Genomic DNA, 72089 nt, shown 5'->3' on the forward strand with positions numbered 1-72089 from the left:
TTAAGTGATGCTAACTGATAAAAATGTGGCTTCTGTGGGGGTCAAGTTGTACTGTATATTAGGATTTTTGCTGAAAATTACATACATTTGGGGTGAAAGATTTCTCGTAAAAATACCACACTCTTTCAATGTGTCACTCAATTTCCTTCAGTATTATGCATGGAAAATATTAATTATTCAAATATTAATAGTAATCAAGGAGTAAATTATCATAAAATTGCTTCATGATTAAATCATATCACGGGACAATAGCCATTGACATTGATATAAACATTATGATTTCATGAGGGTTAAGAGTATCATTGATTTTTTTATAAACACACTACCCTCTAAGCCATCGTCATTCAGTTCATTAACCATTTTGCCTTGTAATTGGAGTGGCCACAAAATCAAGGCCACAGAGAGAGTGACAAGGGACTGATGCATGTGTCATGCAACATCTTTCAAATGGACCATTTAAAATATCATTAATTCATCCAGTGTTTCCCAACTCCTGTCCTCGAGTACCCCCAACAGTACAAACTCCACATGACCTAAAGTATGTGAACACCTGATTGTCGAACATCTCATTCCAAAATCATGGGCATTAATATGGATTTGGTCCTCCCTTTGCTGCTATAACAGCCTCCACTCTTCTGGGAAGGCTTTCCACTAGATGTTGGAACATTGCTGCAGGGACTTGCTGGAAGCAAGCCACAAGAGCATTAGTGAGGTCGGGCACTGGTGTTGGGCAATTAGGCCTGGCTCGCAGTCGGCGTTCCAATTCATCCCAAAAGTGTTCGATGGGGTTGAGGTCAGGGCTCTGTGAAGGACAGTCAATTTCTTCCATATTGATCTCGACAAACCATTTCTGTATGTACTTCGCTTAGTGCACGGGGGCATTGTCATGCTGAAACAGGAAAGGGCCTTCCGCAAACTGTTGCCACAAAGTTGGAAGCACAGAATCATCTAGAATGTCATTGTATGCTGTAGTGTTAAGATTTCCCTTCACTGGAACTAATGGGCCTAGCCCGAACCATGAAAAACAGCCCTGGACCATTATTCGTCCTCCACCAAACTTTACAGTTGGGACTAAGCATTGGTGCAGGTAGCTTCCTGGCAACCGCCAAACCCAGATTTTTCCGTTGGACTGCCAGATGGTGAAGCGTGATTCATCACTGCTTCAGAATTCAATGACGGTGAGCTTTACACCACGCCAGCCGATGCTTGGCATTGCGCATGGAAACTCATTTCATGAAGCGCCCGACGAACAGTTATTGTGCTGACTTGCATCCAGATGCAGTTTGGAACTCAGTCGTGAATGTTGCAACCAAGGACATACAGTTTTTACGGGCTTCAGCACTCAGTGGTCCCGTTTTGTGAGCTTGTGTGGCCTACCACTTCGCGGCTGAGCCTTTGTTGCTCTTAGATGTTTCCACTTCACAATAACAGCACTTATAATTGACCGGGGAAGCTCTAGCAGGGCAGATATTTGATCAACTGATTTGTTGGAAAGGCGGCATCCTATGACGGTGCCACGTTGAGATTCAGTGAGCTCTTCAATAAGGCCATTCTACTGCCAATGTTTGTCTATGGAGATTGCATGGCTGTGTGCTCGATTTTATACAGCTGTCAGCAACGGGTGTGGCTGAAATAGCTGAATCCACTAATTTGAAGCGGTGTCCACATACTTTTGTAGATATAGTGCATGTTTGTTGTGGCCCAGGACAAGCACCTGATTCTACTTTTCAACTAATCATCAAGCCCTTGACAAGTTGAATCAGGTGTTTTTGTCCGGGGCTACAACAAAAATGCGTGCTTTTGGGGGTACTCGAGGACCGGAGTTGGGAAACACTGTCCTTATCCATACAAATGACCATGGACTCAATAGCCATACACATCAGAGTATGACACTGTTAGGTGCGAACGTTAGTATCAGCCTCCAATTCCACATAGAATTTTCACATGGGGCCACTTAGCCCGACACATGAACAATTGGAATCCAGATTACGTCTTAGTCGTTGCAAACGACCTTTCGGGGGTAGAGAAAGGAGGAGGGGCACTATAATAAATATATAGAAAATGCCCATATTTCATCGTAATGTTCCTTTGATGTGACGTGAAAATAAGCCCATTTGCTACAATGTGTCAATTACAGTGTGTGAGCGTATAAAAAGCACCGTGCCACATGGATTGGCTGCGGAGGGGTCATTCTTCAGAGGCGGATTGTGGGGAGCAAGCACAGTCGGCTAGCATTTAGGTGCAGAAAGATTTGAGGGAGCGAAATTGATCAAAACGAGGCTATGGGGTTGCGGCGTGTGTATGTGCCCACACCAGAGTGTATCGTGTGTGGGGAGATGGTTGAATAGATGAATGTTGATGCCCTTCATGAAATACACATTCGGAGGCTGATTATATTGTGCTTTGCCTGTCACGCTGCATAAATAGTGTAGGGGCCAATTGCGGAGCCCAGAGAAAGGGACCATTAGGATGCCTCTGTGCAGTGGTGTTATGAAATGAGATGAAACAGAAAGACTTATATTAGATTACATATCCATACAGATAGACTTACATTAGATTACATAGCCATGCAGATAGGCTTACATTAGAAGAGATAGCCATACAGATAGATTTGCATTAGACTATATAGCCATAAGATATACTTACATTAGATTACATTGCCAAACAGATATATTTACATTAGATTATATGACCATACTGATAGACTTACATTAGATTATTTATCCATACAGAAATACTTTCAAACAGAAAGATGTATATTAGATTATATAGCCATATAGAAAGCGGGGGGGGGGAAATGTATGGAAAAGAGCAGGAACATCAGCTGATATCTTTCATAAATATTTGCACTTGAGGACCCTCTAATTCAAGCATACCATGATTAATACACACAGGACTGCTGTCAAATAAGATCCACCTTGGAGAAGTTGTTTGTGCTACCAATGTAGGTCATTGCTGAGGTTTCATCAGCAGTACATACATGGCACTAACATACCGTACTTTTGTCAGAGACAGCTTCATTGCATAGTTCATTTTGTAGATGTATTGGGTTACTTACTATGTTTATGTGTCATAGAATGTGCCTGTACTTTAGGTCATTGACGTGTCTGTCAATATGAGGTCAAAATGAATAAGATTACTATAACAACATACAACCACTACACTCAAAACTCACTTCCACTTTTCAGAATCAGACAGGTGAGTGCACACATGGATATTTTTTAAATAAGGCATTGGATTAATGTGACAAGTTAAATTGAGTCTGTTTTGTACTGTATTGTTTGGGCTGTCAGAATGAGTTTTCACATCTCAGTATACATAGCGAGTTGCACTGTGATACAGTGCAGACGTGTGTCAATGTCTACAGTCCTCCTTGTGTACAGTAGATAGACAACTATAACAGAATCCAACCCACAGTCTTTTATATGAACTGCCAGACAGAAACATACAGACCTATAAAGCACGGAGGCCTACCTTGAGGTTGAAGGTGTGAAAGTCATGGAACATTCTCTCTCCTGAGACCTGTGTGACAATGAAGAAGATGAGACGTCAGTCATGATTAAGGACGCCCGCAATTACAGAGCAGCCCCAGTGACAGTGATCGATCAACGAGGAACTCCTCTTAATGAAGACTAAAGCACCGGGGGGCTCCAGGGAAAATGTAACTAGGACTACGGTATGCAGTTCCAGATGCTTCAATCAGCTTGTGATAGCATGTTTATAGTGTGTTAGTTAATAGCACCTGTGATGCTGACATATTAAATGCACATAATTAATTGCAGTTACTAAAGCCAGTTCTCAAGAGATAGTCAATCAACACACCCTGATAATCTTATCAAACCAGGGGGACACAATACCAAGTCCAAACCTGAACAATGCATCGTCATAGTCATGGTAAAACATTGAATAGATGAAACAGAGTTCATGAAGGGTACACCCTTTCTGTTGCATTGAGCTGTCTGAAGGGCAGAGGACAAGAATAATATTCCACTCCAAACAGCAACAACAACCTATTCATGGTATCGGTATGCCCAGGCCAACACTAGCAGGTAACCTTGAAGGTGGACAACAATAGACAGAATTCATTGAGTTTGATTGAGTTTTTGTTTTATTTGTGTTAAAAGACTGTCTGAACCCAAGGGCCACTCAAACAGAACTGAATCAGTTTGACTGTGAAGTACAACTTTGTTTTCTACCTCATTGTTAAACTCTAGAGAGAGAGAGAAAATTCAGGCCCTGGAGGCGGATGCATGGGATGCCGATGTGTTAAAATTCAGCAGGTGATTCATCCCCGTAATACACGAAAAACCTGGATCGCGACGGGCTCTGACTAACCATAGGGAGGTACACATTTGCTTTTGGTTCTATTTCCATTATGTATAAGGGGTAGAGTAAGGCCGTTGCCAAAAACAGACGGGCCCTTTGAGGGAAAACATCGGACCGGAGCTCCAAGAAACAGAAGTGAATAAAACAAACAACCTCCGAGAATACGGAGGAGGGAAAAAACATCTTTGAGATATGGGATAAATCATTTCATGTGTCACAGGGCGATAGATGGAATAGACTGCAGAATGAATTGCAGTTGGGAAAATGTAGATCTATGGACGCTGTTGTTGGCATTCCCTTCCTGGGCCACAAACTCAAGTGGCGATGCCATTTCATTTGGTGATTTTTGGAGCAACATTTTTTTTTGTGTGTGTGTGTGGGAACCAATGAGCAGCTTTAGGGTTACGTCAATTTGGAATGGTAAGCAATTACAGTGATTAATATGAAATGTAAAATATAGATTCTTGGCCTGTCTACCTCAAATATATCCTGTTTTATACTGTATACTGTTTATACTGTAAATGTTGAACATCTATACATCAGTAGAGGATCCTCAGAGGAGGTAGGGGAGGACCATCCTCCTCAGTGAATTTCATAAAAATGTAAAGTGCAACATTAAAAAAGTTAATAATTTTTTAGAAACAACTATACTAAATATATCCACATCACCAAATCATTGATTAAAATACACTGTTTTGCAATAAAGCTCTACAGTAGCCTCAAATCAAATCACATCAAATTGTATTGGTCACATACACATGGTTAGCAGATGTTAATCCGAGTGTAACGAAATGCTTGTGCTTCTAGTTCTGACAGTGCAGTAATATCTAACAAGTAATCTAACAATGTCACAACTACCTAATACACACAAATGTAAAGGGATGGAATAAGAATATGTACATATAAATATATGGATGAGCGATGGCCGAGCGGCACAGGCAAGATGCAATACATGGTATAAAATACGGTATCTACATATGAGATGAGTAATGTAAGATATGTAAACATTATTAAAGTGGCATTTTTTAAAGTGACTAGTGATCCATTTATTAAAGTGGCTAATGATTTGAGTCTGTATGTAGGCAGCAGCCTCTCTGTGTTAGTGATGGCTATTTAACAGTCTGATGGCCTTGAGATAGAAGCTCTTTTTCAGTCTCTCAGTCCCAGCTTTGATGCGCCTGTACTGAACTCGCCTCCTGGATGATAGTGGGGTGACCAGGCAGTGGCTCAGGTGGTTGTTGTCCTTGATGATCTTTTTGGCCTTCCTGTGACATCGGGTGCTGTACTGTAGGTGTCCTGGAGGGCAGGTAGTTTACCCCCGGTGATCCGTTGTGCAGACCGCACCACTCTCTGGAGAGCCTTGCGGTTGTGGGCGGTGTAGTTGCCGTACCAGGCGGTGATACAGCCCGACAGGATGCTCTCAATTGTGCATCTGTAAAAGTTTGTGGGGGTAAAGCCAAATTTATTCAGCCTTCTTAGGTTGAAGAGGCGCTGTTCTGCCTTCTTCGCCACACTGTCTGTGTGGGTGAACCATTTCAGTTTGTCCGTGATGTGTACGCCGAGGAACTTAAAACTTTCCACCTTCTCCACTATTGTCCCGTCAATGTGGATAGGGTGTGCTCCCTCTGCTGTTTCCTGAAGTCCACAATCATCTCCTTTGTTTTGTTGAAGTTGAGTGAGAGGTTGTTTTCCTGACACCACATTCCGAGTGCCCTCTCTCGTCGTTGTTGGTAATCAAGCCCACTACTGTTGTGTCGTCTGCAAACTTGATGATTGAGTTGGAGGCGTGCATTGCTGTGCAGTCATGGATGAACAGGGAGTACACGAGGGTGCTGAGAAAGCACCCTTGTGGGGCCCCAGTGTTGAGGATCAGCGAAGTGGAGATGTTGTTTCCTACCTTCACCACCTGGGGGCGGCCCGTCAGAAACTCAAAGTGAGAGCTATGGCTATCCAACACTGGAACTCTTCCAAGTCAAGGTAAGCTTTAGTTTTTTAAATATTTTTTTTACATTTATTGCCACCGGAGGCCCGCTGGTGTAACTGCTAAACTGCTTGCTGACTGTCCACTGTACTGCATGATTGTAGTGGGTTTACTAACGTGTTAGTTATTGTAGCTATGTTGACTATGACGTTACTAACGTCGTCAGCTAATATGGTGACATTGTTGTAGGCTGTGTAGCGGTTAGCGGTTATTATATGAAAGTTTGTCTTGGAAAGGTTTTATCGCCTTGTCACAGACAGCTGATGTGTTGTGCACAGTCCACAAGGGAAGGGAAAAGGTGAGAGGAGGAGAGCGCACAGATGCGAGAAGAAATTATACAACGAGTAAAATGTTTATGCTGTTTGTATGTGACTGCTATGAAAGTGAACTGTGTTTGCGTATGATCAGGGGTGTATTCATTCCACTGATTATGCTGAAAAACATTTTAAACAGAAGGAAACTAGTCTTCAACTGTTGGACTAATGATCACACCAGACCAGCTAGATGCAGGCAAGATATGTGCAAGGCGGTATTGAATGTGTCACTCTCTGTCACCTTGGGTGTGTTCTTATATTCACTCTGGAGAGCCAGTGTGCTCAGACCGCTTTGGACGTTCTGGCCGAGGAGTAGGGTTGATCCGAGTGTTCTGACCTCACAACGGTAGTCAAGCACCCAAGCTAACTGGCTAAAGTTGGCTAGCTAGCGAGCTACTTCCAGACACAAATGAGAGAACACTTCACTCTGACCATTTTACTCACCTTTGCAGAGCTGGTTAGGCTGTTTTCAACTGTGCTGCTGGCAACAATTTAATGAATAAAAAAATTGCCAAAGTTTCCTGACACCGGTCATATTCAATGGGTCATATTCAATAAATGAATCAGTTATTCTGCACTTTGGTACACAGACACAAGTGCTCTGAATTCAGAGTAGATAGCCAGAGTGAATTGACAAACGCACCCCTTGATTACTCAAATGTTTCTCTCGACCTATGCACCTACCTACATTGTAAACTGCCATTCATAGGTTAGGTTGTAGCAACCTCATGATGGGTATAGGGAAAATTAGACTATCATGTAGTAGCCTAAACCTGCCAATGTTACATTGAACTGGGTGAATGGAACATGAATGACAGTCATTCAATATGTTGTAACAGAAATTATAATCCTCCCTCATCTTAAACGTCACCGACCGCCACTGGTATACATAATTCATCATACAAATCACCTAGTTCTTACTTGTGCACTCACCTAATGGGTAATATAATGTATCACAGTGCAGCTTTGAAGAATCTCAAACATCCTTCCACTGGCAGAGATCAACTGAACTGCTACCCTACATTCAATAGAAAGTAATTACTCATATGAAGAGGAGTTTACTCCATCAACTTCTCTCTTTTGTCAGGTACAGAATCCTATAACTTCCAGTGGAAAAGCACAGTGATGGTGTGTGCTGTACGTACTATACTGTAACCACACTAAGCTGCCCTGTTCAAACGTGATGCCCTCCAATGCAATCTCCCTCCCCGTCCGAACATCAAGATTACAGAGCTTAAGGTAATGGAAGTGGGAGAATCAAACATCCAGTGGGGAAGAACTGCACGCTCGTACAGGCTGGGTGTCTCAGCGAGCACACACTGTATGGGGTACATTATCTTGCCTTGAAATAAAAGTATGTAAGTTGTAAATACTATGTACCTATGGGTTCTATTCCAACTTCCACACTAGCAAACAAATTGGAACGCTGCCCAATAAATGTGTTATTTCTAAGTGGTATGCTAGTATGGACATTGGAACAAACAAGCTATTACTTTAATTGATGGGAATCCTATTTGTCCTTTTGATGCCATTATTTAGCCTCTACACCTGCAACCACTGTTCAGCCTTCCATGCTCATCATACTGTACTGTGCCAAGGACTTTTATTCCTCCCTCAATAGTGCCTTGCCACAAAAGTTAACCTCACCTAATTTGTCCTTGTTCAGTTTTTGGTCTCCATAGAAACTGTCCCATCAAGTCCATTCAAGCCAGAGTGGCAGGGAGGGAAAGACTCTTGTCTGATCTCAAAGTGGTCTCATTTTAAATCGATTGTGAGTATGGCCTAAGTCTAACATAATTACAGTTAATTAGATAACTACTGAGGTGCTGTTGGAGTAGGTTAGGACAATGATACCCTGATGTAAGATTCAAAAGTTAAAAGGCACTTCTTCAACGTGTTCATATAGACTAGATAACAGGCATGTTGACCTAGTATTGTATCTTAAGAGACATACTGTCAGACTTGTCAGGCTTAAATAGAGTTGCTTAGCCTTTCACATATGAATTGATGCTTATTTGTCATGGTTCTTTATTCGAAGTGAACATGAAACATCATGCTTAAGCTCCTTTGAAACGTGTTGCCATATGAAGGTCCTAATTCAATCCACACCAGTGAAAAGGTTACCGCTATGTGACAAAAAGATGACATTTATATCATGTAGATGAATGAATCTGTGTTACACAGGGAAAACAAAATTGATTGCATTGGTCGTAGTGCAACAGCATTGATTGCCTTATGGTAGTGTAATGGAAATGTTATATTTGATTCAAAAATGAAAAATGTAAACTGAGAATAAGAGTAAATCCTAGCAGCCAGTCTTTTCTGACACCTCTCTCCATAATGTTCATATGCTGGGAAAGATTGCCTCGGCTCAAGGCATACCCTTTATTTCCAAATCACAATGCTTTATAAACAAAGAAACACAAACACACACATTTTAGGCTTTTTGAGGACAGTTAGTATTTTCACAGCCCGAGGTGTCGTGCATCAGATGCTGGAGTTATCTTGAAACAAGAAAGAAGTCAATCTAGTGTAAGAAACAGCTGAATGTGATAATTGCTTCAGGTTGCAAAGGGAGTCTGGAAAGTTCTACCCATTACACTGTAACTCAGTCATCACTCTTTTGTTGTAAACCAGAGCCATTTTTATACAATCAGTCTACTGAATTCACCATCTGGTAGTTTGCTTGTTTGCATTCTTTGAGGAATGTTTGACTCATTTCACACGAACGTGTTTCTTTTGTGGTGTGATCTAGTAGTCAGTCGGAAACAATGTGTCCGAATGGTGCAGTCCTTTCAATGGGTAGGTCCTGCCAGATGGCAATGTCAATACTCTGTTTACAAACGTAAATGATGGTATTTGGAGTGCCATGGAGTACGCCTTTCAGTATGCTTTGAAATGTAATAACAATCTTTTGCTGTGTAAAACTTATTTGTCCCTTTGGAATGATGACAATAGTGATGGTTATTATGTTGATGATCATGATGAACATGAATGAAGATGATGACAATGATTATGTGACGATGATGATGATGATTGGTCCTTCAAAATACACTATAGGTTGCATCCGTAAATATAGGCTTTACAACAGACTGGGAGAGGGTGGCAGGGAGAGGGTGACAGGGCCAGTAACCGAAAGGTCGCTGGATCAAATCCTTGAGCCTACTAGGTGAAAGATATGTCGATGTGCCCTGGAGCAAGCCACTTAACTGTAATTGCTCCTGTGAGTTGCTTGGGATAAGAGTGTCTGCTAAATGACTAAAATGTAAAATGAGACACACAACCAAACACTGAGAGCCACTCAGCCTCGCCTACAAATATCTGCACTGTGACGTGTTCTGCTCTGTGTCAGCAGACTTGAGACTACTGTGTATGCATACAGTTTATATATGCTCTGTATAAGCAGACTTGAGACTACTGTGTATGCATACAGTTTATATCTGCTCTGTATAAGCAGACTTGAGACTACTGTGTATGCATACAGTTTTTATCTGCTCTGTATAAGCAGACTTGAGACTACTGTGTATGTATACAGTTTATATCTGCTCTGTATAAGCAGACTTGAGACTACTGTGTATGTATACAGTTTATATCTGCTCTGTATAAGCAGACTTGAGACTACTGTGTATGCATACAGTTTTTATCTGCTCTGTATAAGCAGACTTGAGACTACTGTGTATGCATAGAGTTTATATCTGCTCTGTATAAGCAGCCTTGAGACTACTGTGTATGCATACAGTTTATATATGCTCTGTATAAGCAGACTTGAGACTACTGTGTATGCATACAGTTTATATCTGCTCTGTATAAGCAGACTTGAGACTACTGTGTATGCATACAGTTTATATATGCTCTGTATAAGCAGACTTGAGACTACTGTGTATGCATACAGTTTATATCTGCTCTGTATAAGCAGACTTGAGACTACTGTGTATGCATACAGTTTATATCTGCTCTGTATAAGCAGCCTTGAGACTACTGTGTATCCATACAGTTTATATCTGCTCTGTATAAGCAGCCTTGAGACTACTGTGTATGCATACAGTTTATATCTGCTCTGTATAAGCAGACTTGAGAGTACTGTGTATGCATACAGTTTATATCTGCTCTGTATAAGCAGCCTTGAAACTACTGTGTATGCATGCAGTTTATATCTGCTCTGTATAAGCAGCCTTGAGACTACTGTGTATGCATACAGTTCATATCTGCTCTGTATAAGCAGCCTTGAGACTACTGTGTATGCATACAGATTATATCTGCTCTGTATAAGCAGCCTTGAGACTACTGTGTATGCATACAGTTTATATCTGCTCTGTATAAGCAGCCTTGAGACTACTGTGTATGCATACAGTTTATATATGCTCTGTATAAGCAGCCTTGAGACTACTGTGTATGCATACAGTTTATATCTGCTCTGTATAAGCAGCCTTGAGACTACTGTGTATGCATACCGTTTATATCTGCTCTGTATAAGCAGACTTGAGACTACTGTGTATGTATACAGTTTATATCTGCTCTGTATAAGCAGACTTGAGACTACTGTGTATGTATACAGTTTATATCTGCTCTGTATAAGCAGACTTGAGACTACTGTGTATGCATACAGTTTTTATCTGCTCTGTATAAGCAGACTTGAGACTACTGTGTATGCATAGAGTTTATATCTGCTCTGTATAAGCAGCCTTGAGACTACTGTGTATGCATACAGTTTATATATGCTCTGTATAAGCAGACTTGAGACTACTGTGTATGCATACAGTTTATATCTGCTCTGTATAAGCAGCCTTGAGACTACTGTGTATGCATACAGTTTATATATGCTCTGTATAAGCAGACTTGAGACTACTGTGTATGCATACAGTTTATATCTGCTCTGTATAAGCAGACTTGAGACTACTGTGTATGCATACAGTTTATATCTGCTCTGTATAAGCAGCCTTGAGACTACTGTGTATCCATACAGTTTATATCTGCTCTGTATAAGCAGCCTTGAGACTACTGTGTATCCATACAGTTTATATCTGCTCTGTATAAGCAGACTTGAGACTACTGTGTATGCATACAGTTTATATCTGCTCTGTATAAGCAGCCTTGAGACTACTGTTTATACATACAGTTTATATCTGCTCTGTATAAGCAGACTTGAGACTACTGTGTATGCATACAGATTATATCTGCTCTGTATAAGCAGACTTGAGACTACTGTGTATGCATACAGTTTATATCTGCTCTGTATAAGCAGCCCTGAGACTGCTGTGTATGCATACAGTTTATATCTGCTCTGTATAAGCAGACTTGAGACTACTGTGTATGCATACAGATTATATCTGCTCTGTATAAGCAGCCTTGAGACTACTGTGTATGCATACAGATTATATCTGCTCTGTATAAGCAGCCCTGAGACTACTGTGTATGCATACAGATTATATCTGCTCTGTATAAGCAGCCCTGAGACTACTGTGTATGCATACAGATTATATCTGCTCTGTATAAGCAGCCCTGAGACTACTGTGTATGCATACAGTTTATATCTGCTCTGTATAAGCAGCCCTGAGACTACTGTGTATGCATACAGATTATATCTGCTCTGTATAAGCAGCCCTGAGACTACTGTGTATGCATACAGTTTATATCTGCTCTGTATAAGCAGCCCTGAGACTACTGTGTATGCATACAGTTTATATCTGCTCTGTATAAGCAGCCCTGAGACTACTGTGTATGCATACATGTTATATCTGTTCTGTATAAGCAGCCCTGAGACTACTGTGTATGCATACAGATTTGGAAGGCGCATAAATGCGAATAGAAAAAAACTCCTCAGTTGAAAAAACGTCACCCCTGACTGCTTCCTCTCACAGCGCCCAGGAAAATGTATCTCCTCAAGTCCAGGCCTGACAATGATGCACTGTCCAAATCGCTCCCATTGATCCCCACTATTATAAACTATAATTCCACTTAATAAGTTGCCTTCATGGTCAACAAGATGGATTTGAAGCCTGAGAGTGTTGTCAACTTTGAGTGTAATTGCTCAGTACTGAACAATGGAGTCTATTTTGTTTTTATGGAAAACAATGACCCTTTTCCCCCCCTACCCTCACCTCTTCTACTCTCTCTGTACCTTCGCACATTTTGGAGAGCGCCTGAATCCGGGTGAATTTAATGATTTGATGTTAACAGTAGAATGGGTCCTTAGAGCCTCAGGAGATGGAAAATGGAACATTTGGCTGGTGGAGCTGCTTGCCTCAGCACTTAGGAGCAGCACATTTTAAACACTCTGCTTTCACCCGGAATGGCCGACAAGAGGGACTGATGGGGGTGTGTTGACGTGGGGCACCTGGGGATTGTGCGGCCATTCATCACGTTAATGAGTCACGTCATTTATTTACCCCTAAACGCGGGAGTTTGTTTAGAAGTTCCACCCTGCTAACATGTATTTTTTCTGTAATGTTAGCTGAAGCTAATGATTTGTCCTAACAAAAACTAACGCTTGGGGAGTTGATATACAGTGAATGTGCATAGGCTTGTGGCTTGCGTACAAGGTACATTTTTTCTGTATGTGTTTGGTTTATGACAGCGGAACAATTAAGATGCACTTCTCAATCTTGGTTTCTGCGCAAAGTGAGCGGTGGAAGGTTACCACAGAATTAAAAGAAACATATTGACTGTTACATTTGGCAATACCAACCAGAGACACTGCTGTGGCCGTCTATCTTATTGTACTGTTTGTAATAGAAGTGTTTTTTAGGCCTGAGACGAAACACTGATGAGAAGGAGAGATTAGAATGAAGGGAGGATATTGGACAGCAGAAAACATTTTACTTGGGAATCCAAATCTGTGATGTTACCATTTTGCGGGTGAGCGAATTTAAAGGAAGATGGACTGATAAATATATCAAAAGTTATTTACCCATTATAATTGGAAATGTCTGTCACACTGTAACTGCGTCTACCTTTATCAGCGGCAGGTATTGTATGGATGGCGAAATGCTGCATGTCAGCCACATCTTTAGATATATTCAGGAAACAGATATTTATTGTAGGGAAAATGTTCAGACGTTCAAGAGATCAAGTGAGTTGTGTAATATTTGACTAAGGTCAGCTTGTTAATCCTCGTTCACCCGATACTGTGTATGCACTTTCAACAAAACCATGATGAACATCTTCTCTCTTGAGAGACTTCAACTGAATCTGTCATTAAACTCAATGCTTGAGGTGACTCCAGTTGCTAATTACCAGTTGCTAATGACATGGAGCACTGGCATAGGCTGTTCATACTAGACTGAACTGAGCAGACTGAAACCCCTAGGCCCCTAGGCTCATCTGTTCAGACACTTTAACAGGGTATGGCTGCCCGGCCCGGCCTTGTCAATCGGCCACTCCCTTCTCCCCAATGTCCCCACTCCCCGACTCCCATCCCTGGGCTGTCACCCTCACTGTCCTGCCTGTCTGGGGTCCAAAGTGACACTCAGCATTGGCTGGATGAGCTCCACCCGGAGCCGCTCCGACGACGAAGCAGGACACTGTGCGGACGCCGTTGGGCCCTGAAGATGTCATGTTGTGACAGTGGCAGCTGTTTCAGAGCCGGGGAGGGTGATAGATAGGTGGCGGCAGTAGTGGACTTTCGTGTGTGTGTGTGTGTGTGTGTGTGTGTGTGTGTGTGTGTGTGTGTGTGTGTGTGTGTGTGTGTGTGTGTGTGTGTGTGTGTGTGTGTGTGTGGTTACTAAAATGAGATCCAGACACAGATCCGGGGAAAATGTCAAACAGTCTTGCTCTTACAAGCTGTGGTTTGTGTAAACAAGATATATTATTGGAGATATTTGACTAGATTAGAAAATAGTAGGGGGTAACTCAGCCCTTCAACAACAACAAAAAATCAACAAGAGCTAGACAAAATTGTCACGCCCTGACCATAGAGAGCTGTTTATTCTCTATTTTGGTTGGGTAGGGGTGTGATTTAGGGTGGGTTATCTAGGGGAATTGTATATCTATGTTGGCCTGATATGGTTCCCAATCAGAGGCAGCTGTTTATCGTTGTCTCTGATTGGGGATCCTATTTAGGTTGCCATTTCTCCATTGTATTTGTGGGATCTTGACTATGTGTCATGCCCTGACCTTAGTTATCTATGTTTTCTGTATTATTTTGGTCAGCTCAGGGTGTGACGAGGGTGGATATGCTTGTTTTTGTTTTTGTTTTGTCTAGGGTTTTTGTAGATCATCTTTTTTTTGTAAGTCTAGGTAATTGTAGGTCTATGGTGACCTGAATTGGTTCCCAATCAGAGGCAGCTGATTATCATTGTCTCTGATTGGGGATCCTATTTAGGTTGCCATTTTTCCCTTTTGGTTTGGTGGGTTCTTGTCTATGTGTAGTTGCCTGTCAGCACTCGTTTTGTATAGCGTCACGGTCACTTTGTTCAGTGTTCGTTCTTCATTAAAAGAAGATTGTATGCATATCACGCTGCGCCTTGGTCTCCTCATTACAACGGACGTGACACTATGTTTGTGTGTAGTTGCTTTCTGCGATGCATGTAGCGTCACGTTTAGTTTTATTGTTTTTTGTGCTTTAAGTTTCTCTTCTAAATAAAAGGATGGAAACATACCAAGCTGCATCTTGGTCCACTCATTTTAACGACCGTGACACAAATAGAGTTAACAAATAGAGTTAACACTCTGTAGGAAGACATTTAATCCTAGTAAAAATGTCCTGTCTTAGGTCAGTTAGGATCACCACTTTATTTTAGGAATGTGAAATGTCAGAATAATAGTAGAGAGAAGGGTTATTTTCAGCTTTTATTTCTTTCATCACATTCCCAGTGGGTCAGAAGTTTACATACACTCAATTAGTATTTGGTAGCATTGCCTTTAAATTGTTTAACTTGGGTCAAACATTTTGGCTAGCCTTCCAAAAGTTTCCCACAATAAGTTGGGTGAATTTTGTCCCATTCCCCCTGAAAGAGCTTGTGTAACTGAGTCAGGTTTGTAGGCCTCCTTGCTCGCACACGCTTTTTCAGTTCTGCCCACAAATTTTCTATAGGATTGAAGTCAGGGCTATGTGATGGCCACTCCAATAGCTTGACTTTGTTGTCCTTAAACCATTTTGCCACAACTCTGGAAGTATGCTTGGGGTCATTGTCCATTTGGAAGACCCATTTGCGACCAAGCTTTAACTTCCTGACGGATGTCTTGAGATGTTGCTTCAATATATCCACATAATTTTCCTTCCACATGATGCCATCTATTTTGTGAAGTGCACCAGTCCCTCCTGCAGCAAAGCACCCCCACAACATGATGCTACCACCCCGTGCTTCATGGTTGGGATGGTGTTCTTCGGCTTGCAAGCCTCCCCCTTTTTCCTCCAAACATAACGATGGTCATTATGGCCATTTTTGTTTCATCAGACCAGAGGACATTTCAACAAAAAGTACGATCTTTGTCCCCATGTGCAGTTGCAAACCGTAGTCTGGCTTTTTTTATGTCGGTTTTGGAGCAGTGTCTTCTTCCTTGCTGAGCAGGCTTTCAGGTTATGTCCATATAGGACTCATTATACTGTGGATATAGATACTTTTGTACCTGTTTCCTCCAGCATCTTCACAAGGCCCTTTGCTGTTGTTCTTGAAATTATTTACTCTTTTCGCACCAAAGTAAGGTCATCTCTAGGAGACAGAACGCGTCTCTTTCCTGAGTGGTATGACGGCTGTGTGGTCCCATGGTGTTTATACTTGAGTGATATTGTTTGTTCAGATGAACGTGGTACCTTCAGGCATTTAGAAATTGCTCCCAAGGATGAACCAGACTTGTGGAGGTCTACAATTGTTTTCTGAGGTCTTAGCTGATTTATTTTGACTTTCCCATGATGTCAAGCAAAGAGGCACTGAGTTTGAAGGCAGGCCTTGAAATACATCCACAGGTAAACCTCCAATTTACTCAAATTATGTCAATTAGCCTATCAGAAGCTTCTAAAGCCATGACATCATTTTCTGGAATTTTCCAAGCTGTTTAAAGGCACAGTCAATGTAGACTTAAACTTCTGACCCACTGGAATTGTGATACAGTGAATTAAAAGTGAAATAATCTGTCTGTAATTGTTGGAAAAATTACTTGTGTCATGCACAAAGTAGATGTCCTAAACGACTTGCCAAAACTATAGTTTGTTAGCAAGACATTTGTGGAGTGGTTGAAAAACGAGTTTCAATGACTCCAACCTAAGTGTATGTAAACTTCCGACTTCAACTGTGTATATATATATATATATATCAGTACATATATATATATATATATATATATATATATCAGTATATATATACAGTACCAGTCAAAAGTTTGGACACACCTACTCATTGCAGGGTTTCTTTATTTTCTACGTTGTAGAACAATAGTGAAGACATTAAAACTATGAAATAACACATCTAGAATAATTTAGTGGCCAAAAAAGTGATTAACAAATAAAAATATATTTTATATTTGAGATTCTTCAAAGTACCCACCCTTTAACTTGATGACAGCTTTGCACACTCTGGAATGCATTTCAATTAACAGGTGTGACTTGTTCAAAGTTAATTTGTGGAATTTATTTCCTTCTTAATGCAATTGAGCGATTGAGCCAATTAGTTGACAACAAAAATGTCAAGAACTTTGAAAGTTTCTTCAAGTGCAGTTGCAAAAACCATCAAGCGCTATGATGAAACTGGCTCTCATTTGAACCGTCACAAGAAAGGAAGACCCAGAGTTACCTCTGCTGCACAGGATAAGGTCATTAGAGCTACCAGCTTTAGAAATGTAGAATTCAAGGCACAATTAACCAGCATGGCTACCACAGCATTCAGCAGCAATACCACATCCCATCTGGTTTGCGCTTAGTGCGACTATCATTTGTTTTTCAACAGGACAATGACCCAAAACATACCTCTAGCTGTGTAAGGGCTATTTGACCAAGAAGGGTAATGATGGAGTGCTGGCCTCCACAATCATCAGACCTCAACCTAACTGAGATAGTTTGGGATGAGTTGGATCGCAGAGTGAAGGAAAAGCAGCCAACAAGTGCCCATCATATGTGGGAACTCCTTCAAGACTGTTGGAAAAGCATTCTGAGTGACTACTTCATGAAGATGGTTGAGAGAATGCAAAGAGTGTGCAAAGTTGAACCCGATCTAGCATCTCTGGAGAGACCTGAAAATAGCTGTGCAGCGACACTCCCTTTCCAACCTGACAGAGCGTGAGAGGATCTGCAGAGAAGAATGAAGAAACTCCCCAAATACAGATGTGCCAGGCTTGTACCATCATACCCAAGAAGACTCTAGGCTTTAATCCCTTCCAAAGGTGCTTCAATAAAGTACTGAGTAAGAGTTGAAAAACTATGAATAATTATGTAAATGTGATATTCAATGTATTTATTTATTTTATATACATTTGGAAACATTTCTAAAAACCTGTTTTTGCTTTGTCATTATGGGGTATTGTGTGTAGATTGATGAAGAAAAATAAGGCTGTAACGTAACAAAATGTGGAAAAAGTCAAGAGGCCTGAATACTTTCTGAATGCGCTGTATATATATTATACCTATTTAACCCCTTTTTTGGGCAGCAAAACGGAGAACACCATCGTCTTTGTGAGAATCTCCCCTTTCCATAGTGGTGTCATGGTAGTTTGTAGCCCAAACGGTTTGGACGCTACAGACTGAAGTTGGCACATCAGCAGTACTAACTTTGGAACCTACAGTCATTTTTGTGAGAAGACCAATTTTCGGGATACACTGCTGGAGCTCGGCCATCTACAAATATCTGTAGCTTAAACTGACGGATTTTGATGGATTTTTTTATTATGTTACTTAGATTGACGTAACCAGACGTGTTTTGACTTCATGCAAACCCAAAACAACGTATCTAGCCCAGCCTACCACCCAAACAACACTACACTGTTGTTGTTATTGCACATTTCCCACCTGGTGATAGTGTCTATCTCTGACACCAATAGGCTCGTTCACACCATCTGCCAGTGAGGTGCACAGAGACACCCGAGTGCCAAGGGAACACTTTAAATGTGCCACTGCCATAATGCCTCTGTCCCCCTGTGCACTTCTACGTGTCATGAGTGAGTCTCTAGTTGAGGACACACTGTAGTAGGGGGCAAATGATGTGAGGACAAAGCAGGGATGCTGTTTGACATGAGTTGTGTGGACATCACCTGAGGATGTCTTCTCACACATAATACAGCCATGAGTTCCCACTTCCCACCGAGAACAGAGGATTGGATACCATTTCAATTCAAGTCAATTGAGACTAATTCAATTGAATCACTGTTATAAATCAGATATATCGCCTATGAAAAACTGAACTTGAAAAGAAATTGACAACATCGCACAGCCAGCTGGCAAAGAGATGGGCCAACGAAAGGAAAGATGTGAGCCTTACTTTACAAACATAATTGTTTCTTGGTCTAAATCAAAACGCTGTTAAGACTTTTTAAGTCTAGCATTAAATAACAATGACAGAAATTCACTGCATTGCTCAGCTACTTTGTAAAGTCACTGATAAACCGAGTAGTTTCAGTTTGATGGTAATTTCACCGCAGACAGTCTTTGAGGAGGGGATTCAATTCTGTCCTGACACATTTCTCTTAGAACAGCCTACTTGCACAAAACTTCACAACAAAGTCTGTGATTTCAGGGGTTGTTTCATGCTTCTGTCGGTTTGATCGTCACTGTGTTTTCACATGCAATGGGGGAAAGAAAGAGTTTGTCTTTCTCAAGGTTCTTTTAGATACTCCCCCGTCTCCCATCCCCCTGCACAATTAATTTTTATCTTTGGGGGTATTATCAAGAGGGAGCCTGGCAAAGCAGCATGACAGAAAATGGTAAAGAACCCGAGGCCTGGGGTGGGAATTAATCTGTTTGACAAGATCTCTCACAAACGATTTGCCTGGCTTTCGTTCAGTTGGATGTCGTCGCCACAACCCAGCGTATCTATGGGGCTGTGGATAAGCATGTTTCAACCATAATGCTGACAGAATCAAATCACGTTGGAATAAACAACGACAGAGCAGCACTGAGACTGAGATGGGGTTGGGAATGAATCCTAAACATTCATGTTTGAAAGTAAGAAAAATACATGAGCAGACTATTTAGCAGTGTGCCAAGGTTAAACGCTTTAACCTTGAGGCTTAGTATTTAGCAAGACCATGCCAACATCTTGAAGTGAGACAGCAGAGCACCGATCAATCTTTTTGGAATCATGAAGGCACATTTTCCTAATTTCCAAGCCAACATAAGAGAATATGTATTAATATGGTGAAATGAATCAAAGCATTTCTTGAAGAAAAAAATAACCCACAGAACATATTGGCCCTGTTCGTTTATACCGGCTCTTTCAGTACTTTCCAAACTATTGATATCATCCCAGACGTTTGACGCATAATCCGGGATGCGGAAAATTAATCAAAGTAATGATTGAATAATTATCTCAAGTGCAATTAATTAAACATGCCAATGAACTCATCTTGAACAGCTGTCCTAGCTTCCCCATTTAATCACTTGTGAGAATTACCAAACACATGGAGGACGCGGAGTGCATGCAATAATCTCCGCAAAGTGCATTGTTTACAACCAGTAATTAATACCATACTGTGTATTAGTGAGCAAAGTGACTGCTACACAGTCCTATAATTGTCCTAGAGAGAGTTGGGTTTGTTTTTCGCCGGTTGCCTCCGAGACTCCTCCTTAGATAGCAGGCAGTTTATTTCAGCACTTCTTTTTTGGTTTACTCAATGTTGTCAACATACTGTATAGGCAGCGCTGCATCCCACAAAAGATTCAAGGGATTACTGTATGTTTGGCGTATACTTTTGTGATAACTGCCTTGCATTAGCGTACGAGTACAGTAGTATGAACAGTAAACTGTCAAACCCTGTGCTAAAAAAACTAGCTGCATCTCCGGGACACCCAATTCCCTGACCACATCCCCTCTACACTAGATTGTCCACATATACAGCATCATTTGTTTTACAGTATGTCACTGCCCTGAAACCTGAAATCATTTCCAATGTTTTTTTCTTGAAGGAAGGGACTAGCTAAGTCCTACAGTCAAACCCACATTCAGCCTATTTAAAAGGTTGCCGTGACCATGCCAACCGAGTCTGCCGGGTTTTTGCTATGAGGTAATTTTGGGCATCACATATCCCGCTTTCATGGTCCGCCAAAGCCTGACAGTCACAGAAGACTGAGGGAAATGGAGTCTGTGGTTCTGACATATGGAGGATCTATCTGGAGCAGACTAGTGTCTGGTGGATGAATTAGGATTGACAGCTAATACAGTGATGTAACACGTGTGTGAATCGTCACAAGTGGACTCTCTTGGGAACTACTTTGCAGCGGGGATTATGGAGGAGTATGTAGCTATGGCGACGATAATTTACAGGTCATCACTGATCGCAATGATACGTCTATGGGCTTTTCTTACAATTCGTAATATGCACCGGTGTCCAACAATAGCGACATTATAAGCTTGATAATTACATGCACTTATTTGAGTTTACATAAAAATGGCACCATTGTGATTAGAATATTAAATAATTGTGGGCTGCTGAATCCAAATTGTAATTAGCATATTCATTTAAATTCCAATATCTCACACAGTACATTGCATTGGGAATGATAACAATAGGGCACAATGGAGATATTACAGTAATTAAAATAAGCTTAGTGTGAACTATGTGACTGCTCTGTCAAGAGTGTCTAACTACATGATAAAACGCAGAATTAAGTGTGTCAACTGATATGAGTGGCATGCACAATACTAGTCAGGGACAAAAAATATTGGCATTTTCTATATTTGAATGATTTGTTGGTTGGCCATGCATACTTGATGTAGTACACCCATTAATTTGACATGAAGGTGAAACGCTTCCTGTTTTGTCTGGAACCTTAATATTTTCATTCCTATGAAGTTACTCTCCTCCAGGTCAAATAAGACTGATAGAAACTAAAATAAATATTCCAGAGACACTGAACGATGCCTCTCAAGCAGTGTTAATGGTATTTAGCCTTATCTGGGATTGGTTTGTTTATACCCCGCTTGAAAAACACCAAACACTTTTTGTCTCCTTTTGAGAGCATCTCAATTAACTCTTCCGACAAGAAAGTGATGAATTAAGACTCTGCTATTCAATCAACACATGCCCACAGCATGGGCATTAGGCTTCTCATGGGCCATGCTAATGTTGCTAGCTTTGAAAGCAAACAGCCCGTTGTTGTCCTCGGACTGTATTGCAGATTGAATTATGATGGTGTGTACAATCAATTACTTCAAATGACGTCGTAGAGGTATTCCAATGTGATGCTTTGATGGGAAGGAGAATCCACAACGTGAAAATTAAAAACCATCTCAAAGGCTGTGTCACTACAAAGAAACTTTTGAAACCATTGTTGTCAACAACAAAAAATATGACTCGGCCTGCTGTAGTCACCCTGGTGGACTCACTCAATACCTTTGAGCGAAATGGAATATTGATTGGCCCAAAAATAAATTCAAAGCCTCAATAAATATACCTTCTTGTTGTGAGGGAAATATATACTGGCTTTGATCGTTTTATTGTTAACCCTGATGGGTGGCTCTTAAAAAATCGATTTCCCTACCAAGTTATTGCTCTTTTTTCTGTGTTTAGCTAAATAAGCTGTTAGACCGGCAGATACTCTGGCCAGCTAAAAGGTTGCTGTTGACTCTGCTTCAGAACAAGGATGACAATAAATTGACATTGTGAAGTTCTTTGGCTGTGAGGTCGTGCAAGGCTTTTAAAGGATTTCTAGGCTCATCGATAGCAATTATATTTAAATGACCCAGATATGTCCATTTTTTTAGATGACAGTTGGCGTGACTGTTCAAATGCACCCATTAGCTGTTTTGATGGTATTTTGACCTTAAATTATTTATTTATTACAGCATATATAGACATACGACTATCTGAAAATTGCCTTGCTATGTGATAGTGATTCGTGGCCATTTTTAGGGTCATCATTTTTAGGGTCATATTTAAGTGGTTTGTATGACAGTTGGATGTGGATGGACTAGGAGCGTTCTGTTTGTGTACATAGAATACATTTTTATTGGTTTGTATGACGGTTGGATAAGGATGAACTAGGGGCCTTCTGTTACTGTACATGTTCTAGCATGGGAACATTAATCTCGCGTGTTATTTAATAGATTGACTGAAACAACTCTAACATGGCATTATAATGTCCCCAATACCCACTGAGTTGTTTGTATGGATATGGCTGAACTAACAACAATGCATTGCACACACGTCTAGATGGGAGAGGCTTTACAGACACGCCTGGTGCCCAAATTGATGATGTACAGTGCATTCGGAAAGTATTCAGACCCCTTAACTTTTTCCACATTTTGTTACGTTACAGCCTTATTCTAAAATTGATGAAATATATATATTTTTTAAACATTTATGCCAATTTATTAAAAATAAAAACTGAAATACCTTATTTACATAAGTATTCAGACCCTTTGCTATGAGATTCTAAATTGAGCTCAGGTGCATCCCGGAGTCACCTCTTCACTGTTGATGTTGAGACTGGTGTTTTGCAGGTACTATTTAATGAAGCTGCCAGTTGAGGACTTGCGAGGCATCTGTTTCTCAAAGTAGACACTCTAATGTACTTGTCCTCTTGCTCTGTTGTGCACCGGGGCCTCCCACTCCTTTCTATTCTATTCTACAGTTTGCGCTGTTCTGTGAAGGGAATAGTGTCACCTCTGCTCCCGTTCTTCCCCCCCTGGCGCTTGAGGGAGCCAGGCTGCCCTGCATCACGCACTCCTATCATCTATTACGCATACCTGCCTTCCCTCGTCACGCGCATCAGTGATATTGGACTCACCTGGACTCACTCATCATCTGTTATTACCTCCCCTATATTTGTCAGTTCCCCAGCTCTGTTCCCCGCTTCGGCATTGATTGTTTTTTGTTTTTGTTTTCTTGTATGCTGACGCTGTTCCTGTCTCGTTCCATGTCCGTTTCTAATTAAATGTTTGACTACCCGTACCTGCTTCGTCTCTCCAGTGTCAACTCATGTGACAAGTAGTACACAGAGTTGTACGAGATATTCAGTTTCATGGCAATTTCTGCATGGAATAGCCTTCATTTCTCAGAACAAGAATATACTGATGAGTTTCAGAAGAAAGTTATTTGTTTCTGGCCATTTTGAGCCTGTAATCGAACCCACAAATGCTGACGCTCCAGATACTCAACTAGTCTAAAGAAGGACAGTTTTATTGCTTCTTTAATCAGAACCACAGTTTTCAGCTGTGCTAACATAATTGCAAAATGGTTTTCTAATGATCAATTAGCCTTTTAAAATTATAAACTTGGATTAGCTACCACAATGTGCCATTGGAACACAGGAGTGATGGTTGCTGATAATGGGCCTCTGTACACCTATGTAGATATTCCATAAAAAAACTGCCATTTCCAGCTACAATAGTCAGTTACGTTTCCAGCTACATACAACAATAACAATGTCAACACTGTATTTCTGATCGATTTGATGTTATTTTAATGGACAAAAAATGTGCTTTTCTTTACAAGGACATTTCTAAGTGACCCCAAACTTTTGAACGGTAGTGTGTATATATATATATTTTATACATTTGCAACAATTTCTAAAAACCTGTTTTTGCTTTGTCATTATGGGGTATTGTGTGTAAATTGATGAGGTAAAAAAAAAAGAATCAATTTTAGAATAAGGCTGTAACGTAACATGGGGAAAAAGTCAAGGGGTCTGAATACTTTACGAATGCACTGTATGCCGCCAGAGTCGAATGGAGACGAACGGAGACGAACTGATTCGATTCAGTCAGTTCAGTCAGTCAGTCAGTTGTCCTTATGAGCCCTTCAGCCCTTCTAAACTTCAGCGAGGATTAGAAACTTGTCTGCTGAAGTTGGGACTTGTTCAGAATCATTCCGTTTTTATCTGAGAATTTACATTTTTTACAAAAATGTAGATGTTAATCCTGTAGTTTTACATTTTTTTGGTGAAAATCACTACAATAAATGTGCTTTAGCTGTCACCCTGGCCTGATATTGGCTACACTATCTAGCTACTTCCCTCTCCTTACCATGGCAAGCGGGAGCAAAGGACACTGTGCCCTGTGTTGTTGTGTTGCAGGGTTGCAGCACAATCTATCCACATTGAGCAGTGTAGACTGTATCACGTGACATCCAGATGGTTACTAGTACCAAAAAACAATATTATAAGTTATTTCTCGTGTAGGCTGTTATCCTACTCAAAATAAAATAAAGTTGAACGGAACAAATTGGCCACTTTAGCTCCATGTGATACAGCTGCCCGGTGGGAAGCACGAACCTCTTCGCCCAAACATATTGCTTCGCTCTGGGACACTGGGACACCGGGGCTGAGGACAACAAGCACCTCGATACAACAGTGATGCGCTTGTCATTCGCAACGGCTTGTCGTTAGCTAATTGGAATGTCACGGTGCCACCCAGATGGTGACCAATACTATAAGTTGTTTCTCCCTCGCCCATCAAAATAAACATTACTTTCTTGTTTAACTAGCGCCATGCTGCTGTTGTTGCCAGCTAGCCAGCATAAACTAGCTTGCTGGGAAGGGCTAATCAAGACGACTGAACTGACTGAACCGAATCCATTCATCTCCACTTGACTCAGCTACACGACATACGTCCTCGATTTGGGCACCAGGCGTATAGCCTCTCCTCTGTACATCCAGGCTGTATCACATCCGGCCGTGATTGGGAGTCCCATAGGGTGGCGTACAATTGGCCCAGTGTCGTCCAGGTTTGGCCGGGGTAGGCCGTCATTGTAAATAAGAATTTGTTCTTAACTGACTTGCCAAGTTAAATAAAGGTTATTTTAAATTTACTGAAACAACTATGTAACATGGGATTATAATCCCCTCAATACCCAACTAGTATGCTTTTGGTCGTCACTATATAATGGAGTTCAAGGTGAGCAGATTATTTGGTGGCAGTTTAAGTCATTCTCTAAACTAACAGTGTTTCATCTCCCACTTGTAAGCATGTCATCTGTTGTGCAACCATTTTCTTCACTCCCCTTTCCATCTCTCAGTCACCCTCTCGCTCTTTTCTCTCTTCCTTCCTTCCTTCCTTCCCTCCCTCCCTCTGTCAGTGTACAAGTCACACCCGAGCCATCCATCCAAACCCCTAGACCATGAAATTAGCTTAAGACATAAAGCGGTGAATGACACAGGTGTGGATACAAATGAGAACATCCAATGGAAGAAGTGCAGATCCGAGATGTGCGACACTATAGTGGTTAAGACATTTAGAATTACATGTCACAGCTTACTTATTCTTTTATTTTGTGCCTAGTCTTTTGGGGGCTGATGTGTAATGTGTATTCCAGAAGCTAATGCTAGCTTGGTATTAGCACACGCCGCAGAGCTCAAGGTAATTCTTGTGAGAAACTCATATTCCCAACGAAAACTTTTAAAGTCGTTTAAGCTTGTCCGCAATTCTTCTATGCGCGGTATAAATTCTGACGCTTCTCGTCCTCTATCCCTTTTTAACGTGTTCAGATATTCAAATATTCTATTCACCTCCTTCTTTAATAATTGCCTCCCGTGTACAACTAAGATTTGGAATACGACAAGCCCCGGGGGAATCATGGCGGCTATTGTTTGCGACAAAGCATGTTAATGTACCTGCGGAGCGTCTTGACTGACACCGATGTAAACAAGTCCTGTGATAGTAGGGATGATGAAAACATCTATTGTGTGTTCTGACTGTGTGGTTCTGGGATGCATGACATGGACTGGGCTTGATTGTCGGCATGATAAGCAATTTAATAATGTGGGAGTTGTTGAGAGAGAGCGATAGAGTCAGAGCCCTGTTAATATCCACAGTCAGTTGGTTTTGTCACAAAGGGGACGCGAGTGAATGTGCCAAATGAAAGGCAGACATTTCATGAGATGAGAGAGTGACATTTATACAGCAGGCCTTTTATAAGATATTCTAATTTAACGTAGATTCAGTGACATACAGTAGATGCTTTGCCCCTTTGGCCAAAGTCGTGCAATAAGCCAGGGGCAACAAATCAAGGAGATGTGAGAAAATACTGGTACCATCTGTGTATTTCATTGTTTTATGCCCATTACTTTAAAACTGTGCAGGTAGGAGTACAGATTAAGCAAAAATGTTGTTGTTTTTGTTGAAATCAATGAAAATGGTGAGCATTAAATGGAAATGTATAGATTGTAACGTAAACTCACCCCATTCCGTACAAATGTGCGTAACCGCGACATTCAAACGAGGTTACAAAGAAAACTAATGGGACTAGCGACTGTGTTGACGTCAAAATCGGGGGTGTGAACTAGGTTTCTATTCAAGTGTTGATCGACATGGTAATGGCTCTATAGTATTGGAGAAAAACTGACCCTCCGTTACATCGTGACGTGTCATGCCGTAACGTACAGCACGCATAAAGCAACTATTTCTGTCTTACAATCTCTCTCCACCAGGTGTAGCACTTCTTTCATCGTTTAAAAACAAGAAATGGACAGTGACGGGGGTAAGGGGGGATACCTAGTTATTTTTTTCGTCATCATTGCATGCAATCATCATTCTCAAAGCCGCTGTTTACTTCTAAGATCACTTTAGCACCGCCCTAAAAACCCGATTCATATTCGACACAAACCTTCAAATAGGTATGTAATGACACATTATATAAACTCTTTATAGTGTTTTATTTACATTTTAGAGGCGATAAGCTGATAAGTTGGACAGATCGAGTGACAAAAGCAATTTTCCCACACGACATCTGTCCTTCTCACTATAACGCATTAGTTCCGCTTCCCCACCCGCCATTTTTAAAAAGAGGAGCTCATTGCCTTCTTGAATTATACAGAAACGGGCAGCGTGAAGGTCTCGGCATGAATTCTGTTGGAAAGGGGAGAAATTGGGCTTTACAATGGTATTGAAATTACAGTTGATCTGGAAGTATTACGTTTTTGGGGCGCTAAAATAAGGTCAATTGTACGGACCAAGGCGATGTACGAGTTTACGTTAGGCCTACTGTGTTGTTTTGACTAGTTGGAAAAACTCCACCTCTAGAGAGAGAAGGGATACATCACAGCTCAAAAATGCTACAATGTTATTGACTATTGGCATTTGTCATCATAGGCATTGACTCCATTCTTTCCGTTACATCCTTCTCCATGATGGGCAAAGGTTTGCTGTCATCTATTTTCCTTCAAAAACCCTTTGAGTTCCATTATAGCCATATTCAAAATGTGTCGTCCAATTACCCAATCTCGACAAAAGGGAACTGCATGTTAAAAGGGGAAAGTAAAAGAGGTACATGCAAAGTGTGAAGGTATCTCTTTTGATTGATGGGACCTTTTTTGGTGTGTGAAGGGGAGAGTCGAGAGTGTGTCCACCGATTAATGATCCTTGGCGTTTTTGAATGATTACTAGCGGATTTGTCTCGACACTGAGAAGTGAGTGTGGAATTGAAAAGCTAATCAATTGCTCCTTTGCTTGGGCAAATGATGGACTAATGATTACCTGCTATAATGTGATGCTGCCATCGTCTACATATGGATTCGCCTGCTGTGGAGACTTTGTAGAATTAATATGAAAACATTGTGAAGAAGCAATACCCCACCACTAAAGCAAAAAACGCTTGGCATAAACCAATGAATCCCTTTTTACTGGCTTGTTCATGTGACACCAATATGTAATAAAGGTGTTATGCATGACTTTTCAACAAATGTATAATATTTGGAAATACAAAGATCCCAAATCACCAATACATGCATGAATGCAATAGCAAACATACCAGCACTCTCTAGTGCAAACAAGACTATTGGCCTTCACAATTCAGTGTAGAGTATTCATTGAACTAGCAGTATGTATGAGTACCTATGAAACGTGTTGGCCATAACATAAATCTGCTCAATTAGTCTGTCCGGGGTGAGTTGGATGCAAATAACTGGTAAAATGTCCATCCCGCCTAACCAATTAAATTTGGGCGACATTGGCTGTTTGAGTTACAGTGGAATGATGGGTTACTAGGCGACAGTGACTTAATAACTATCTACCCTGTTTGAGTTACAATGGAATAATGGGTTACTGGAGAACCGTCTTCAGATATAAAGCTGACAGTTGTATAGTGTTGTACAGTACAGTATAGAAGTACAATGTAAATGTGGATCCTAATGAGGTTATTCTGTCAATACGATGCTGAATTATGAATAACAATCTGGCCACACCACTGTGGTGAATTGATTGCTTTTATTTAGTATCCCCTGCAAAATATTATATTGTACATCCTGTAAAAGGTTTTTTATTTCTCTCTCGGCCAAAACATGTCAAAGTCCATCACATGCTTGCTTGCACATATGCACACACACACACACACACACACACACACACACACACACACACACACACACACACACACACACACACACACACACACACACACACACACACACACACACACTAATTCAAACACAAGCACTTGAGGGATGCCCAGGGTCAAGAGGTGTTCAAGGCGTGCTTGGCAAAAATCATGACACCAGCAAATATGTCATGACGTTCTCTTTATTTACATGCAAGTTGCTGTCTCAGCCTGTTCCATATTGTGGTAATTTCCCATTTGAATGTCATAACGGTTATTGCAGTCGTTGAAGCGAACATTAACCAGCCTTCTCTCTTTTTGCCCTTTTTTAAAAACAATCTATCTTCTCTCTCATATGAACCTTTTGTCACTATCTTTCAACGCTTGTCTGCTTGTCTGTCTGCTTGTCTGTCTGTCTGTTTATTTTTCTCTACATATCTCCCTTTTCTCCCTCTCCACTATAAACTCATCCTCTCACTGTTTCTCCACTGACATAACTATCTCTGCCAACATTTCTATATCTCTCCAACTCTTAGAATCATCCGCTCTCTTCAAACTCAGTATATTTCCTTTGCTCCCTCGCTCTGTCCATCAACCTCTCTTCCCCTTTTTCTCCTTGACATTAATGGTGAAATGGGGAGAGCTACTTGTTGTTCTCTCCATCTTTTCTTAACCGTAGGGAAAAACGCTGGCAAAGTTCCCTCTGAATAGCTCTGTAAAATGGGTGCTTTGACATTTCCTCCCCGAGATGGGCCGGCATATTATATCACAAATAATTGGAGTATATTACAGATATGACATGCTGATGGCAGGGTGGATTCAACCCCTCACATCTGCCTCTGCCAAGCTTGTACACAAAGCTTGCATTTTGTTACAGGCACGGCTCTACACTATACTCAGAGAGAGGCCTCCTTTCTCTGCTCTCTCTGCCTTACTCTCGTTCTGTAATCAACAGTGATTCATCTCTGACACGTCTTCTTAGGATGGTACAGTATTCAACAGGGGCCACTTTGAAGCCAAGTTGTTTTTTTTGTGGGAATGACATAGCCAAGCTAAGAAAGACGGATACAGAAAATGAGCTGTTTCTCAGAATTGGGGCCTATGACGTTAGTTGAGGCGATGTTGGTTGAGTAGGCCTGTGTCATCATGAACAATGGGTCACATCCAGACAACCTCAATAAGACCCTACACCCTAGATTAGACTCTACTGTACATCTGAAAGGACTAGAAAGGTATAAACAAATTCCACCTCTGATTAGCCTATCAAAGGGCAAGGGAGAGTTAATGCTATATTATTTCCAGTGTGATCTGTACATGTGCATATAGGGTGTAGAGGTTAGGGATTGTTTTTGGACCAGGTAAAAGTTTCCTAAATAAAAAGACTTCAGCTATCAGGGACCTCTGAGTATGTCAGTTTGTTATCATCAGTTGACAATCTGACCGTGTGAGTTCAAACAAAAGTGACAAGATGAGTCCTTCTTTAAGCATGCAACAAACATGGGAATTGTTTGCATCGTCCCTCTCTTAAACTGATCCAAGACCAGTCTCATGACATGTTTACTTCCATCAACTAGTGTAGTTTGTACAAAAATGGTGGCTAACTTACAGCATCACTTACAGCACACAACATTCTAGTAGGAACTACATCATCCAAAAGGCCATAAAAGGGAAACAGATCAATATGTTGCAAAGAACCATCAGATAATCTATTCGTCTTTCTACGGTACAGTTCACTCAACTTTTGAACTAAACTTTAATATAAACTTTTCTACACATATAAGTTCATTTGTCCCAATACTTTTGGTCTCCTAAAATGGGAGGACTATGTACAAAAAGTGCTGTAATTTCTAAACAAAATACCATCAACTTAAAACTGATCGTCTGCACTTCATTTCGAATCCAATGTGCTGGAGTACAGAGCCAAAACAACAAAAAATGTGTCACTGTCCCAATGTTTTTAGAGCTAGATGTATATACAGTACATATCACCATCACTAAAGGAGACTGAAATAGTGGAGAATGTTAAAGTAAGGTATTATGGTTTGTAGAAACAGCTGCAGTTTTGGTATCAATTACTGCTACAGTGATGGAAGCACATCCAGTCACAGAGGTAGGTTTACATCAGTCATAATACTCAGTGTGTGTATTATGAGTACTCTGTCACTCGATTCTATCTATCAGCAATGTTTGGTATTATAAAGTACATCTTTATAATAGTGTAAATGCTAGTCACACGAGCCTCCGCAATGTTGAGTCATTCGGGAATTTTTTTCGATACACACCAGTAATTCAAAGTGATTATCGTTAATATCATTCATATTGGAAGACATTTCAGTGCAGCCTGCTGAAATATTCTCATATCCGGCGGGGCTGGCGCAGCCACTTTCACAGCGACGACAGCAATATTGCGTGTGCTTTGAGTTTATGCAAAGCGCACCATCTCCCTTCGACAGTGCTCAGTCAGAGAGACCGTGGCAAATATCATTAAATGCTCTGCTAACATTTCTCTCTCTCTCTCTCTTTCTTACCCTTCCCCTTTTTTTGCTGGCTATCACTCTGCGGCAGTGCACAGGGGAGAGAGTACATTGATCAGCCAAAGTGAGCAACCATTTCGCTGGGTGAGTCTCCGAGGTGACTCCGCCTCTGAATGGGAATTGCTCATTTCACCTGGGTGCCTTGCTTAGTGGGGCTAACGGGGAGTCACACCAGGAGGGAGTAGAAGCCGGGGCCAGGGCCCACGGTCAGGGCTTGGCAGGTGGGAGATAAGAGCTTGGGGGCCACTCCTCGACCCGATAGTGCTACTAGAGCTCCCCCTCTCTCTCCATTGCTTTCTTACTGGCTTGCGCCATGCTCTCTCCCTCCTTCTCGCTCTATCTCACTTGCTCACGAGCACACACTGCTACATTCTCTCTCATTCTCCCTTGCACTGTCTCGGCTTCCCTACACATATGTGAGAGACTAATAATACATTTGGCGTTCTAGTGAGTCAGCCTTCCGTTCGCAGGCTAAAATAAAAGTAAAACATGGGGCCTTTATTGAGTTTGAAATCACTAACAGTGGACATCCCAGTACAAATATTCAGCACAACACTAGTTGCCCTGCTAATGTACCATGTGTCCACAATACGCACTAACATGATATCCAAAGCAGATGTTTAGACAGCAATTTATAAAGGCAATTAAAACATTTAGCAATTTTAGACGACCAGCTATTTTTACGTAGCTCTGTTACACAAAGTTATAGTGTTGTAATGTTTTTCAAATCAAATTTCATTTGTCACATGCGCCGAATACTATAGATGTAGACATTACCGTGAAAAGCTTACTTACAAGCCCTTAACCAACAATGCAGTTCAAAAAATAGAGTTAAGAAAATATTTACTAAATAAACTAAAGTAAAAAATGTAAATGTGGTTAATTGTTCAGCAGTCTTATGGCTTGGGATAGAATCTGTTAAGGAGCCTTTTGGTCCTAGACTTGGCACTCCGGTACATAGCAATTCATATATTGTTATTTTCAACAAGGATTTAGTAAACCATTAACAAAGCTTTGGAACAATCTTAACAATAAATTGCAACATAATGAACCAACTTCGCTGCCAGTGTTAATTCAACATGTCCTAAACATGTGTGGCCTTAACATGCATCCCTGCTGCACACCTAATTCTTCACAAGTCCACCACGCAATCCAGCCGGTCACTTAATTTCCCTACTTCATTCTCCATGTGTTGCAAATACATCCTCCTCACCAGCTGCATCCTTATCCAGTCTATCTCTCCTAGTCTGCCTCCTCTGTGACAGTCTCATCACGATCTATCAATCAGGCTTCTGAAGCCAGGCACACAGCACAAGGCCAGTCTGGCCTCATCAGAGCCAGTCAGTCTCCCTCTCTCTAAAAGGTTTGGCTTGCCAGATCCAGCCTTTTCTCTCCACTAACCAAGGGAGAGATGGTAGAACAATGACCTGAGCCGAGCCATCTGATTTGTGGTTGATTCCGTTTCTATGTAAGAGATTGATTTAAAATTGCTTTCAGTATGGACTATTTTATGCTTGTTTTCAATTCAGACACAGAACATTATCTGAAATGACTGCTTTTGAAATGGAATTAATCCCAATTCAGGGGCTAATTGAAATGGTAATTAACAACTTGTGTTGTTATACCCATTGTGGCAAATCTATTGTCCACACTGGTTGATTGTGTGGGACCAGTGTCAGCCTTGTTAACCCATCCAGGCAGTTCTGGCACTCAACGCATGGACATAATGGCTCCAAATTGGCAATCACATTTCAACACACCACATCCATCTCAAAATCGTACCTCCTCTCAAGCCTCATCCTGTGGTTGTCGTCTCAGGAAAGAGAACTGGAACGACAAGAGAGAGAAAAAAATAATAATATTAATGATATAACCGCAACATGACATCTTGTCACAGAATATTATTAAAGCATATCATCATATTTCAAAGTTGATTTGTTTATAGAATTAACCATTATGTAACAACAAAACAACATTTTATCACTTGTACCATTTGGGTGCCAAACTCTCGCTTGGCGGGTAACAAACAAATTTCATGCACAATCCTAAAAATGACTTAGCAGAAATATTGATTGGCTTTGTGGCCTATAATGAAAACATACAGTATGTAATTACGTTCTCCTTAAAGCAGCACAACAAATTACACTTGTGGGGTTGATTATTTACTGTGCTGGGAAGATTTGCTCAGGCTATTTCCTGCTAAATGATACGGTGCCCATACAAGCCTGTGGACTGATATTCTTGTAAATATTAGCTGCTTATTGAACCAAACGGGAGAAATGTGCTTTAGGTTGTTCCGACAAAATTATGCAGTGCTAAAAATGAAATAAAAATTGCCAAATTGGATGCACCCTAATTTCAGTCGTCATGCTTCAAGGTCCCTGATTTGGCCCTGTTTTTCATCAATGTTCATTAAGAAATACTAGTGGTCATGACTGAAGGCAAACATGAGTTGTCTTGGGGGTGTGGTTTGATGTGTGTATTTCTTGGATGTGTCTTTGCCATTCAATCACAACAAACAAGGGAAGTAGTGAGTACAGTGAGGTAAGCTAAGCTATGGAGAAAACTGAGTTTTGAAGTTGAGGACTTCTTCCCTCCCGACTGACTCGCCATCTCAAGATGGTCAACTATTTCAGTTCTATGCGTAGGCTAAAGCCTTCGCTGCCCTTGTGTTAAGCCAAACTGACAGCATTTAGCTAGCAAGGCTTGGTGATAGCTGCAGCATGCTATCCTATCCAGCTGATATTTCTGTGTCAAATCAGTTATGGCAAGATAGCAAGAGCCAGTGTTTAGAATGTGTTTCATAAGACACTTGTTCTACAACATCTGGCTATGAAAGCATTTGGCAACTTAGTTTCAACGTTTCATCACGTCATGTCACTACATGTTACTGTGGAAATGGTATCAACTGTGAACTGTCCTACAACACAATCAGCTGTCCTACAACACAATATTCCATAACTTGCTAGTTTTGTCTCGTCTCTCCTTATGTCCAATGTTAGATCTTTCCCGGGGGACAAATCCTAGAACTACTAGTATCCCTAGAACAGGCGTAGGCTACATATGTACATTGCACCAACATCTCCCAGCATGAGTGCAGATACATTTATCAACAAAAAAAATGGATGAGTGTGTTTGTGTTACAAAGACAGAACATTTTATGCTGTAAATATCATATTGATGTGCTTATAATGACAATATGCCTAAACATACAAATAAGTTGTGTTTAGAGTACAACTTCAGATGTCTAACCAGAACGGCATTTGTCTATTCTGCCAAATATAAGCAGTTGGTTGTCTAACCAAACATTGACATGCACAGCTCTCTGGGTAAGGTTCTGTCTTCATGTCTCCAGTGGGTGATAAAGTCCCATCCATGATATACAGTTGAAGTCAGAAGTTTACATACATCTTAGCCAAATACATTTAAAACCTGTTTGGGATAGGGGGCAGAATTTTCACTTTTGGATGATTTGGTGCCCAAATTGAATGGCCTCTTACTCTGTCCCAGATGATAATATATGCATATTATTATTACTATTGGATAGAAAACACTCTGAAGTTTCTAAAACCGTTTGAATTATGTCTGTGAGTATAACATAACTCATTTGGCAGGCAAACTTCCAAACAGGAAGTGAACAATCTGAAATGGGTCGATGTGAAAGTCATCGCCTATTCAAATCTCTGTAATTTCTGGATCTCTTTGCACTTTATACGCCTTCCACTAGATGTCAACAGTCAGTAGAACGTGGAATGAAGCCTCTAGTGTGACGTGGGGCTGGATGGGAGCTATTTGAGTGACTGGTCTGGCAGAGTTCCAGTTCCTGGCCACGCACGCTAGCCATGTGATGTCCATGTGTGCAATGAGTTATACAGACATGAAGAAATGCTCCGGTTGGGACATTATTGGATATATATGATAACAACATCCTAAAGATTGATTCTCTACTAATTTTGACCAGTTTATTCGACTTGTAATATAACTTTTTGAAGTTTTCATCCGACGTTTGCCTTCAATGCGCCGGTGTTTGGACACGTGTACTACACATGCTAGATAAAGTTGCTAATATGACATAAGTAATGGACATTGTCGAACAAAAAAAACGATTTATTGTGGAAATAGGATTCCTGGCATTGCATTCTGATGAAGATATTCAAAGGTAAGGGAATATTTATGATGTAATTTCGTATTTCTGTTGACTCCAACATGGCGGAGAAATGTTATTTATATTTGAGAGCCGTCTCAGATTATTGCATGGTGTGCTTTTTACTAAGTTTTTTTTTTTAAATCTGACACAGCGGTTGAAGAACAAGTGCATCTTTAATAATATGTAAAACATGTATCCTCCATCAAAGTTTATGATGAGTATTTATGTTAGATGACGTGGCTCTCTAAAATTTCTCCGGATATTTTGGAGCCATTTCTGAACATGGCGCCAATGTAAACCAAGATTTGTGGCTATAAATATGCACATTATCGAACGAAACGTAAATGTATTGTGTAACTTGATGTCATATGAGTGTCATCTGATGAAGATATTCAAAGGTTTTATCTCTATTTCTGGGTTTTGTGAAAGCTATCTTTGCTGGGAAAAATGGCTGTGTGTTTTGGGGATTTGGTGGTGAGCTAACATAAATACATGTTGTGTTTTTGCTGTAAAACATTTAAAAAATCGGACATGTTGGCTGGATTCACAACAAGTGTTTCTTTAATTATATGTTAAACATGTATCTTTCATCAAAGTTTATGATGAGTATTTCTGTTATTTGACATGGCTCTCTGTAATTACTTCGGATATTTTGGAGGCATTTCTGAACATGGCACCAATGTAAACCAAGATTTGTGGCTATAAATATGCACATTATCGAACAAAACATAAATGTATTGTGTAACATGATGTCATATGAGTGTCATCTGATGAAGATGTTCCAAGGTTAGTGATTAATTTTATCTCTATTTCTGGGTTTTGTGAAAGCTATCTTTGCTGGGGAAAAACGGCTGTGTGTTTTTTGGATATGGTGATGAGCTAACATAAATATATGTTGTGTTTCGCTGTAAAACATGTAAAAAATCGGACAAGTTGGCTGGATTCACAAGATGTTTATCTTTCATTTGCTGTATTGGACTTGTTAATGTGTGAAAGTTAAATATTTCTAAAAAATATTTGTGAATTTCGAGCGCTGCCTTTTCAGCGGAATGTTGGGGGGGGGTTCCACTAAAGGTTAAACTCAGTTTCTCACAATTCCTGACATTTAATCCTTGTAAAAATTCCCTGTCTTAGGTCAGTTAAGATCACCACTTTATTTTAAGAATGTGAAATGTCAGAATAATAGTAGAGAGAATTATTTATTTCAACTTGTATTTCTTTCATCACATTCCCAGTGGGTCAGAGGTTTACATACACTCAAATAGTATTTGATAGCATTGCCTTTAAATTGTTTAAACTGGGACAAACGTTTCGGCTAGCCTTCCACAAGTTTCCCACAATAAGTCGGGTGAAATTTGGCCCATTCCCCCTGACAGAGCTGGTGTAACTGAGTCAGGTTTGTAGGCCTCCTTGCTCACACACACTTTTTCAGTTCTGCCCACAAATTTTCTATAGGATTGAGGTCAGGGCTTTGTGATGGGCACTCCAATACATTGACTTTGTTGACCTTAAGCCATTTTTCCACAACTTTGGAAGTATGCTTGGGGTCATTGTTCATTTGGAAGACCCAACTTCCTGACTGATGTCTTGAGATGTTGCTTCAATATATCCACATAATTGCCCTTCTCATGATGCCATCTATTTTGTGAAGTGCACCAGTCCCTCCTGCAGCAAAGCACCCCAAAAACACGATGCTGCCACCCCCATGCTTTTCGTTTGGGATGGTGTTCTTCGGCTTGCAAGCGTTCCCCTTTTTCCTCCAAACATAACAATGGTCATTATGGCCAAACAGTTCTATTTTTTGTTTCATCAGACCAGAATACATTTCTCTAAAAAGTACGATCTTTGTACCCATGTCAGTTGCAAACCGTAGTCTGTCTTTTTTATGGTGGTTTTGGAGCAGTGGCTTCTTCCTTGCTGAGCAGCCTTTCAGGTTATGTCGCTATAGGACTTGTTTTACAGTGGATATAGATACTTTTGTACCTGTTTCCTCCAGCATCTTCACAAGGTCCTTTGCTGTTGTTCTGGGATTGATTTGCACTTTTAGCACCAAAGTACGTTCATCTCTAGGAGACAGAACGCATCTCCTTCCTGAGTGGTATGACGGCTGTGTGGTCCCATTGTGTTTATACTTGTGTACTATTGTTTGTACAGAAGAACGTGGTACCTTCAGGCATTTGGATATTGCTCCCAAGGATGAACCAGACTTGTGGAGGTATAAAAAAAAAGTCTTGGCTGATTTCTTTTGATTTTCCCATGATGTCAAGCAAAGGTTTGAAGGTAGGCCTTGAAATACATCCACAGGAACCTCCAATTGACTCAAATTATGTCAATTAGCCTATCAGAAGCTTCTAAAGCCATGCCATAATTTTCTGGAATTTCCCAAGCTGTTTAAAGGCACAGTCAACTTAGTGTATGTAAACTTCTGACCCACTGGAATTGTGATACAGTGAATTCTAAGTGAAATAATCTGTCTGTAAAATTTTTGGGGGAAAATGACTTGTGTCATGCACAAAGTAGATGTCCTAACCAACTTGCCAAAACCATAGTTTGTTAACAAGAAATTTGTGGTGCGGTTGAAAAATGAGTTTTAATGACTCCAACCTAAGTGTATGTAAACTTCCAACTTCAACTGTAAGTATTCACACCCCTGAGTCAATACTTTGTAAAATAAGCCCATACCCCAATTAATTGAAGCTGTTCTGAGGGCAAAAGAGGGTACAACTCAATATTAGGAAGGTGTTCTTCGTGTTTTGTGCACTCAGTGTATAAACATGTGTGTTTCTTTCTAAATCCTGTCCAAACAATTGAATTGGCCACAATTGGACTCCAATCAAGTTGAAGTGACATCTCAAGGATGATGATCAAAGGAAATTGGATGCACCTGAGCTCAATTTGGAGTGGCATAGCAAAGGGGTGTGAATACTTATGTAAATTACATATTTCTGTATTTCATTTTCAATACATTTGCAAAAAAATCTAAAAACATCTTTTAAATTTGTCATAATGGGGTATTGTGTGTAGATGGCACAAAAAAATACAAAATAATCAATTGTGAATTCAGGCTGTAACACAACAAAATGTGGAATAAGTCAAGGGGTATGAATACTTTCTGAAGGCACTGTATTACAGGTTATGGACAGGTGCAGTCAGGTGGCAGGAAGGGTGGAGTGCATGAAAGTCCATCCTGGATATGACAGAGTTTGACTCAACCCATGGGTCCAGCATGAAGAGTCCAATAACTACAGGCAGATGTGAGATGCAGGAGGATGGCACTCTTCTCATAACACTCTGTAGCCTACAGAGTAATTCATATGAGAAGAGTGTATTTGCTAAATATATGTAGATATTCTAAACAAAGTGTTTTGATACATTTCAAGTGTAACAGTTCCATGTAGAATTAACCATACTTCACATAATACTGTAGAAGCAGTGTTCTGATAATATAACAATGTGCAAATATTATACCTTCCTGTATGGTGTCCCGTAAGACAGGAATGATCTGATATGTTTGAGAATACGCAGGGTCCCAGCCCCCATTCGAGTCAATAATAAAAAATAAATGATAAAGGGTAATAAATGTGTCTTGTTTAATTTTAATGCTGAGAGGAAGGTATTCAGACATCGGTATCAACCTGTCTTTTGGTCAGAGAATACCATTTCAAAGGCATCTGTTCTGCCCATCTGTAGAAATACAAGGAAGAGTTGATGAGTAACACATGTATTGAAAGGGTGATATTAGTAAACACTTATGACGTACTGTCTTATTAGTAATGACCTTTTGACCCTTTTGAGGTGTTTGGCAACGCCTGATGGTCATGGCAACGTAGATCAGCTCTAGTTACAGATACCGGCCGTGAAGGAGCCCGACTTTGGCTCCTATATCCAACCCAGCTCATATATCACAGAGGGAGAAAGACTCTCACCATACATTTTTTTATTTGATTTTTGACCTTTATTTAACTTAGCAAGTCAGTTAAGAACAAATTCTTATTTTCAAGGATGGCCTAGGAACAGTGGGTTAACTGCCTTGTTCAGGGGCAGAACGACAGATGTTTACCTTGTCAGCTCGGGGATTCAATCTTGCAACCTTTCGGTCACTAGTCCAACGCTGTAACCACTAGGAATCCAACAGTAAATACAAGGTTGAACATAGCCAATCAGAGATCCAGATTCACAGCTAATTCACAAGGGAGGGCCTCCCGAGTGGGCAGCGGTCTAAGGCACTGCATCGCAGTGCTAGAGGTGTCACTACAGATACGGGTTTGATCCCAGACTGTGTCGCACCCGGCCGCGACCGGGAGACCCATGAGGCGGTGCACAATTGGCCCAGCGTCGTTCGGGTTAGGGGAGGGTTTGGCCGGCCAGGATGTCCTTGTCCCATCGCGCTCTAGCGACTCCTGCGGCGGGCCGGCGTATGCACGCTGACACGGTCGCCAGACGGACGGTGTTTCTTCTGTGTGCCTTGCTTCCCGTGTAAGCTACCAGTGTGTCAAGAAGCATTGCGGGTTGGCAGGGGCGTGTTTCGAGGGACACATGTGTCACGGCCGTTGAATGAAGTAGACCAAAGCGCAGCGTGGTGAGCATACATATTCCTTTTTATTAGGATGACGCCGACAAAAACAATAAACAATACAAAACGACCGTGAACCTTAGGGCTATAGTGCCACAAACAAAGACAACTTCCCACAAAGAAAGGAGGGAAAAGGGCTACCTAAGTATGGTTCCCAATCAGAGACAATGATAGACAGCTGTCCCTGATTGAGAACCATACCCGGCCAAAACATAGAAATACAAAATCATAGAAAAACAAAACATAGAATGCCCACCCCAAATCACACCCTGACCAAACCAAATAGAGACATAAAAAGGTTGTCTATTGTTGGCCATCTGGTAATATTGTTGAAATGCATTGGAAGTTTGCACCAACTTTATGAAAGCCAATTTTCACTCCTATTTGCCGAGCGAAATGTGCGTGAGTTGCACCCATACGCAGACTTGACAAAACATTTTCACACGGCAGCTGGGGGCAGACCACAACGTGTTGTCTCTGGGAATTATTGGAAAAAGTGGGCATGTAAGGAATCCATATCCAACCCTTCAGTAAATTGTGACAAACTCACGAGACTGATTTTCTGACCAAAATTATCCTATTTACACTTTGTAGTCAATTATGACACTAGAATGAAGGTTTTCTGACTCTTAAACATGTCGCTGACGCATAGGATGTTTAAAACCAGAGTAGTTGGTTCTAAGGAGCAGTTAACCTTTAAGAAGTTGTGATGGCAGTGGGTATAATAGTATGAGAAGGAAGGACCTCCTCAAACTGTGGAAACCGCGCGGACATGAGTTGCCATGGCAAGACCACTAATGTGAAATTTGTGCAGTTATTATTTTAATTTGCCCAGGATTTAAATGAACATTGGATTAATCATATCTAGTATGTGAATGTTTGTCATAGCTGAGAAGTCAACCTGAACATGCTCAGATGTCTCTCTTTGCATAAACCACTGCTTTCATTTAGATTAAAAACATTTTACAAGTAAACAGAGGACGGAAAAAAGTGGTTATGCAAGTAAAACTGGGTGGTGGAGTCTGCCCTCAAATCCTGCCTGAAACAATAGTGTGGTTTGCCGAGTTCCCCTTATCTACACTATGTTCCCCTGATACATCCTGTCCATACTAATGAACACACAAATTAAAATGTAGAACAGGGGAATATATGGGGAAGGCCATTTTGATGTGGCCAGGAATACATCATTAGGACCCGATTTGGTCGTGTAATTATAACATTATCACAAAGATAACGTTCATTGAAAATAAATTACGCTTTGATGGATTCTATGCCACAATATGACACAGATGTTGGGTTTGCTGAGGGAGTAAAAAATGTAATAAAAAAAGACCCAAAAACGAATAGCAGAAAAAGTGACAAGAAAGCTATCGGCACAGTTTCCTGTCCGAGATACAACCATATTTCATTACACGGCATTGAGGCTTAGGAGGCAATCAAGCATATTTAGCCTTCCTCGTCTCGGCCGGAAGCAATTATTACTCCCCAGTTTTTTACTGTGCTCCGCCATGGGGAAAATGAATCGCACTACTTATCAGCTCAATGCATACACAAGTGACTGGGGGGAAGGGGGCTGGACAGGACCCGAGCCATAGGTTACCTTTGAATCCATTAGCTTTGTAACATCAGCACATTTAGGGGCGTGCGGCGAGATAACCATAAACATGTCACCCAAAAAAGCATTGTTATTTGCATGAATATTGGACAGGGCCAAACAGAGAGAAACATCAAGCAGTGAAGGTGAGGGTTTATGACCTGTAGCAGGGTGTTGCTGTCTGCATCTCTGAAATATCTGGCACTACACTTGTCAGGCTTTGTGGCTGATTATATGGTTGGCGATCAATGGCACTGCATCATCCCTCAGCCCTAAACGCAAAGTATGGCATATAGGCCTACTCTAATCTGAATATAAATGTGTGGATCTCTTCATATGATCTGTGCTCTACGAGTTACAGTGATGCACAACTGTTGTTGTTGATAATATCACTATATTAATTTAGCCATAAAGCATTATAGCAGTCTATCCTGTATATGTGTTATCAAATCAACAAATTTAGAATGTAATTTATATTTTTATTTGTTTTTCTTATGTACAATTTAAGTGAGTAAAGTGGGATATTAGCATACCTAATTTTGAAAAGAAGTGAAAACAGATGTGAATTTGAGTAGTATAAGTTGAGAGCAGAGTGGACAAGGCCTAAATAACTCATTATTAATTAATTTGTGCATGGGTCAGTGCTATTCAACAGCATTAAAGTGGGCAGGTGGATTACTTCAACTCTCAGTCAGTGGCGTATCAAAGTATATCTAAGACATCCCTCAGCTTCATCCCTCCTTCATAACATGGAGTAATGAGACCCCTGTGGGGTTTGAGAAGAGCCCGAAGGTAGGAAACCCGAAGTAGGTCAGGGAATCTCATAGGCCTCTATTAATCTAGTGAAATTAAACCCTTCTCAAAGGTTTCTGAGGGGACCTGCAGTGGACAGGTGGAGAAAAAGGTGAGGTCCCGGTTTAATCTCGGAAGGTAGTTGAGAAACTACACCACTGATCTGGGGCCAGTGGCCTTCAGTAGGTGACAGGGATTATCTGCCCAGCAAGTTTGCAAACAAGTATATATGCACATGCATGCTCCCTCGTACACACGCACCAAATCATTTAGCTTGAACTGACACATCACCTGGCGTTCAAGTCAAGTTGTGCTATGTTTAGAAGTTACTTTATGCTTCCTAAATGTCTATGCATGGTTGATGTGCGATTGCTTGGAATTTAGAACAATACACTACAAAATACAGTTGAACTATCTCTCCAACAAAACATAACATGATAATGGAAAGTAAACACCAGCATATTAGATATGAATACTACATTGACTTTGTGGAGCTAATGGTCCTCGTTTACTTCAGAGGCACCAGGGCCAGCCGCAGCATTAGTGTCCATCTGGGGTAACGTGTGCTCTTTCACAATTTCCAGTTCTCTTTAGTTTCTGGGCATCCTCCCCAAACCCATAACTCAAATCTCCCCCACTCCCCAGTGATTGGGCTGTCATAATCATCACCATTAAGGCCTCAATGAGCTTGATTTACAAGTGTGGACATGGTAACAGCACGGCGCCAGGGGTGCCTGTCTCCTATCACCCAACCCAATTGTCCCTACTCAACCACTATGAGGCCTACTGGTAGTGAAGATGAGATTCCAAACAGCATTATTAGGACAAATAAGGTAAGTGTGATCACAGTAGGTCTCCATTGTGAAACCTTGACTTTCTTGACATAGTAGTGTGGGATCCTCTTCCTGATGTATAATTTGCGAATTTTATGATATATAAACCATCATATACCTAGGTCATCCCTTTATAACAGTATCTGAGAAAATGGGCATTATTATGTACTGGGTATTATTATGTATTATTATTATTATGTTTTTTTCCCTAAACTCACAGAAAATAGTTGGAAGGCGGCTACTAAGAAAGCCATAGTCATTTCTGCCGTTTTACCAAGGCTATAGATGCATTTCCAAGGTAGCTTCTTTTGTTTTTTTACTCCTACATTTATGACACGACTTTGACCATGGTTGATAAGCCTTTGGGCAAACCAATAACACCTTTCTCACCCCCTCATCCATACAATATTATATACAACATATCATATTAGCCTGCATTTACCCACAGTTCTAGGCCTCTTGAATGATAGGCCACATAAATCTGTTTTAGAAACACGCACAACAATATTTATATGTGGATTCCAAACCCCCTGTAGATAGCTTCCCTCGCTTATCACTGTTTGAATACAGCCAGCATTTTAAAAGCACTCGGCGTCTACGGAGGAAGAGTGGGGGTTATGCAGTTTTGTTTCGATTATTTTTCCAGAAAGATGGAGTTCTTAGCGGGGCCTCATCCTTGGCTGAAAAATGTAATTACTTCTCCTTCATATGAAAAATAACATTCCAATGTGAGAAAATAAAATGACATTCCTTTCATCTACTCTGCTTTCACCAGGGATAGTTTAAGTCCATACCAACATGTAGATTGGACTTTTGTTGATTTATGTGTTGCAGGCAAGTCTGGCGATACAAAGAATCCATGAAAGTACATGGAAAATGAGATAATGGCATTCATGGATGATTGACAGCTTCATCGAATCAATCGATCAAGGGATGACGGCAACATTGTTTAGTGAGGAATGAATGAATGGAATGTTCCAATTCAGAATCAGAGGAATGCAACAGTCATGAGGCTTCCTCTCCATGTCTTCCTTCCTAAGGGAGCCAATATGAGGCGTTCAACGTATTGCTTCCAGCTATGTTTTTAGATCAGTGCAGGCGAAGGAGAGATGCATGTTGGAGAAGACAGAGAAAATAGGCCTTTACAGTCAAGAGAACTGACACGTCAAATGATGGCTTGGATGTCTTCAATAGAGACTGCATATTCACCCTCAAGACACAGACAATCACTCACACGTAAACAGAATACACACCCCCAAACACACATCACACTTGAACACACGGATGCACATGTGCACAAGCATGCATGTATTTTCATGAACCACGCATGACTCTTCTGGCACTCGTCACGTGGAAGGTGTCTGTGATAAGCTCAGGTATACGGTATATCATACTGTTGAGTTGGATACACCATGGTTGAAGAACAAATGCAGACATTTGTACAGCTTTGTTTCAAGTGCATCCTCAAAACAGTAACATCAATGACATTAAAACTATGAAACAAAAGGCAACTTAATCAAATCCTCTTTTATCTAATCATCTACCTTCTACACGACTCGCTGGTTCTATTTTGGGGCAAAGAAATACGAGGCGTTATTTCCGAATGAGAAGAATATTGTCTTTCCATTGCATCAGATGAACAAGCCGGGATATGGGCTGAAATAATGCATGCTTTTGATGGACCTCAGGAAGCTGGTGAGGGGAGGAAGGCTCATAATAATGACTGGAATAAAGTGAATGGAATGGTATCACCACAAGGAAAACGTGTGTGTGATGTGTCGATACCATTCCATTAATGCCATTCCAGCTATATTGCTATGAGCCCGTCCTCCCCAATTAAGGCGCCACCAGCCGTCTGTGTGACGGACAGAATGAGGAATGGAGTGGGGAGGCTTTTTATAGACAACACGGGTGATGGTGGCGATGTGAAAGGAGGAGAGGTAGTGGGGGATTCAAGATGCGCCATTCCAGAGACTCTCCCGCTCTCCTAACACAGTACAATGCCAACGGCATGGGCCGCTGAACAGACAGATGGTGAGGGTGACGCTATCGGACTTGAGACGAGAGGAGCGATAGAGAGGAGGTGGAGGAGGAGGTGGTGGAAAGAATAAAGCAACAAAAACTAAGGGAGGGAGGGAGGTTGGGGTGGGTGGGTTTGGGGGGACTTCCTTTGGGAGAACATTCATCTTGTATGAGCTTTGCATGTACAAATAGGCTTTGTACTTCATTACTGCATGAAATAAAAGTTGATTCTCACTGTCACTTTTCATTCCCGGACAAGGTGGGATGAAGACGTTGTCTAAGGTAAGAGACCTGGTAATGTCTTGCAGCAGAGGGGTAGGAAAGGAATATTTTAAAAGTGCTAAAGGGGAGTGGGGTCTTTCAATGGCAGAGAGAGATGTTACATTGCTTGACTGCCATCTACTGGATATGTATTGAACAATATATAATTTGCATTGTTTCACTTCATGCAAGATAGAATAACGCTTATCCTAATTGTCTTTCAAATGTGTATTCACAATATTATTTATAGGCCTGAGTGTGCTTGAAATAAATAAAATGGGTCTGTAAAACCAAATCTTATTTGTCCAAGATTAAATAACCAGACAATTCCCTAAACAATTTCATTTAATTATTTTTTAATCTTATTTTATTTCTCCATTTGTCATTAATCTCTTCAAAATATGAAATCTCACATTGACAGTGAGAATTTAAGCAAATCAAATACATTAGGTAAACAACTGATAAAGAGATTATATCCCCCAAAAATGTTTGTGGTGCAGGCAAACTAATAATTTATGAATTATTTGTGTATTAATATGTTTGTTAATTATGTTTATAGAAAATATAGTAATGCTTTTCAATCTATAGTACATAGCTTCTGCAACTGGGTCTAAGATTCTCAGTCCATGAAGCAATGATCTAAATTGTACAGTATGTATCGCCATATATATATACAGTTTGAAAAACTCTGTACCTTGAAAGGTTACAATCTGAATCCCCTCCGTAACTGAAGTGGCATCACTAGATTGATCCTAGATGGTTATTCAATGAGGAACAGCACCATCATGTGGATGTATTGTAATTTACTGATGTAAAAATGTACAGCCCTTACTTACCAGTGTAGTAAACGTACTACCTTAGCTTATCTTCAAAGATAGCACAGCACGTGCTGAAATGGAATGAATATGTAGTGGTTACCCATATTCACCTTTCCAACCTTGTTTTATGCATTTTGGAGTAAACATGAGATTTTTAAGAGGGTTATTGTTTTGTAATGACCTGAATGTTCATTAATTGCCTCATTGAGAGTTGAGGAATTAGTTGTTAATCTGCCAACATCCATATTGAGCCTTGTTCCCACTATTAATCTCACTATGCTGTGCCAATAATAGGTGTAGCATAGGAAATCCATTTAGGAGCAATGCACAGTGCCTTCAAAAAGTATTCATGCTTTTTGACTTATTCCACATTTTGCTGTGTTATTTTTTTCTGTCACCCATCTACACATAATACTCCATGATGACAAAGTGAAAACAGGTTTTTAGAAATGTTTGCTAATTTATTGAAAATGAAATACAGAAATATTTAATTTACATCCCGTAGTCAATATTTTGTAGAATCATCTTTGGCAGAGGTTAAAGCTGTGAGTCTTTCTGGGTAAGTCTCTAAGAGCTTTCCACACCTGGATTGTGCAACATCTTTCCATACTTTTTTTCAAAATTATTTTAAGCTGGTTGTTGATAATTTCTAGACAACCATTTTCAGGTCTTGCCATAGACTTTCAAGCAGATTTAAGTCAAAACTGTAACTCGGCTACTCATGAACATTCACTGTCTTCTTGGTAAACAACTCCAATGTAGATTTGGCCTTGTGTTTTAGGTTATTGTCCTGCTGAAAGGTGAATTCATCTCCCAGTGTCTGGTGGAAAGCAGACTGAACCAGGTTTTCCTCTAGGATTTTGCCTGCACTTAGCTCCATTCCATTTATTTTTTATCCTGGTAAGACTCCCCAGTCCTTAATGATTACAAGCACACCCATAACATGATACAGCCACCGCTATGCTGGAAAATATGGAGAGTGGTACTGAGAAATATGTTGTATTGGATTTGCCCCAAACATAATACTTTGTTTTCAGGACAAAAAGTTAATTGCTTTGCCAAAATGTTTGCAGTATTACTTTAGTGCCTTGCTACAAACAGGATGCATGTTTTGGAATATTTTTATTCTGTACAGGCTTCTAACTACAATGTTGTTGATCTAACCTCAGTTTTCTCCTATCACAGCCATTCAACTATATATGTAACGGTTTCTCTCCTCCTCTTCGTCTGAAGAGGAGGAGTAGGGATCAGACCAAAATGCAGCGTAGGTTGAATCCATAATGATTTATTTAAAGATGAAGACGAACACGAAAAACACTTGGAAAATTACAAAACAACAAAACGATGTAGACAGACCTGAACATGTGAACTTACATAAACACGAAGAACGCACAAACAGGAACAGACTAACCAAACGAACGAAAACGAAACAGTCCCGTGTGGTGCGACAGACACAGACACAGGAACAAATCACCCACAAACAAACAGTGTGAACAACCTACCTTAATATGGTTCTCAATCAGAGGAAATGTAAAACACCTGTCCCTGATTGAGAACCATATCAGGCCAATAGACAATGAACCTAAACATAGAAACACATAACATAGAATGCCCACCCCAACTCACACCCTGACCAACTAAACACATACAAAAACAAGGAAAACAGGTCAGGAACGTGACAATATAACTGTTTTAAAATTACCATTGGTCTCATGGTGAAATGCCTGAGTGGTTTCCTTCTTCTCCGACAACTAAGTTAGGAAGGACGCCTGTATCTTTGTAGTGACTGGATATATTGATACACCATCCAAAGTTCAATTAATAACTTCACCATGCTCAAAGGGATATTCAATGTCTGCTTTATTTTTACTCATTTACCAATAGGTGCCCTTTTTTGCGAGGCATTGAAAAACCTCCCTGGTCTTTGTTGTTGAATCTGTGTTTGAAATTCACTGCTCGACTGAGGGACCTTACAGATAATTGTATGTTTGGGGTACAGAGATGAGGTGGTCATAAAACAATCATATTAAACACTAGTATTTCAATGTATTAATAAATACATTTATAATTTATTATAATTTTACTCCTGAATTTAGGCTTGACATAAAAGGTTTTTATTTTTATTAATTACATTTATAAAATTTCCAAAACATAATTCCACTTTGACATTATGGGGTATTGTATGTAGGCCAGTGACAAAAAAATCGCAATTTAATTGCAGGCTGTAACACATACTTTCTGAAGATACATAAATGTGCATTTTACATTGTAGTGACCATGTACTGTACGTAAGCTAACTGAAAAAGTTTGCGAAGACAAATACACTATGAATGTCATTACTTCAGAATCCATTGTAAAATATTTTCACCTATAGTCCACATCTTACATCCATACGACAGTATCTACACAGTAGCAATCAAAACACTGCTTTATAAATACTACTGTATGGTTAACTGAGTCTAGCCACTTGCATCAGCCACTATTTTCACATCAAATTCATGCAGAGTACCATGGACTGCCCACGTGGAGCACTAGGTAAGTGAAAGATCAGACATCTGTATTTCAAAAGCCAGAGAGACAGCGAGCCCTCAGCCGCCATGCAGTCTACTCACTAATGAGAAGTCAGACTCCAGTTATGCGTCATGAAAAATGAATCAGTCTTTAACACACAAACCCACTGAATCGCCCTGAGACAAACTATGGGATTTAATTAAACTCATCAAATAATAACGTTCGGCTGGAATTCCTCCTTCACTCATGCTTTCATGCTTTCCATTGAGCCTTCTAGCTAAACGAGTTTACCTAAAACTCCTCTCATATACTGTATATGTAATGCTCATAAATACTCAGGGTTATACTTAATAGGGGAACATGACTTAATAACAAATTAAAGCATTTTGCAACGCTGTATTAATTAAGTAGCCCAACTGATTCAAAGAAAAATTGGTCTGGAAAAAATAGAATGAAAATCTATGGGTTTGTAGCTGCGGGCTGTTCCAGAAAGGTGGATCAATGAGATGGCCAGTTAACCATCAAACATTGCTTGAAATCACTTCAACAACAACAACCAATATACAAATGTAGCTTTCTTAAATCAACCAGACTTATATGTGGCTGTTTATCAAAGTTAACTGGCTAATTTAATAATCCTTCTTTCTAGAATAGTGCATTAGTTGAGAAGTAATCAAGATAAGCTCCTAAACATAACTATTCTATACCAATCATAATTAATTTATTTGGTTTGTGTTATTGTAAATTATTCACAAAGCTCTACAGTCACTGTTTCCTGTCCACTGAAGGTTTAGCTAGCAAAGCTCTACAGTCACTGGTCCTGTCTATTGAAGACTTAGCTAGCAAAGTCAGAAACTCACCTTGGAACAAAACACCATCTGACACAAACCGGTGTTGATCCATTGTCCAAACCATATCTGTCTTTTCCAACAGGCAGTTTTTAAAATACATTATTAACTGCAGGGGATTATGCTATTTGCTAATTCACAGAAGCCACTGACCTGTCTTTCATTTCAGTGTGCACTGTACCAAATAAAGTCATTTTCAATTTAGATGCTTATTTTGATCTTCTTTGAATACATTAGTAAAATCTGATTTATCGAATAAGACTTAGATGCTTCATTGCTTCACATAATACACAGCTAATGCCAGGAAAATATGAAGATGGGCTGTGGGATGCACATACAATTTCTTGGTGAACAACCAAATCATGGCTTCTTCAGAAGTACTGACTCAAGACAATCCCTAGTATCCAGACTATGGCCAGGAGATTTACCTTCCAGTGACATAACCAGAAACAACTCATACCTTACACTAACGCCTAATAACATGTCAAATGTTACTGCTTACACATTATTCTTGGTTTTCTATTCCTGATAAAAGTACACTGACAAAAGTTGACCTTTTCAATACAAGCTAAATAAAATGTGCACTGTTGCCTACCGTTGCCATCTTCAAACTGAACGTTACTTCATAATTTAGGCAAATAAATCTTTATTTCACAGCAGCCTGCACAGTAATACAAAATAGTACACATTAAGTTGATTATAATGTGATATTCAGTTAAATAGAAAAGAGAAGACACCAAGGCCTGTATTCACAAAGCACATCAGAGTAGAATGCTGATCTAGGATCAGGACCCATCTCTTATTCATTATGATTTAAAAGGGAAAACTGATCCTAGATCAGAACTCATACTCTACGACACATTGTGAATATGGCCCCAATTCAGTGATGTTTATTATTTTGGCTTTGAGATGCAGAATGAAAACCCACATCAAACAACACTGGGGAAAAATCTTCTGGTAAACATATTTTCCATGTCACTGTGTCCTCCTTCAATAAACAAGGAAACACACATGGGCACACACACACACACACACACATACTGTACATGTGCATATTCACACATGCACAAATGAGTGCCCACACACACTGACACACACATACACTTGCAGAGACACAAACACACAGATATACAAAAACAGACACACACACGCACACAAATACACGCACACGCACACACACACACACACACACACACACACACACACACACAAATGCCTGACTACATTTTCAGAAAGCTACTGTCCCTATCTTTTTGTCAAAAAGGAGTCAGAGAAAAACAAAAGTATTTTAAGAAGCAGGAATAATGTTAACTCAGTCAGCCATGTCATGTAATGTCATCAATAATTTAGCGCTTCCAAATCCACAGGAGGATAGGACATGGTGTTGGGAAAAAACTAACTCTGCAAGATTTGTTTTTAGGTGATGTCTTTAGACACTGATTTCATAATCATTATTCTACTAAAGTTAAAGTTGTTGACAATATTGTTAGTCTTAAAACTAAACAACTACAGTGTGTGTGTGTGTTCATGCCAGCCTATCTGCCTGTCTGCCTATCTGCTTGTCTGCCTGCCTGCATGCCTGTTTGTCTGCTTGTCTGCCTGTCTGCTTGTCTGAATGTCTGCTTGTTGCCTGTCGATCTGTCTGCTTGTATGCCTGCCTGTCTGTATGTCTGTTTGTCTGTCTGCTTGTCTGCCTGTCTGTCTGTCCGTCTGATTATCTGCCTGTCTGCCTGCCTGTATGTCTTTTTGTCTGCCTGTCTGCCTGTTGCCTGTCTATCTGTCTGCTTGTATGCCTGACTGTCTGTCTGTCTGTTTGTCTGCATGTCTGTCTGTATGTCTGTCTGCTTGTCTGCCTGTCTGTCTGTCCGTCTGATTCTCTGCTTGTCTGCCTGCCTGCCTGCCTACTTATCTGCCTGTCTGTCTGTGTGCTTGTCTGCCTGCCTGCCTGCCTACTTATCTGCCTGTCTGTCTGTCTGCTTGTCTGCCTGTCTGAATGTCTGCCTGAATGTCTGCTTCTCTGCATGTCTGCTTTTCTATCTGTCTGTCCGTCTGCTTGTCTGCCTGCCTGTCTGTACAGTATGTCTTCTTGTCTGCCTGTTTGCTTGTCTGCCTGTCTGCCTGCCTGTCTGTCTGTCGGTCTATTACCCCAAGTGTATATCTTTGTGTGTTTGTGTTTATATGCTGGCTTTATACCTCCATGTTCCCAAGTCGCTGTTTGGTGCAGAGTGGAACAGTAAAGCTAGGGGGAAGATAGCTCTCAGAAGCTTACATAAAGCCACTGGACTTTGTAATAATTCATGGAGCAAAAAGCTCTCCGCCTGCAATATTTATACCTACCTGAATGTGTTCTGTGACTGTGAGCCCTGTCACTGTATCAGGCCAGCTGAGGGGAAACTTTCCCTTTCTTTCAGAGGACAGGTTTCACCTAAAGGGCCTGTGGCACTGAGATAGATATTTCCCATAATGCATCAGTCTGTATAATAATAATAATATATGTATTTTATACAGCACTTTTAATTTTATATAGGGCTTTTCATGACAAACAAGAATCTCAAAGTCACTTTGAACACAAAAAAAATATTCAGGGATCGGCCAGTTCATTGTTGGTGGTCTTCCACAGCTTCTAGTGATGTAGATTTAAAATGGTCCTATTGAGGTCCAGGGGCATCATACACACATTATTTTAGAGGGGGCACCAGGTACATGAGGATGGAGGGGATGGGTAATTTGGAGAATGTAGCATTTTTCAAACACCTGAAATAGCTTTTTCTTTTATGTATATATCCCATGTGATAGTTCCCCATGTGTATAGGATGCTAATCATGGCAAACTTAGTTTGACTCCTATCCTTTGTTTTTTTTGTTATCTTCTCTGGGATATGTGGGACGCTAACGTCCCACTTGGCCAAAAGCCAGTAAAAATGCAGAGCGCCAAATTCAAATAAATTACTATAAAAATCAAACTTTCATTAAATCACACATGATAGACACCAAATTAAAGCTACACTTGTTGTGAATCCAGCCAACATGTCTGATTTCAAAAAGGATTTACGGCGAAAGCACACCAAACGATTATGTTAGGTCAGTACATAGCCACAGAAAAACACAGCCATTTTTCCAGCCAAAGAGAGGAGTAACAAAAAGCAGAAATAGAGATAAAATTAATCACTAACCTTTGATGATCTTCATCAGATGACACTCATAGGACTTCATGTTACACAATACATGTATGTTTTATTCGGTAAAGTTCATATTTATATCCAAAAATCTGAGTTTAGGCGGGATGCTACTGTCTCACTTGGCAGAAAGCCAGAAAAAATGCAGAGCGCCATATTCAAATAAATTACTATAAAAATCTAACTTTCATTAAATCACACATGAAAGATACCAAATTAAAGCTGGTTGTGAATCCAGCCAACATGTCAGAATTCAAATAGGCTTTTCGGCGAAAGCAAATGATGCTATTATCTGCGGATAGCACCATAGTAAACAGAGAGAGAAGCATATTTCTTCAGTGCTTTCCCACTGAGAAAGTTGCTCTTCATGATGCCCTGCAGAAGGGCAGAAGGTTTTATTGTGCCAGAGATATAGTGAATGTGGGCCCTGAACTCACCCAGAACTGAGGCTCCTCTGTTCCACTCATGCAGATGCCAACATTCTGCCTGATGCCCAAGCTTCGCTCTCACCAACAACACCTGTCTGACCAATACCCCCAATGCCCCCACCTAGGAGAGGAGACGGAGAGCGAAAGGGAGAGAGAGAGAGAGAAAGAGAGAGAGAGCATGTAATAAACTGTGCAGTGCATAATTTGATCAGTCACTGATTAAACAACTAAAGTGAAAACCAGTAAACACTGCAGCCCTCCAGGACTAAAATTGTGCAACTCCACTCTAAACAAACTGTAGTTGAATTGACCAGGGATGACACAAAACCTACTTAACATTACAGAGCAAAGGATAGGTCTAAGATGTTGAATTCACATGGATATTAATAAAATATTGATAAAGCATGATTGAGTTATTCACTGCATTTGATTATGACTCTCGTGAGATGTAATTAAAACATATCCACATTTGAAATGGTTTGGACTATGACGGTGTGCCTGTGAGCTTTCACGTAGGACATTTCCCTCCATTTCTCCCCACACCAACGTTGTTTGCAAAAAACATAGTTGATTAGTCTTGCTAACCTAATTAAGCTATGCTATCGCTAGTCCCTTTAAAAAAATGGTGGATTGTATCATATCAAAGAACAAACACCAGAGTCTAGCTATCATATCAGTTTTTAAGAAATGTTTTGTTTCATATTTGTCTTTGATTGGTTTCAAAACCTGTTCTACTCAGCGCCGCTTTGAACTGGCTCCTAAGTGAGCTGATTAAGGTTGTCGTTTTAGCCACAGGTTGCCTCTTGTATTTGGTTTCTCACGTTAAAGGGGGTTTTCATTGTTTATTTTAACGTTTAAACACTGATGTGTGTCTTTGTTTTCATTTTGTAAAGTATTGGGCATTCAGGTGTGAATTGTGCAACAGTGTTGCATATGAAGGGGTATTTCACAGTTCATTAAGAATTTCACTTTTTTGAAAGGTGTGAAAGGTTTATGCCAGGTTAGGGCAGGTCTATGGGATATTGAGGTAATATTACTATTGGCCAGCTGCATATTATTTTCTCGAATTAAGTATTTTTGTAAACAACTATCCTCATCTTGCAATTTGTATATTTTGTAAAACACATCTCTGGATCCAGTCTGCTTCATCACCAGATTTACTGTATATAACTAAACCTGATTTACTGTAAATAAATACACTGGATCAACTGTAAATAAATACACCTGATCTACTGAAATTAAATAAACCTGATCTACTGTAAATACATACACTGGTCTACTGTAAATAAGTATGCCTGATCTACTGTAAATAAATACACCTGATCTACTGTAAATACATACACCTGGTCTACTGTAAATAAATACTCCTGACCTATGTCCTCTATCTCAACAGGCTGCTACATTAAGTGTATTTCCAAACCTCTCTTAAAAGCAAGTGATTGGAGTATAGTTTCAGGATTGTATTAACACATCCAAAGCCCAATTTTTTGTATACATTTTTTATTGCTAGGTATTACTGCGCTGTTGGAGCTAGAAACACAAGTATTTCGCTTTATCACCAATAGACTTGGATTTGAAATCTTGCTTGGCATCACAATGCTTTCTTTCATGTGTTTAAATCCAAGCCCAAATCTGACATATTTCAGACTGTAATATATGCATATATTCATATATCTTCACTTTTGTAAGCAGGTAATGGGTGTGTAATATCACAGCATCAGTGTTAGAGTCGGGTGTGTCTCAGGGAGAGAGGGGAGCAGAGGGAAGCAGAATCTGACAGTTTGGGCAGGAGGCCTGTGCTGGCAGGGCTCCCTATCGCCGGGAGCGGGGGCAAAGAGCGATGGTGCTCGCTGTCGTGTCGGTCACATGACCCCTGGGGTAAGAGTCCCCTCGAGCTGCGCTGCGTAATAAATAATCTGTCGGGCTGGCTGGCAAGCTCCCTCCAAACATTCACACACGTGTGCAAAGATACATGTGCGCGTACATGTGCAAGCACACACACTCACACAGTCGCTCACATTCTCTCACATGCTCTCACACACACATACACAACCACACACACACAACCACACACACACACACAACACACACACACACACACACACACACACACACACACACACACACACACACACACACACACACACACACACACACACACACACACACACACACACACACACACACACGCACCCACATACACACACACCCACACACACACACACACACACATATATACTCTCACATGCACACAGGCAGCTTGAGACAATGTATTTACTCACAATCCTACTGAGGAGAATAAATGTGGGCTTTATGCAATGAAAATATGGTCTAACAGATACCTGACATAATGCCTTTAACACCAGCACAACATTGTGTCATTTTCTCATGACAACTGACAAGGTGTGAACGATTCAAAATGTCTACTCAAAATGTTAACCTTGTTACAAAACCATAAGTCAGTTATCATAACCTTTGTTTTGTAAAGAGGCATTTTGCAGTGACTCTCAGCTGTCTGCTAACATGAACTCACACTATAGTTCACTAGCAGAAGTTGGTAGTCATAAAATGTGTGGATTTGTGCCACTTCAACTTAAGTGATACCAAAATACTCTGAGGAATCAGATAGCTATGTCACAAAGTTAGAAGTCTTAAAAGCTCAAATGGAATGTTCTGGCAGGTAGTTATATTGTTAACGTGTTAATGGCTGTCTTTAAAAGTACTCAGGCACTCATGCATAAGAGGCCTACTGCACAGTACCAGTACATGACACTGTAGTTTTGCCACTGTCTACTACTTAGCAATGAAGTCCATGGCCCCTTTGTGTTTTCCTAACCCATGTCTTTACTTTACGGCAGCAGCATTTGTAAATGTCACCTTTCGTTTGGATCCCCTTGCCACCTGTGCCGAGAGAGAGTAGCTTTTAAACCACATCACACTGAAGACACTGAAACACCCATCTGTGGAGTGAAATGTGCTGTAATGTGTCTAACTCCCCATAGCTCTTAGTCTATCTATTTAACACCAGGTGAAGCAGAATCTATTATGGACTGCAAGAAAACCGCATAAGAACCGTTAAGAAATACAAGTGCAGCAAGAGTCAGCTAGAAAATAGGATACCTAGTCAGTTGCACAACGGAATGCATTCAACCGAAATGTGTCTTCCGCATTTAACCCAACCCCTCTGAATCAGAGAGGTGCGGGGGTTGCCTTAATCAACATCATTGGCTCCCGTGGAGTAGTTGTTGATGGGGGTTAACTGCCTTGCTCAAGGGCACACCGGCAGATATTTCCCCCCTTGCCTGCTCAGGATTTCGAACCAGCGGCCTTTTTGTTACTGGCCAAACGCTCATAACCGCTAGGCGACCTGCTATCTCCCCTGAGTGAAAAAGCAAGGTGTTATGGAAAAAATCTAAAAGATCTGGCTATAAATTTCATGAGAAAGAGTACGCTTCGAAAACTCTCCAGCAGCATTTGATGAGTTCATTGGAGATTCTATAGACACGGAGAGAACCTTTGCACTGGCATATGGCATTCTCCCCTGACAGGGGAACGGGGACCGGGAGACAAACAGGCGCACCAATTACAACTGTACCCACAATCCTCTCTGGGGAGCCTATTGATCTTAGCCATCCCCGTCGTGGCCATGTGTTCATGTTGACTTGAGTCATTTTATTAGAAAGACAACATTCAACTTCTTGGAAAAAGAAGTTACCACGCTGTTAGAGAATTAGTTACTACAAATGCCACATTATAAGGGCTCAGCCACACCAATAGCGTTTGCTGGCCGATGGGCGAGAGTACTTAGCACCTCTGAACAGAGTGCCGGCTGTAATTCGCGAACCGAGTGTGTGCCAAAGTTCCTGAGCATGTCTTTAAGTAAGTCATTGCCTACATTACCATAAATTAGTCAACCACGCTCCTTTTCTCATCTCGACAGTATCTCCAGTATGTTGTTGTTTTTCCATTAACACTACTACCTCAATGAAATATAATTATTGAGCTTTTCCAACACACCTTCAGTCACTGTATGTGCAAATACACGCCAACACAAGGTGTTTATTTTGATAAAGAGCTGTGTTTCTTTTGAGTACGTGCCTCTGAAGAGAAAATAAACTCCCAAAACAAGGATAGCATATCCATGTAACCTCTAAGCAATTCCATAAATGTGGACATTATTAACAACATGTTAATAAGATATGATCTTAAAAAAAATTGCATGTCATTAAATACAATATATTGTATACTTTTGGCAAATGGCCATGGATAGGATTGTGTTTTGATGAAAGCATATTGTACATGGGATGTTGGAATTTGGATCATGGTGTGTTTTGAATGGCCTATTTACACAAAAGTATTTGAGTAGTAGAGTTGTTTGCTCCCCGATGAGCTATAGTGATTACATAGTATCAGTGTATTCAAAAACATGGGCTATGATAATACATAATATACTGCTCAAAAAAGTGTTAATGAAGTTGGTAACCATGTGGAAAAAATGTATGAGAAAGCTTACAGTACAGTATGTGCTTACTTATAACATGGCATTTGCTTTATGACCCTCCGCCATAGGTATGCTACTGGTGTCTGTTCTTGCAGCGACATGGTCATTTGTGCTCGTCTCTTCCGTGTTTTTTTTATTTAAAGTGTTTTAAAGTTGCGATCTACCTCAACCATGAAAGAGACTTATTCAAAATAAAATTAAAACAGATAGATATGGGGACTCTTTTATTCCAACAGCCATTAGGCTGTTTAATAGATAGTCTGTTGGTCCCTCGAGTATACGGCATATTGCACTTTCACTTTAAATGTGTAGCTATAGCACTTTGAATGAACTATTTTGTGTAGTTTCTGTGTTTTCATGTTTTATGTACAGTCTTTTTAAGCACATGACAAAATTAATTTCCTCATGGTGGGATAATAAAGTTGATCTGAATTCTTGCCTCTGATTGGCTTGAAGGGCCTTCTAGAGCATGCATTATTTCCCTTTATACAACGGTGGGTCTAATCCTGGATGCTGATTGGTTAAAGCTGCATTGCAACTGGTGTCTATTCCACAAGTTACCACAAGGCTATGAAGTTTAAATGCCTATTCATTGTTCCATCTCACTGCACAATCCACTGTCTCATCAGCCCAACCAGGCAATTTCAAAAATGTATCTCCACTGTTGAAAAGCATCTAGACATTATCTCCCCTTCTTTTAAGCTAGCATTTGGTTTTCAGCAGCGGATATTTGTATAAACCTTGCTATCTGTCTCTCTGAGCTTTGCAACATAGTTTCAGAATTGAAATTTGATCTTCACTGTCCCATTGAGGATTAACGTGTCAGGACGAGACAGAAATCTTTTCTCAGCCAATCGAAATCATGAATCACCATAATTTTATGGATATATACAAAGACATTTCAATAGAAAACAGGTCAATCAAAACAAAATGCAGCTAGTATGCTGTTTTTCCAGCTTTAGTTTGAAATTATTGTGTTAGCTGTGTATTGGCAAGCTCCTCTGAAAAGTGTCCTCCTCAAAGTGTCCTATGTCAGGAAATCGCACATCACTAGCTCATTATTATGAATGTATGCAGCTACTTTGCTGTTATTCTGGCTGCACTGTTTGGTGTGACTCTGTTAGCCGTAGTTGGCTAGCTAGTAAGCAAGTAATAAGAACATTTCCAGCCAGCTTGGCATGAAAACACTTAGAACGAATGACTGTGCCGTGTCCATAGATATACAGTACATAGAACAAAAAAGACTTCACGACTGGGTTGCGTCTCTGGCAACCTAACCGATAGAATGAACAACCAGTCGGCTTGGGTAGCAACTCTAGATCCTTCCACGGGACTATATATCGTGGAAGGATAAAATACTGTTTTTAATGAAAATATGTTAATATTTTTTTTTATATGTTGGTAACCATGTTCTTACATGTTTGAGATGCTTTGAAAGCAAAAGCTGAACATGATAAGGCAATGTTGAATTTGATTTCATAATAGCAAGCTAGGACTGATGGTTTGGTTTGCTAAGCTAGCAAGTCTGTTTGGTTACCAAGGCAACTACTGTAGCTATCTAGTAAACTTGCTACCTACTTCAGTGGATGTTGAACATATTTCTACAGTAGTTGCCTACATTTCAATCAGACTCCATGCGTTCTCTGAAAAATAATGAAACTCTGTGACAGGTTAGTGACACTTTGCTAGCGCGTCGTGTCACACACCTACCACGTCGGGCATTATTTCTCATAAAACGCATAGCCCCTTACTGATTATCCCTTACATAATGGCATGTTTACATGCAGTAAGAGTACAGTTGAATAGCCAGTGTAGCTGTGCAGTGTTGGCTGTTGGAGTTATTGTCTGTCTGAAGGGTAGAGTTTCCAGCTCGCTGTCGAGGAGGAACCTTTAGGGAAGGGAATGGCTTGGGACCCTCAAGTGATGACAGGGAGAGACAGCCTGTGTGTGTGTGAGTGTGTGTCAACTAGCTCTCTGCACAGACCACTGTAAGCTCTACACAAATAAAACCTGTCCAACTCCACTTCCTCTCTCTACCGGTGGACACGTGGAGATAGGCCTCCCTTCCATCAGCAGTGTGTCTATGGAGACTCTATGGAGAGGATCAACCATCTGCTGGAACAGCAATAGACCTGCTTCCCCTGAGGGGGGTGCTACTAGCATGCTTTATCTGTGGTGTTTAGCTAAACTGGTTTGTATGATATACCATATACAGTACAGCTGTTTAAAAGGCAGCTGTTTTTGAAGTCAATTGGTTGATTCATCTCAGTGATGTGACAATCATCTATAAGACAACCTATAGTTCCTTTATTTGCCCATTTCATTTAGTGACTGGTGTTGATATGGCATTGGTGGAGGGTTGACATTTCAATGAAAGTGCTTAAAGTTTGAACGGGATGAAGAAATGTGTCACCGATCTGCATTGCTCTTACCTGTTTGGAACAGTTGATAGCAATGCCGCCTCGGACCGGAAGGAATGAAAGAATCAGAACTCCTCGGGAATTTCCCTGGAAAAGAAGATGAGATGATGGATTTAGGTGATACCACCCCAACGATTGTCAATGTTTTTATTACCCATTTAGAGCCAACCATGTGATGGCAATACATGTGTCAATACGATCATGCATAGTATATGTGACTTCCGCATGGAGAGGATGTCAATGTGACTCAAATGGGACCATATCCCCTATGGGCCCTGGTCAAAGGTAGTGCACTTTGTAGGGAACAAGGTGACATTTGAGACGCAACCAAATAATATTGACCAAGTAGCACTGAACACTGGAGTTCATATGCTTCACTGATTATACAGAATACCAAGAAAGGAAACAATAGTGTTACAAAACAAAGCCCCTATGGAAGTTCAGAGTAGTCAGTGGTCGGACTCAGTGGTTTTCAGTTCATAAAGGAGTCCACCCAAAATACACCTACACATATTTATGAAGTGACAGTTTCCTCATTATACAGTCACTGATATGTGCATTGCCCCCACCCACCCATCCACCTCTATCTTTATCTTTATTTCTCTCTCCCCCTCTCTCTCTCTCTCTCACACACACACACAGTCTCTCCATTCTCAGTCTCATCCTCTCTCTTTTTCTCTTTCCCTCTCTCACCCTCCCTCTCTCTGTCTGTGAGCAGCCTTAATTGATTTGTCTTCAGCTGCATATCGGTCGACAGCTGGGAGATAATGGGGACGTAAAGGAACACAGACGAGCCCCGAAGGACCAGAGAGAGCTCCTTCTCACCAACGACACACATTCACACACACAGAATCGCACAAGCTCTCACACGTACAAAACACAAGCTCCAACCCTCTCCAAACTCAAAAGGCCGGGGATAATTCAAAGTCTCAGCTCGTACTGTGTCCTTTCGTATTCTACCCACAACCGAGCCTTTGGTTTATTCTTCCACCTCATCACTTAAATATGCAAAATCATCTGTTTACTCTTCGACAGATCAAAGTTTGTCCCACCCTTCATTTTTTCCCTCTCAAGAGTTCTAAAAATGATTTATTTCATTATGCAAGCCAACAAAGAGCGGTGGCGTTCTGCTTCTTAGAACCCGGCATTGGAGCTTGCTGATTAATTAGCTTGAATAATTAGCTTCATGATTTAGAGAAACACAGCTCCAGCCACCCAAGAAGCTATGCTAATGGTCTCCTGTCTACTGGAATTAAAATGCCCATAATGTCAGTACCCAAATAGTCGAGATAAGAACTATGAGTTAGTAGATAGGTGTCAGAGAATGTACTATTATTTAAATAAATGTAAAGGTGGTAGATCAGCTATACTATTGCAGATAGATTGTAGCTTCCATCAATGTAAATGTCTGCATCATTTCCAATACCTCATATTTTTTGTAAATATAATATATATATATATATATATATATATATATATATATATATATATATATATATATACAGTATATATAAAATCTCTTTCAAACATATTTTCCCCTACCCCTACCACCCCTCCTCTAATTGGAGTAAACTAATGAACAACAACACTTAGGCTTTTACTTCCAGCTTATACATACCATATATGTTCAGAGAATGTTCGTAAAGTGTTGCAGGATCATGTTAGCTGATACTGTAGCAAGGTGATAGCAGATAGGAGCAGTACTGAAAATTAAAAAAAAATCCCCTGTGAACATAAACCATCACCAACTCAAGTGTCCATAGAATGACAGTCGGGTGTCCATACTAGGACAGTGCGGTATCCATAGTATGACAGTATGGTGTCCATGGTATGACAGTACGGTGTCTATATTAGGTCAGCCTCAGAGTCACACAGAGTTTGTATCCCATACACTAGAGCAGTGGTTCTCAATCTCGGCCCTGGGGACCCAAAGGGGTGCAGTTTTGCTTTGCCCTAGCACTACACACCTGATTCAAATCAACAACTCCTCATCAGGCTTTGATGATTTGAATCAGGTGTGTAGTGCTAGGGCAAAAACAAAACTGTCCACCCCTTTGGGTCCCCAGGACCAGGAGAACCACTGCACTAGAGTTACAAGTCATGTGACTGAATAAGGAAGTATGTTTTGAGAACCACTGCACTAGAGTTACAAGTCATGTGGCTGAATAAGGAAGTATGTTTTGGAGCTGCTGAAAACGGTGGGGTTTCGCAAACACATCAGGATCAATACAGAGCAGCAGGGGTGTATTCATTAGTGCACACTGTAGCAAACTGTAGCAAAGCACTTTGCAATGCAAAACGTTTTGCCTACGAAATTAGAATTTTTGGTCCATTTGGTTCCTCGTGAATACACCTCAGGTGAACAAAGTTGGATAACCTCTTTACCTGTCTGTGTAATATTTTTCATTTACTGATAACAGTAGCTAAGTAGGAACATTTCTAGGCCTACTGTATCTCTATATACCCCTGATGCAAAATGTACAGAATATATACAGGTACCTGCCAAGATAAAGAAAACACTTGAGTAAATGAGGGATATAAAGTATATTGATAGCAGGTGCTTCCACACAAGTGTGGTTCCTGAGTTAATTAATCAATTAACATCCCATCATGCTTAGGGTCGTGTGTAGAAATGCCCAGTTGCCCATTATTTTGGCTACCATGACTAGAAGAAGAGATCTCAATTACTTTGAAAGAGGGGTCTTAAATGAGCATATGGTGGTTTAAGGTGTTTGTTGTGTGTCTAAGTTACGAGATCTCAAACCCAATTCAACACTTATTGGAGATTCTAGAGCGGCTCCTGAGACAGCGTTTTCCACCACCATCAACAAAACAACAAGTGATGGAATTCTTATGGAAGAATGGTGTTGCATCCCTCCAATAGAGTTCCAGACCCTTGTAGAATCTATGCCAAGGCACACTGAGGCTGTTCTGGTGGCTCATGGTGGCCCAACGCCCTATTAAGACACTTTGTTAGTGCTTCCTCTATTTTGGCAGTTACCTGTATCTGTATATACACAGAAATCCATGTACATTCATCTTAGAAGACAAACAGCTTGACAGCAGATATCAATGGCATGCCACACACCCTTCTCCCTAAGACACACACACACACACAAACACACACATACAGACACACACACGCAGACATTAGGTATGCGGCAGCCCACACCGAGATTATGTCTTCTCCTCTCTTACCGACGGAAGCATCAGCATTCCCAACCACACCTGAAACATAAATCCCACATTTATGACCTTCCCATAACTGTAAGTAACGCTCAAGCACCAGGATCAGCTCATTAAAGCCACTGGGAGTGGAGAGGGAACGTTGCTCAAGCGCTAATGTGCTAGTACCCCTAAAAGGCAGGTCAAACGAGTGGGGTTGAAAAAACAAAAGGGAAAACAACGTTTTTCTACCGCTTGTAAAAACCACTGGCAGGGGACAGAAATGTATTGAACGCTTATACCAGACCAGGGCACAACATTTGAGAATTTTGTAGTTTACTTGAAAACACCAACTTTTCAAATACTCGAGGTAGTCGAATATAGATTATTTAGAGTTTCAATTAAAAGGCAAGCATTTTTTTTGATATTCAAATACAGGTCTCTGTCACGTTCCTGACCTGTTTTCTCTTGTTTTTGTATGTGTTTAGTTGGTCAGGGCGTGAGTTGGGGTGGGCATTCTATGTATTGTGTTTCTATGTTGGGTTTAATGTGTTGCCTGATATGGTTCTCAATTAGAGGCAGGTGTTTGACGTTTCCTCTGATTGAGAACCATATTAAGGTAGGCTGTTCTCACTGTTTGTTTGTGGGTGATTGTCTTCCGTGTCTGTATGTATGTTCGTACCACACGGGACTGTAGCGTTTGTTTGTAGTCTGTACCTGTTTGTGCGTTCTTCGTGTATTTGTAAGTTCTCATGTTTTAGGTCAGTCTACGTCGTTTATTTGTTTTGTAGTTTGTTTAAGAGTTTTCGTGTTTCGTCGTTCTGTTAATAAATATTTCATTATGTCTTCATCACCCGCTGCGCCTTGGTCCGCTCATTCACCACAAGACGTCCGTGACAGTCTCAGGTCTCAGTATTTTGAATACCTCTTAGAAAACCAGGTATTTGAATATATACAAGTTATTTGAAAACAGAAATGAATCTACTCCCTGACGAAGGCCATGCAGCCGAAACGCGTCAGAGTTTTTAAACTTTGTTTCCATTGAACATGACATGTAGATAAAGGCCTTTTAATTAATTATATGAAGAGTTCCTTGGTCCTCCTTTCTTTTTGATTACCAATTTACCCCTTTTACCAAAGAGCACCTTCTGTCTACCAACATCTACTACTGTGTTCCTTAGCAGCGCTTCCCTTCCTCCTTTTTCTAAAAATATATCTTTATTTGATGGCTGCCAAGTATTTGATGAAGAACCAAAAACTACAACAGTTAGTTGAATAAGTCTAAATATATGATCATAAGCACATGGTTTGGAGGGCTCTTAGATATGAATCTTAATATAGTCTATAGCTTAGAATGAAATGCATGAGTGAATCACCTCAACATTAGAGTAGACCACTTTTGCCGCTTCAAAATGACTAACAAACATATTTGCATAATGAATGAGACATAAGGTAATACATTGACATCAAGTTCTTCTACATGTGTAGTAACTTAGTGATTATTATAATAGCAACATTGTTGTTACATAGGACTTCTATAATTGCATAATAATGGAGTTATTACATAAGTGGAATAAGGAACAGTCACTATTCCTCTTGTGGACAGTAGTTACAAAACCTCTCAGCTCATTGCTATGCAATTAAAATGCAATTACCAAAGTATTATGTAACAAAATGCCAATAAAATGTTGTTCCAAATGTAATTACAGTTTTATTACACAGGTACGAGAACAGTTTAATTTGAATTGTTACTGAGAACGCTAACATTAACAAAAATATGTCTTTTAAGTGTCGAAAAGAAACAAAATATGCCAAGGTAGGTTGAAAATCATTTTTGCTTGTATTCTGAGTAAACTGTCCCTTTAAATATGTGTGTTTGAAACAAGAACACTTACCGTCAGATGGACAAAGAGGTTAGTTTGCAAATGGCTTTGAATTACTCTGCAGTATTTTTAGGTATCAAAAAAACTTTTTTATAGACTTTTTTTACTTTGTGGTATCCAATTGGTAGTTACAGTCTTGTCTCATCGCTGCAGCTCTCGTACGAACTCGGGAGAGGCGAAGGTCGAGAGCCGTGCGTCCTCTGAAACACGACCCAACCAAGCCGCACTGCTTCTTGATACAATGCCCGCTTAACCTGGAAGCCAGCCGCACCAATGTGTCAGAGGAAACACCGTACAACTGGCGACCGTGTCAGCGTGCATTGCGCCCGGGCCGCCACAGGAGTCTCTAGAGCGTGATGGGACAAGGACATCCCTGCTGGCCAAACCCTCCCCTAACCTGGGCGACGCTGGGCCAATTGTGCGCCGCCCCATGGATCTCCTGGTCGCGGCCAGCTGCGACAGAGCCTGGACTCAAACCAGGATCACTAGTGGCACAGCTAGCAACTGTGATGCATGTTGACAGGTTCATTCAGTAGTTGAGCATCACAACTAATTTATACTTATCTGTACAATTTATCATTGGTTGTAAATGTGGTAATTTACTAGGCCGTCCGCCGCTGACGAGGTATAAAAGTCAGACTTGGACAAACATGAGATGGGAGGATGAATATGAAACTAGGATGGTTGGTTCTGATGGACCAGGCAGGTGAGGGGAGAGTGCATAAAAATGTTGTTAGGCGTAAAGGCATTTTAACGTTCCGGGCCGTCATGCCAGACAGAGAATGAAATATCTGTCAATGACAGGAAAGTAACATCACAATTCAAGTAGCCCTACATTTCAAATACACATCAATCTAACATAAAGATGCTCAAGATGATTAACTGATGACAATCTGATTGTAATGACACAAAGGAGTATAGAGTTAAATATACCTTTGACTGTTTCTTCAATGATAATCAAATAAAACAAACATTCAATTATCATAATAAGCTAATCATCAGTGATCACAAGTACTACTGCAAACACACAAACACTGGCTTAGCTTCCATTCATGCGTACACTACCAAATAACATTGGGAAAACATTACATGTAATATCCCCAGCACTACCAATCCCATCTAATTACAGAGTTTCAAGCAGCCTGTCTGAGCTGTGCTGAGCTGTGTTGCAAGCAGCAGGTGCAACGAACGGTATTCACTTGTGTGAGCGGAAAACATCACAGTTTGAGCTGACACCATTCTGTCAGAAACTCAGGCTTGCTTGTCAGCACTGTAGTCGGTTCTCCCGAAACAAGCCTATAAAAGCTACCAAAGGAAAGGAAGGAGCTGGTTTCTTTCCCCCGGTTCTCGGCCCCTACAACTGGCTCTGTGGCGCACGACTGCATCATCAACAGTTCAATATAGTGAGATTCTGTGCATCACATGTCAGATCAATGGACGTCAATGAGGGTAGCTGTTGATGCTAAAACTAACAGTCTGGCCAATAGCTTCTACCCCCAGACCATCAGGCTGCTGAATAGCCACCACTAGCTTCTACCCCCAGACCATCAGGCTGCTGAATAGCCACCACTAGCTAGCTGCTTCCCAAATAATAGCGCTGCAGTACTGTGAGGACAATGCCTTCACAACCCTCTAAATTAAGGGATTGTGTTTTGTACACATGGTTTCACACACACATGCACGCATGCACACACACGCACACACTTCAATGCAGGTGTACACAGATGTTATGGCTAGGCTTAATTCCTTTGAATTCAAATGTCCCCCAGTAAGTACTTCACAACCTGCATCCCTAAACATACAGCATTTGTGTGAACTGGAGAATGTGCTGCCTGCTCAAGGCCTGCTGGAGTGTATAGATGTATCTCCAAGGTAAGGCCATAGCAGTACAGTACAAAAAGCTAGCTCTTTGATTTGACTGCAATTGATGTTTAAAAAGGCAACTGGCCACCCGGTTGACAGCCTGCTTCCCTCAACCCCCTCCTTATGTTGCTCTGGCCTAGCACCTATCTCTCTCCATCTCTCCATGTGTGTCTCTCTCCACATCACTCTCTCTCCTTCCCTCCCTTTTCCTGAGTGTAGCGGTAAGCTAGCGCCGACGGGTAGCCCACCTCTTAGGTGTGTGTTACCAACCAGATAAAAGGCTGAAGGGGTGGTGGGGAAATGGAGGTGCTGAGGGGCTTTGATACTCAACCCATCACTTTTACACCTTCCCTCCTTCTGCCTTCCATCAAAGCTTCCATCTGCAAAGTTCTCCATCGGTGCTTAAGACCTCGCTCCTCCCAAAGGGGGTCATAATCTACTCAGCCAACGTGATCTCAATCATTCAAATGTCACATCGGCACGCGCGATAAACCTTCTATCAGCACACACAGAAGAGAGCGGAAGGGGGAAGGGAGGACGGGGAGAGAGAAAACACATTAAAGCCAAAGCAGAGGAATTAGATAAAGGAGGGGAGGGCACTCTCAGGAAATTCATCGCCCCGTTCAGTCCTCACTCTGTCTTCCATCTCTTTAGCTCTCTCTCTATATGTCTCTGTCTTTCTCTCTCGCTCTCTCTCTATCTCTCTCTCTTCCCGTCAGCTCTGCAGAAGATGATATCATTGATCATATTCTTTCAAATTCAGTTTCTGTTCCCTCTAAAAGGCTTCTCCCCTGTCTCCTTTCCTTCACGACCATTGACACCCATCTGCTATTTTTAGATCAGTGATCATGAAGGAATCAACGAAGAAAGAAAGAAAGAAAGAAGAAACGAAGGAGACAAATCCTTTGCAGTGTTATAGAACTGTAACTCTGCCTAAGTATGTGATTGCAATCCAATGAATTGAGATTGATTGATATTGGAAACATGATTCAATCAGAAAGAGTCAAAACTGTCATAACTAAGTTGTCCTTTTCCTTTCCTTCCTGATAGAATTTCCTCCACTATCCCTCTGTCCTGATGTATTACTCTCGGAGCCATCAAAACCAAAGTCTACCCCTTTCAAATCTCATGAGCTCTCGGAGGCCGCTGAAAAAAGTAAACAGATTTGTTCTGAAAAATCTCTCGCATTTCCTATATAAATCCACTTGTCGCGGCATAAATCCTGGGAAGTCAGTGCCCCATGCCACTGCTTATTAGCTAGCTGGGGATCAATTTATCACCTTTGCCAGACAAAGGAACTGAAGCGGCTGGGGATAGACTCTCTGTGTTTGATTTATAGGGCACTTGGATAGAGAAGGCGTTTTTGGGTCATGCAAATTCAGAGCAGGTGAATTCACACACGCACGTGCGCACACACGCACACAGCACCTCCATTCTCTGGAATTAATTTTCTTGTCAGTGTTAGAGACTACGCTACAGTTTATGGGTGTGTGCATAAGTGGGTTGGGCGGTTGAGGATTGGGAGGGAGGGAGGGAGGAATATGGTACAGTTATTCACATAAAAAGGTTGAGTCCAATTTTTTTTGAGGTCAGTTTTTGTGTGGTCCCTGATGGTTTGAGTTATACTTCAGGGAGCATATCAATTGATCCTAGATCTGTGCCTAAGGCTGACTGCCAAACATCTACCTGAAGCGATTCACTAATATACGTTACACGTCTAACCCATAACCCAGAGGTTCTTTGCATGTAGTACCTCACCACCACCACTAGTCGGTGCTGTTGTTCCAAGAATGCCACAATCACTCCTGTGACCCATTTTCATGCCAGGGAAGGTACTGGAATGTGACTGCCATGACTGCCTCACCTCACCTGTGATAACCATCCTCCTCTGTCTTGTCTCCTCATAAAAAAAGGTACTACATATCTGTAACAGCTGTAACCGAGCACTCAAGGCTCTCGTTTGTAATTGTCCTCATGTAACTGAAAGGGGACGAGACAAGGGAGTTGGATAATGGGTTTTCAGATACGGTGATGTTGAGGAGTGGTGAGGAGAGGAGAGCTGCTGCTCTCAGTTGTTACAGGGAGGGTTTGACGAGTTGCATCACCTCACACTTGGATTGAAAGTGAAAGACAAACATCTCATCAGTACAGAGACTGAGGCACTTTTCAGTTGAGAACTTTGGGAGTAGTTGGAAAGATAAGTGTGAAGATTAACTGGTATCTACAATGTAATGGACAAAAGTTATGTTGTCCATGGTTCAATGATTTCATAATGTGTGTGAGTTGTTAGCCATGTGACATGTTCAAGTGTGAAGGACACATACTAATTGCAGACAAGTGACGGTGAACTGCTAGACTGTTTGTGCTTTTGTGTACATAATTGAATGCATACATGCAGTATTCTCCATATGTGTGTGCATGTACTGTCAGTATGAGTATCTATGTGCGCAAAAACAAGATGATCTCGTTCCCTCTCTTGATGCCTCTTGACAACAGGGTGTAGCTTGGTTGCCTCACTATCCTGTTGTCTTGGCTCCCGGCCACGCTCATCTCTCTCAATAACAAATTAGCCTGTTCCAAGTAGCACATTTCTCCCACACCTAAGGAATGGACAGATCTTAGCTGTGTGTGTGTGTGTGTGTGTGTGTGTGTGTGTGTGTGTGTGTGTGTGTGTGTGTGTGTGTGTGTGTGTGTGTGTGTGTGTGTGTGTGTGTGTGTGTGTGTGTGTGTGTGTGTGTGTGTGTGTGTGTGTGTGTGTGTGTTAGTCACAGCACTCTTTTAGCACTGGAGATCAGAAGACTAGCCGTTTGCTGAGTGGGCAGGAGGAGCGGGGGAGGATTGAGAGAGAGGGAGAGAGTTATCTAACATGATTAAGCAAGAATAATGAGAACAATGGAGAGGAGGACCACTTAAAAGTACTCTGACATGAGCCCTCTTGCAAAAAAGGATGAGTAACAATATAGCTGAATCACTTTTTTAAAGTTCTCTCCCCTACCTATCTCCATCTTCCTAACTCTTTTTTTCTCCCGCAATCTCAATTCATAGGGATTTATTGGCTATGGAACATATGTTTACATTGCTAAAGCAAGTGAAATAGATAATAAACAAAAATGAAATAAGCAATCTAAAATAGTAAACAGTAAACATTACACTCATAAAAGTTTCAAAGGAATAGACATTTCAGATGTCATATTATGGCTATGTACAGTGTTATAACGATATGCAAATAGTTAAAGTACAAAGGGAAAATAAATAAACATAAATATGGGTTGTATTTACAGTGGTGTTTGTTATTCACTGGTTGCCCTTTTCTTGTGGCAACAGGTCACAAATCTTGCTGCTGTGATCGCAAACTGTGGCATTTCACCCAATAGATATAGGATTTGTTTTCAAATTCTTTGTGGATCTGTGTAATCTGAGGGAAATATGTGTCTCTAATATGGTCATACATTTTGCAGGAGGTTAGGAAGTGCAGCTCAGTTTCCACCTCATTTTGTGGGCACTGTGCACATAGCCTGTCTTTTCTTGAGAGCCAGGTCTAATATACGGCGGCCTCTCTCAGTAACAAGGCTATGCTCACTGAGTCTGTACATAGTCAAAGCTTTCCTTAATTTTGTGTCAGTCACTTTGGTCAGGTATTCTGTCACTGTGTACTCTCTGTTTAGGGCCAAACAGCATTCCAGTTTGTTCTGTTTTTTGGTAAATTCTTTCCAATGTGTCAAGTAATTATCTTTTTGTTTTCTCATTATTTGGTTGGGTCTAATTGTGTTGCTGTTGATGTCCTGTGGCTCTGTGGGGCTCTGTGGGGCTCTGTGGGTTCTGTTTGTGTTTGTGAACAGAGCCCCAGGACGAGCTTGCTTCTCTAGGTTAATCTCTCTGTAGGTGATGGCTTTGTTATGGAAGGTTTGGGAATTGCTTCCTTTTAGGTGGTTGTAGAATTTAACGGCTTGTTTCTGGATTTAGATCATTAGCGGGTATCGGCCTAATTCTGCTCTGCATGCATTATTTGGTGTTTTACGTTGTAAACATAGGATGTTTTTGCCCCATTGTGTTGTTTGTCCCATCTTGTGAATTCTTGGTTTTTGAGCAGACCCCAGACCTCACAACCATAAAGGTCAACGGGTTCAGTGAAACAGTGTTGTTTGATGAAGTCATTGTCTGTATAGTTTTTTGGCCATTTCCCCCAGCATTGTCCCAGCCATATCCGCGGCAGCAGGAAGTCCTCCACAATAGTATGGGGCTTGCCTGTCCTAGTCACTCGGTAGCTCACCATATAATACGCTTCTAGCCCCTTCTTATTAATGGTATATGTTGCTTTTATACATGTCTTACTACACGAAAGTTGTCTTAATTCTCGCTCAAAAACTCCCATGGCTTATTTTTCAAATTGGCATGTTTCGTTTATAAATGTCTGCGAAAGAGTGAAGGTTTCATTGAGTTGTGAGATAGTACTTTTGCACATATAACACACTGTGGCTGAGGAAAGGCACTACTCCCAATATAAGTGAACCCCAAATCAACGTAGTTCTCATCATATTTGCACCTCTTCGATGGTCCAACGTCCCTGTCCGTTGTTCGTAGCTTTCCTGGGTAAGGGGGCAGTAGCTCATCGGCTGTATCAGATTCACAACTGTCAGTGTCCATGCTAGCTGGGCTGCAGACTGTTCTAGTGCCCTCGCCAATTCGTTGATATTCATGTTGAAGAAGG

General features: G+C 40.8%; 1 long non-coding RNA gene across 1 annotated transcript; it reads right to left on the minus strand.

The window, feature by feature from the left end:
- Positions 1 to 3482: 3482 nt before the first annotated feature.
- Positions 3483 to 53643, minus strand: LOC120030324. The gene is made up of 3 exons (XR_005473638.1): positions 53559 to 53643; positions 33330 to 33374; positions 3483 to 3522 (listed from the first exon to the last, which is right to left on the minus strand). It is a non-coding gene; the product is annotated as an uncharacterized LOC120030324 (long non-coding RNA).
- Between the last annotated feature and the right edge of the window lie 18446 nt (positions 53644 to 72089).

This window comes from Salvelinus namaycush, chromosome 36, assembly GCF_016432855.1.
Source record: "Salvelinus namaycush isolate Seneca chromosome 36, SaNama_1.0, whole genome shotgun sequence".
NCBI lineage: Eukaryota > Metazoa > Chordata > Actinopteri > Salmoniformes > Salmonidae > Salvelinus > Salvelinus namaycush.